Below are 72,089 nucleotides of genomic sequence, written 5' to 3'. Positions count from 1 at the left end.
ATTCTTGTGGTTGGATTGGAATATCTTGGTCTCAACACATGAGTAGGTGGTTCTCTCTCAGAAAATGAATGCTCGAAGTGTAGGCACGTTCTAATGGATCTCTCCATGAATGGAGGAATGGTGGAGGGGTATATATAGCCTCCACAGAAAATCTAACCGTTACACACAATTTACCAAACTCGGCGGGACCGAATACTCAAACTCGATCAGACCGATTTAGTTCAAAATGTGAATGTTAGGATTTTTGGTGGGACCGACATGTCAAATCGGTGGGACCGATTTCATTAGGATTAGGGCATAACATAATCTCGGTGAGACCGATCACATAAACTCGGTGAGACCAATTTCTGTAATAGGCAAACAGAGAGTTGGTTATGCAAACTCAGTGGGACCGAAACGTTATGAAAAGGAAACAGAGAGTTGCATTGCGAACTCGGTGGGACCGATCGCTCATCTCTGTTAGACCAAAATGTTACAAAGGGAAACAGAGAGTTTGGAATCCCATCTCGGTTAGACCAAGATCCCTATCGGTGAGACCGAACTGATTAGGGTTTCTAGCAATGGCTATGTCAAATGAACTCGGTGGCGCTAGATAGATCAAATCAGTGGGGCCAAGTTTGACTTTTGGTTTGGGACATATGTGGAAATGAGAAAGTGGTTGAGGGCTTTTGGAGCATATCTCTAAGCATTTTGAGCAAGCAAGCCATTAAGCAACACCTCATCCCCTTTTAATAGTATTGGCTTTTCCTATGGACTCAATGTGATCTTGGATCACTAAAATAAAAATGTAGAGTCTTGATCTTGAGCCAATATGTGTCCTTAGCATTTTGAGGGGTCCACATTCCTAGCATTAGTTCAATGAGCTATATGTTGTTACGAATTACCAAAACCACCCAGGAATAGTTGCACTTTTAGGTTCGACACTCTTACTTATCGAAAAGAGCTACAACTGATCCCCTATAGTTGTTGGTCATCAAGGCTATTTTCTAGCACCGTTGCCGGGGAGTGAAGCGCCTTTGGTAAGTGGAATTTGGTAAGGAAACATTTATATAGTGTGCTGAAATTTATTGTTAGTTGTTACTATGGAAAACAATCCTTTGAGGGGTTTGTTCGGGGTATATTCACCTCGACCGGAACCACAATTAGCTACCCCTCAACCTACTGCACCTACTGAAAATATTGAATATGAAATTCCTTCGGGTATGATAGAACAACTGCTAGATAATCCTTATGCAGGAGATGGAACCAAATATCCTGATATGCACAGGCTCACCATCATAGAAGGATGATCGAGTCTCCGGGATCCTCGAATCTGCAGCCAAACTCATCCTCTTGAATCTATATTCATACTCACAGTTTTGATTTTGCAGGTCATAAATCTGGGCTTGGAGATGCTCGATTTTCTCGTGAAGCTTGAAGATGGTCTCCCCGATGTTCCTGGCATCTAGCTTGGTGTTGTTGGTGAACTCCGTGATCATTATGTGGTTGGCGTCGAGTCCACGTTCCACCATCTCCTGGCACTTGAAAACTTGTTGCTCCATTGCTTCGAGTCTTGTCTCCATGCGTCTGGTCCTCCTTGGTCCCTCAACATCGCGGATGTGCAGCAACCCCTCACGCATCTCAATGGTTTGAGGGTGTTGCAGCATCTCCGCGAGGTAGGGGTTGATGACCTTCTCGAAGAACTTGTCCTTGGGGGCACTTGAAGATGTCATGGCGATCTAGATCAAACAGCTCGAAACAAAGACAGAAGATATTTGTGTAATACGGTGGTCAAAACCTTCGGGAGATTATATAATGAACTTTTATTGACCAAAAGAAGTATCGTGCAAGAAAACGGAGTCCGGAGGGCACACGAGGTGCCCATGAGGCAGGGGGCGCGCCCAGGGGGTAGGGTGCGCCCTCCACCCTCGTGGAAGCCCCGTGTCCTTTCCAGACTGCTTCTTATTTTCCTATTTTCTTAAATATTCCGAAACAGAGAAAAATTGCTATTAGAACTGTTTTGGAGTCGGTTTACTTACCGTACCACATACCTCTTCCTTTTCGGAGGCTAAAATGTTCTGGAAGGTGTCCCTTATATACTCCTCCGGGGTTACGGTTTCAATAACATTAGTTTCAACATTTATAGGGTTACCCGTGATATAATGTTTGATTCTTTGACCGTTTACCACCCTTGGAATTGTGCCTTCGAAGTTGTTGATTTTATGGCACCGGAATGATAGGCCTCCTCGATAACGTAAGGACCTTCCCATTTAGAGAGGAGTTTTCCTGCAAAAAATCTTAAACGAGAGTTGTATAGCAATACATAATCACCTACATTAAACTCATGTTTTTGTATCCTTTTGTCATGCCATCTTTTAACTTTTTCTTTAAACAGTTTGGCATTCTCATAGGCCTGGGTTCTCCATTCATCAAGTGAGCTAATGTCAAATAGTCTCTTCTCACCAGCAAGTTTGAAGTCATAATTGAGCTCTTTAATGGCCCAATATGCCTTATGTTCTAGTTTGAGAGGTAAGTGACATGCTTTTCCATAAACCATTTTGTATGGAGACATACCCATAGGATTTTTATATGTAGTTCTATAGGCCCATAATGCATCATCAAGTTTCTTAGACCAATTCTTTATAGATCTATTAATAGTCTTTTGCAAAATTAATTTAAGCTCTCTATTACTCAGTTCTACTTGACCACTAGACTGTGGGTGATATGGAGATGCAATTCTATGATTAACATCATACTTAGCAAGCATCTTACGAAAAGCACCATGAATACAATGTGAACCACCACCAGTCATTAAATATCTCGGGACTCCAAACCTCGAAAAAATAACTTCTTTAAGCATCTTAATAGAAGTGTTATGATCAGCACGGTTCCATATAATCAAAGTCCCAAACATCAAATGGTTCAATAACAAGTGAATAATTCATAGGCATTTCTTGATGTCTACTAATATTACCAATTCTTTGACATTCATCACAAGATAAGACAAACTTACGGGCATCCTTGAAGAGAGTAGGCCAATAAAAACCAGATTACAATACCTTATGTGCAGTTCTATCTCCAGCATGGTGTCCTCCATAAGCCTCGGAGTGACACTTGCGTAGGATCTGTTCCTGTTCATGTTCAGGTACACAACGTCTAATAACACCATCTACTCCTTCTTTATAAAGGTGTGGGTCATCCCAGAAGTAATGTCTTAAATCATAGAAAAACTTTTTCTTTTGTTGGTATGTGAAACTAGGTGGTATAAATTTAGCAACAATGTAATTAGCATAATCAGCATACCATGGAGCAGTACGAGAAGCATTTATGACAGCTAATTGTTCATCAGGAAAGCTATCATCTATAGGTAGTGGGTCGTCAAGAACATTCTCTAACCTAGACAAGTTGTCTGCAACGGGGTTCTCAGCTCCCTTTCTATCAATAATATGCAAAACAAATTCTTGTAATAAGAGAACCCATCTAATAAGTCTAGGTGTAGCATCTTTCGTTTCCATAAGATATTTAATAGCAACATGATCAGTGTGAACAGTTACTTTAGAATCAACAATATAAGGTCTGAACTTCTCACAAGCAAATATAACTCCTAAGAATTCTTTTTCAGTAGTAGCATAATTTCTCTGGGCACTGTCTAGAGTTTTACTAGCATATTGGATAACATTTAATTTCTTATCAACTCTTTGTCCTAAAACAACACCTACAACATAATCACTAGCATCACACATAATTTCAAAGAGTAAATTCCAATCAGGAGGCTGAACAATAGGTGCAGAAATCAAAGCTTTCTTAAGTATTTCAAATGCTTCTACACAATCATCATCAAAGACAAAAGGAACATCTTTTTGTAAGAGATTAGTCAGAGGCCTGGAAATTTTTGAGAAGTCTTTAATGAGCCTCCTATAAAAACCGGCATGACCAAGGAAACTTCTTATACCTTTAATATCCTTAGGACACGACATCTTTTCAATAGCATCAACTTTAGCTTTATCAACTTCAATACCTCTTTCAAAAAATTTATGCCCCAAGACAATACCTTCATTAACCATAAAGTGGCACTTCTCCCAATTCAAGACAAGATTAGTTTCTTCACATCTCTGCAAAACTCGATCAAGGTTCCTTAAGCAATCATCAAAAGAAGTTCCATATACGGAGAAATCATCCATAAAAACCTCAACAATCTTTTCACAGAAGTTAGAGAATATAGAAGTCATACATCTTTGAAAGGTAGCGGGTGCATTACATAAACCAAAAGGCATACGCCTATAAGCAAAGGTACCGAAAGGGCAAGTAAAATTGGTCTTTTCCTGATCCTCGTTTGACACAGGTATTTGAGAGAAACTGGAATAACCATCTAGAATGCAAAAATATGTATGTTTGGATAACCTTTCTAGCATTTGATCAATAAAAGGTAAAGGGTAATGATCCTTTTTAGTAGCTTTATTTAGTTTGCGGAAATCAATTATCATTCTATAACCTGTAACAATTCTTTGTGGGATCAATTCATATTTATCATTAGGAACAACAATAATGCCTCCCTTCTTAGGGACACAATGGACAGGACTTACCCACTGACTATTAGCAATAGGATAAATTATACCTGCCTCCAGAAGCTTTAGTATTTCTTTTCTTACCACTTCTTTCACCTTAGGATTGAACCGTCGTTGGTGATCAACAACTGGTTTAGCATCTTTCTCCAATTTTATTTTGTGCTGGCATAGAGTGGGACTAATGCTCTTAAGATCATCAAGAGTATATCCAATAGCAGCGCGGTGCTTCTTCAGAGTTTTCAACAATTTCTCTTCTTCTTGCTCTGAAAGGTTAGCACTATAATAATAGGATATATCTTCTTTTCATTAAGATAAGCATATTTAAAAGTATGAGGTAATGGATTAAGATCAAACACGGGATCACCCTTGGGTGGAGGAGGATGCCCTAGAATTTCGACATGCAAGTTGTGTTTTAAAATAGGTCCCTGTTTAAAGAATACTTCATCTATTTCCTTTCTTTCATTCATAAACATATCATTTTCATGGTCTAGCAAATATTGTTCTAGAGGATCATTAGGAGGCATGACAATAGAAGCAAGACCAATAATTTCATATTTACTAGGCAATTCTTTATCATGGAGTTGTCTACGAAATTTAGCAAAGTTAAATTCATGAGACATATCTCCTAAACCAACAGAAACAATATCCTTTTTGCAGTCTATCTTAGCATTAACAGTATTTAAGAAGGGTCTACCAAATATAATGGGACAAAAGTCATCTTGTGGGGAACCAAGAACAAGGAAATCAGCAGGTTATTTAACTTTCCCACACAAGACTTCAACATCTCTAACAATCCCAATAGGTGAAATAGTATCTCTATTGGCAAGCTTAATTGTAACATCTATCTCTTCTATCTCAGCAGGTGCAATATCATGCATAATTTGTTTGTATAAGGAATGAGGTATTGCACTTGCACTAGCACCCATATCACATAAGCCATGATAGCAATGATCTCCTATTTTAACAGAAATAACAGGCATGCCTACAATAGGTCTATGTTTATTTTTAGTATCCGGTCTAGCAATTATAGCAGCTTCATCACAAAAGTAAATAGCATGCCCATCAATATTATCAGACAAGAGATATTTAACCATAGCAATACTAGGTTCAACTTTAATTTTATCAGAGTGTTTGGGTGTTCTAATGTTACTTTTTTTTACCACAGTTGAAGCTTTAGCATGATCCTTTATTCTAGTAGGGAAAGGTGGTTTCTCAATATAAGTGGTAGGAACAATAGGATCAACATTATAAGTGATAGTCTTTTCTTCAACTTTAATAGGTTCAACTACTTTTACTTCAATGGGAGGATGATATTTAATCCACTTCTCCTTAGGGAGATCAACATGAGTAGCAAATGATTCATAGAAAGAAGCTACTATCTTAGAGTCAAGTCCACATTTAGTGCTAAATTCACGAAAAGCATCGGTATCCATAAAAGATTTAACACAATCAAACTTAGGTGTTATACCTAACTCCTTACCTTCGCCGAGTTCCCAATCTTTAGAGTTGCGTTTAATTCTTTCCAATGAATCCCGTTTGAATTCAATAGTCTTCATCATAAAAGATCCAGTACAAGAAGTATCGAGCATGGAGCGATTATTGAGAGAAAGCCGAGCATAAAAAATTTGAATAATAATTTCTATTGAGAGCTCATGATTGGGGCATGAATATAAAATTGACTTAAGTCTCCCCCAAGCTTGAGCGATGCTTTCTCCTTCGCAAGGCCAAACATTATATATATATATATATAATTACAATCACGATGAACCAGATGCATAGGATAAAACTTCTGATGAAATTCCAATTTCAATCGGTTGTAGTTCCATGATCCCATATCATCACATAGCCTAAATCATGTCAATGCCTTTCCCTTCAAATATAAAGGGAAGACCTTCTTCTTGATAACATCCTCGGGCATACCTACAAGCTTAAATAATCCACAACTTCATCCACATAGATTAAGTCAAATCGGGATGCAATGTTCCGTCTCCTTTAAAAGGATTAGCTAGCAGTTTCTCTATCATACCTGAAGGAAATTCAAAGTAAACATTTTCCGTAGGTTCAGTAGGTTGAGGAGAAACTCTTTGCTCTACTGGTCGGGGTGAAGATACCCCGAACAAGCCCCTCAAAGGATTATGTTCCATAGTAACAAGTGACAGTAAATTTCAGCACACTATATAAATTTTTCCTTACCAAATTCCACCTACCAAAGGCGCTTCACTCCCCGGCAACGACGCCAGAAAAGAGTCTTGATGACCCACAAGTATAGGGGATCTATCGTAGTCCTTTCGATAAGCAAGAGTGTCGAACCCAACGAGGAGCAGAAGGAAATGATAAGCAGTTTTCAGTAAGGTATTCTCTGCCAGCACTGAAATTGTCAGTAACAGATAGTTTGGTCATAAGGTAATTTGTAACGGGTAACAAGTAATAAAAGTAAATAAGGTGCAGCAAGATGGCCCAATCCTTTTTGTAGCAAAGGACAAGCCTGGACAAACTCTTATATAAAGGAAAACGCTTCCGAGGACATATGGGAATTATCGTCAAGCTAGTTTTCATCACGCTCATATGATTCGCGTTCGGTACTTTGATAATTTGATATGTGGGTGGACCGGTGCTTGGGTACTGCCCTTTCTTGGACAAGCATCCCACTTATGATTAACCCCTCTTGCAAGCATTCGCAACTACAAAAGAAGTATTAAGGTAAACCTAACCATAGCATGAAACATATGGATCCAAATCAGCCCCTTACGAAGCAACGCATAAACTAGGGTTTAAGCTTCTGTCACTCTAGCAACCCATCATCTACTTATTACTTCCAAAGGCCTTCCCCTAGGCCCAAACAATGGTGAAGTGTCATGTAGTCGACATTCATATGACACCACTAGAGGAAAGACAACATACATCTCATCCAAATATCGAACATATACCAAATTCACATGACTACTTATAGCAAGACTTCTCTCATGTCCTCAGGAACAAAGTAACTACTCACAAAGCATATTCATGTTCATAATCAGAGGGGTAGTAATATGCATAAAGGATCTGAACATATGTTCTTCCACCAAATAAACCAACTAGCATCAACTACAGCGAGTAATCAACACTACCAGCAACCCACAGGTACCAATCTGAGGCTTTGGGACAAAGATTGGATACAAGAGATGAACTAGGGTTTGAGAGGAGATGGTGCGGGTGAAGATGTTGATGGATATTGACCCCCTCCTGATGAGAGGATCGATGGTGATGATTTCCCCCTCCCGGAGGGATGCTTCCCCGGCAAAACAGCTCGGCCAGAGCCCTAGATTGGTTCTGCCAAGGTACCGCCTCGTGGCGGCAGAGTTTCGTCCCGAGAGCTTGCTTATGATTTTTTCCAGGGCGAAAGACTTCGTATAGCCAAATATGGGCACCGGAGACCTGCCAGGGGGCCCACGAGGCAGGGGCGCGCCTAGGGGGGTAGGGCGCGCCCCCACCCTCGTGGATGGTGGGTGGCCCCTCTCTGGTGCTTCCTTCACCCAATATTTTTTATATATTATGAAACTGACTTCCATGGAGTTTCATGACTTTTCGAGTTTTACATGATAGGTCTCTAATATTTGCCCCTTTTCCAGCCCATAATTCCAGTTGCCGGCATTCTCCCTCTTCGTGTAAACCTTGTAAAATAAGAAAGAATAGGCATAAGTATTGTGATATAATGTGTAATAACAACCCATAATGCAATAAATATCAATATAAAAGCATGATGCAAAATGGACGTATCAGGGAACACCTTGATGGAGAGCACGGTGGAAGGCGGCCCCATCAACCACCGTCACCAGGGCCAACAGGGCTCGGCAGGGTTAACGGAGCTGCAGCCCGAGAGGAAGCCTGCCAGCGTCCAGCTGGAAGGCTGCTGGAGGAGCCCGGTAGCACCATCCACACCTCTGCATCCAACTTTTGCCGGGAAGGAGGCGCAGATGCAGATGATGGTGCTGCCGCCTGATGAAGATGGTGCGGGCGACGATCAGCCGTAGTCAGAGTCGTCGCTCCCCCGCCTGCTGTCATCATCATCACTGTCACCGTCCTCCTCGTCGCTTTCGCTCGAGGAGGAGCTTTCATCGTCGGTTGAGCTCTCCACGTAGCACCCTAAGCGACCTCCCGAGCGCCCGAAGATCTTGACAGAGAGCAGGCCGTTCTCCATTAATTTGAACTGGAGAACGTTCCCCTCCGAGAAGCCATGGGCATGGGCAAAAATCTTCCAGCCATGACAAAGATACATCACGTGAGGGGCAAGGAAATCGACATCAACCCACATGCCACCATTTCCACAACCCCTCATGTGCAGCCTCAGAGTGCGTGGTTACTCGAGCTCCATCTCCTGCGCAAAGGGAGTTGGAAGAAGAATATGACCATGCAAGGGCTTATACAGCCTGATGATGAACTCTCGAGGTTGGTCCCCGATGTGGCCTTCCATTGAAGGGGGAGCCGCCAATGGGGGCGCAGCCAAGGCGCCACCCCTCCCTCCTCCTCCTCGAGCACCATGGCGGCCTCGGCCACGCCCCCCTCCTTCCTCCTCTCACGGCGGAATCTGCCACCTCAGGCTCTGGAGGAGGAGGGATGCGCTGTCGAGTGGAAGCCCTCGTCGCCGCCGCCAGAACACCACTATGCCCTTGCCCTCTCACCATGGCTAAGAGAGAAGGGTTGCAGAGGAGGAAGAGAAGTGTGTGCAGAGAGGTACTACCTTCGTCTCTTTTTATAGAAGGGATGGGACAGGGGGCTGGCCCCTCACGCGAGGAATGGCCGCCCCGCTCCTCCAATGCGGCCTCTCTGCACCCTCGGCAACTTTGGGAATAAAGGCCGACCCTCTACTCCAACCATCAACGCTCGATTTTCAGCCATGGCACTCCTCCCCGTGCCCTCCGCATCCACCACCTACCACGCCCAATGCATGGAGAACACGTGGCAGGTGCATGTGGGACGGGGATGGGATGGCGGTTTCTGCCCCGCGATCGTGGGGCGAGGCGAGTCCACAAGCCACGATCAAAGTTCCCCCGCGGTGTTACGCACGACGCTCGGGGAAACCAGAAACTGGCCGGAAATCAAGGCTAATGAAGCAGCAATGAAGACCTCAAGAGGCTGTCCCCTTCAGCACCCCTGCCTATGCACTTATTAGGCCCTACCCCGACAACGCTCAATAGCACGTTCGGGGCAGGCCCGGGGGCTTCTGTCGGTGCAACAAACCCTGGGTCTGTTGCCCAGACTGTGCACAGGCACAAGAGCCAGATTGAGGTACTAGCCCAAGTCAGAGTTCAAAAGATCAAGAGATTTGAAGAACCAGCATGCAGCTCAGAGAGACTAAGGCCAAGCTAGAGGAGCAAGATATCGCCAAGAGAAAGGCCTCCTTTGCTGGGCAGGCAAGCCCGGCAAGGGGCCAGGCCACCCCCAGAAGCAGGTGCCCAAGGCGCCCCAGCAGGGCCTGCCGGGGCTCGCGGAGGAAAAACCACCTCACCAACTACTCCAGCACAACCCACGTCGCCGATCGATGCGGTGTCAAGCTGCAAGGTGATTAAGTGGCAGCCATCCACCACATGGCAGCCATTTCCTACAAAAGAAACCCACAGATGATACTTGTCCTGTGACGTGTCAAGAGAACAGGCGCAGAGTTGGCAAGATAGCCCGGCAAGCCTTGCCGGGCAACCAGTGATGTGACACTAAGCGGTGCATTTAATGTGCCTTGTCATCCTTCATAGCACTGTTTGCTATCATATCAGTGCATAATGACTACTTTGCCATTGTGGTGACCCCTTGATCTATAAAAGGAGGCCCATGGCACCCGTAGAAAGGGTCGGAAGGTTGATGGACCCACACACTCATACGCGTGTAGTCGCTACTGCCCTAAGGCAACCCCTGCCGGGCAAGTGTACTATGCACCACCACCTCCATTCCACCACCAATCCACCAAAGCAAGAGTAGGGTTTTACGCCTCGCGGCGGCCCGAACCTAGGTAAATTTCTTGTGTGCTCTCTGCCGTGCTGTCGTACGCTGGTCTGCTCTTTGTGCAACGTGACGTCCCCACGCCGACCAGCAAGGGGCCTCCCGGTCCCATAGGTGGTCACGGATATCCCGCGACATTCGGGTTAGTGCCTTCAGAGTTGTTGATCTTGATGGCACCGGAACGAAAACTTCCTTGATAATGTAAGGCCCTTCCCATTTAGGGAGAAGTTTTCCAGCAAAAAATCGTAAACGAGAATTGTATAGCAAGACATGGTCACCTACATTCAATTCACGCTTTTGTATCCTTTTGTCATGCCATATTTTAACTTTTTCTTAAAACAATTTGGCATTCTCATAGGCTTGGGTTCTCCATTCATCATGTGAGGTAATGTCAAATAACCTCTTCTCACCAGCAAGTTTGAAATCATAGTTGAGCTCTTTAATATACCAATAAGCTTTGTGTTCTAATTGAAGAGGTAAGTGACAAGCTTTTCCATTAACCATTTTATATGGAGACTGTTGGAAATATGCCCTAGAGGCAATAATAAAAGCATTATTATTATATTTCTTTGTTCATGATAATTGTCTTATTCATGCTATAACTGTATTATCCGGAAATCGTAATACACGTGTGAATACATAGACCATAATATGTCCCTAGTAAGCCTCTAGTTGACTAGCTCGTTGATCAACAGATAGTCATGATTTCCTGGCTATGGACATTGGATGTCATTGCTAACGGGATCACATCATTAGGAGAATGATGTGATGGACAAGACCCAATCCTAAGCATAGTACAAAGATCGTGTAGTTCGTTTGCTAGAGCTTTTCCAATGTCAAGTATCTTTTCCTTTGACCATGAGATCGTGTAACTCCCGGATACCGTAGGAGTTCTTTGGGTGTATCAAACGTCACAACGTAACTGGGTGACTATAAAGGTGCATTACAGGTATCTCCGAAAGTGTCTGTTGGGTTGACACGGATCGAGACTGGGATTTGTCACTCTGGATAACGGAGAGGTATCACTGGGCCCACTCGGTAATGCATCATCATGAGCTCAAGGTGACCAAATGGTTGATCACGGGATCATGCATTACGGTACGAGTAAAGTGACTTGCCGGTAACGAGATTGAACAAGGTATTGGGATACCGACGATCGAGTCTCGGGCAAGTAACATACCGATTGACAAAGGGAATTGTATACGGGGTTGATTAATCCTCGACATCGTGGTTCATCCGATGAGATCATCGTGGAGCATGTGGGAGCCATCATGGGTATCCAGATCCCGCTGTTGGTTATTGACCGGAGAGTCGTCTCGGTCATGTCTGCTTGTCTCCCGAACCCGTAGGGTCTACACACTTAAGGTTCGGTGACGCTAGGGTTATGAAGATATGAATATGCAGTAACCCGAATGTTGTTCGGAGTCCCAGATGAGATCCCGGACGTCACGAGGAGTTTCGGAATGGTCCGGAGGTAAAGAATTATATATAGGAAGTGCTGTTTCGGCCATCGGGACAAGTTTCGGGGTTATCGGTATTGTATCGGGACCACCGGAGGGGTCCCGGGGGCCCACCGGGTGGGGCCACCTGTCCCGGGGGGCCACATGGGCTGTAGGGGGTGCGCCTTGGCCTTCATGGGCCAAGGGCACCAGCCCTACTAGGCCCATGCGCCTAGGGTTTCCACCACGGAGGAGTCCAAGTGGTGGAAGGCACCCCGAGGTGCCTTGGGGGGGAGGGAAACCCTCCCCTGGCCGCCGCACCTAGGAGATTGGATCTCCTAGGCTGTGCACCCCCCCCCTTGGCCCTCCTATATATAGTGGGGGAGAGGAGGGATTTCATACCTCAGCCTTTGGTGCTTCCTCTCTCCCCGTTACGTCTCTCTCTCGTAGTATAGGCGAAGCCCTGCTACTGTGACGCCCTGCATCCACCACCACGCCGTCGTGCTGCTGGATCTTCATCAACCTCTCTTCCCCCCTTGCTGGATCAAGAAAGGAGGAGACGTCACCCGTTCCGTACGTGTGTTGAACGCGGAGGCACCGTCCGTTCGGTGCTTGATCATCGGTGATTTGAATCATGTCGTGTTCGACTACATCATCCCCGTTCTTTGAACGCTTCCGCTCGCGATCTACAAGGTACGTAGATGCATCTAATCACTCGTTGCAAGATGAACTCCTAGATGGATCTTGGTGAAACCGTAGGAAATTTTTTGTTTTCTGCAACGTTCTCCAACAGTGGCATCATGAGCTAGGTCTATGCATAGTTCTCTTGCACGAGTAGAACACAAACTAGTTGTGGGCGTTGATTTTGTTCAATATACTTGCCGTTACTAGTCTTATCTTGATTCGGCGGCATCGTGGGATGAAGCGGCCCGGACCGACCTTACACGTACTCTTACGTGAGACAGGTTCCACCGACTGACATGCACTAGTTGCATAAGGTGGCTAGCGGGTGTCTGTCTCTCCTACTTTAGTCGGATCGGATTCGATGAAAAGGGTCCTTATGAAGGGTAAATAGCAATTGGCATATCACGTTGTGGTCATTGCGTAGGTAAGAAACGTTCTTGCTAGAAACCCATAGCAGCCACGTAAAACATGCAAACAACAATTAGAGGAAGTCTAACTTGTTTTTGCAGGGTATGCTATGTGATGTGATATGGCCAAAAGGATGTGATGAATGATATATGTGATGTATGAGATTGATCATGTTCTTGTACAAGGAATCACGACTTATATGTCGATGAGTATGACGATCTACAAGGATGATCATGGAGCCCCAAGATGGAGATCAAAGGAGCTATGTGATATTGGCCATATCATGTCACTATTATTATTTGATTACATGTGATGTTTATCATGTGTTGCATCTTGTTTACTTAAAACGACGGTAGTAAATAAGATGATCCCTTACAACAATTTCAAGAAGTGTTCTCCCCTAACTGTGCACCGTTGCTACAGTTCGTCGCTTCGAAGCACCACGTGTTAATCGGGTGTGATAGATCCTTTCGTTCACATACAACGGGTGTAAGAAGTTTTACACATGCAAAAACACTTAGGGTTAACTTGACGAGCCTAAGCATGTGAAGACATGGCCTCGGAACACAAAGACCGAAAGGTCGAACACGAGTCGTATGGAAGATACGATCAACATGGAGATGTTCACCGACGATGACTAGTCCGTCTCACGTGTTAATCGGACACGGATTAGTTGACTTGGATCGTGTAACACTTAGATGACTAGAGGGATGTCTAATCTGAGTGGGAGTTCATTAATAATTTGATTAGATGAACTTGATTATCATGAACTTAGTCTAAAATCTTTACAATATGTCCTGTAGATCAAATGGCCAACGTTGTATTCAATTTCAACGCGTTCCTAGAGAAAACCAAGCTGAAAGACAATGGCAGCAACTATACGGACTGGGTCCGGAACCTGAGGATCATCCTCATAGCTGCCAAGAAAGATTATGTCCTACAAGCACCGCTAGGTGATCCACCCGTCCCACAGAACCAAGACGCTATGAACGCTTGGCAGACACGCACTGATGACTACTCCCTCGTTCAGTGCGGCATGCTTTATAGCTTAGAGCCGGGGCTCCAAAAGCGTTTTGAGAGACATGGAGCATATGAGATGTTCGAAGAGCTAAAAATGGTTTTCAAGCTCATGCCCGGATCGAGAGATACGAAGTCTCCGATAAATTCTTCAGTTGTAAGATGGAGGAAAATAGTTCTATCAGTGAGCACATACTCACTATGTCTGGGTTGCATAACCGCTTGACTCAGCTGGGAGTTAATCTCCCGGATGACGCGGTCATTGACAGAATCCTCCAGTCGCTTCCACCAAGCTACAAGAGCTTTGTGATGAACTTCAATATGCAGGGGATGGTAAAGACCATTCCTGAAGTATTTGCTATGCTGGAATCAGTAGAGGTAGAAGTCAAGAAGGAACATCAAGTGTTGATGATGAATAAAACCACTAAGTTCAAGAAGGGCAAGGGTAAAAAGAACTTCAAGAAGGACGGCAAGGAAGTTGCTGCGCCCGGCAAGCAAGCTGTCGGGAAGAAGTCAAAGAATGGACCCAAGCCTGAGACAGAGTGCTTTTATTGCAAAGGGAAGGGTCACTGGAAGCGGAACTGCCCTAAATACTTAGCGGATAAGAAGGCCGGCAACACCAAAGGTATATTTGATATACATGTGATTGATGTGTACCTTACCAGTACTCGTAGTAACTCCTGGGTATTTGATACCGCTGCCGTTACTCATATTTGTAACTCACCACAGGAGCTGCGGAATAAACGGAAACTGGAGAAGGACGAGGTGACGATGCGCGTCGGGAATGGTTCCAAGGTCGATGTGATCGCCGTCGGCACGCTACCTCTACATTTACCTATGGGATTAGTTATAAACCTCAATAATTGTTATTTAGTGCCATGTCTGAGCATGAACATTGTATCAGGATCTCGTTTAATACGAGATGGCTACTCATTTAAATCCGAGAATAATGGTTGTTCTATTTATATGAGAGATATGTTTTATGGTCATGCTCCGATAGTCAATGGTTTATTCTTAATGAATCTCGAGCGTATTACTACACATATTCATAGTGTGAATACCAAAAGATGTAAAGTTGATAATGATAGTCCCACATACTTGTGGCACTGCCGCCTTGGTCACATAGGTGTCAAACGCATGAAGAAGCTCCATGCAGATGGACTTTTAGAATCTCTTGATTATGAATCATTTGACACGTGCGAACCATGCCTCATGGGAAAAATGACCAAGACTCTGTTCTCAGGAACAATGGAGCGAGCAACCAACTTATTGGAAATCATACATACTGATGTGTGCGGTCCAATGAGTGTTGAGGCTCGCGGTGGCTATCGTTATGTTCTCACCCTCACTGATGACTTAAGTAGATATGGGTATGTCTACTTAATGAAACACAAGTCTGAAACCTTTGAAAAGTTCAAGGAATTTCAGAGTGAAGTTGAGAATAAACGTGACAGGAAAATCAAGTTTCTACGATCAGATCGTGGAGGAGAATACTTGAGTCACGAATTTGGCACACACTTAAGAAAATGTGGAATAGTTTCACAACTAACGCCGCCTGGAACACCTCAGCGTAATGGTGTGTCCAAACGTCGTAATCGCACTTTATTAGATATGGTGCGATCTATGATGTCTCTTGCCGATTTACCGTTATCTTTTTGGGGCTATGCTTTAGAGACTGCCGCATTCACTTTAAATAGGGCTCCGTCGAAATCCGTTGAGACGACACCGTATGAATTATGGTTTGGGAAGAAACCTAAGCTGTCGTTTCTAAAAGTTTGGGGATGCGATGCTTATGTCAAGAAACTTCAACCTGAAAAGCTCGAACCCAAGTCGGAAAAATGCGTCTTCATAGGATACCCTAAAGAAACTTATGGGTATACCTTCTACCTCAGATCCGAAGGCAAGATCTTTGTTGCCAGGAATGGATTCTTTCTAGAGAAAGAGTTTCTCTCGAAAGAAGTAAGTGGGAGGAAAGTAGAGCTTGATGAAGTATTACCTCTTGAACCGGTAAATGGCGCAACTCAAGAAAATGTTCCTGAGGTGCCTGCACTGACTAGAGAGGAAGTTAATGATGATGATCAAGATACTTCTGATCAAGCTCCTACTGAAATTGGAAGGTCCACAAGGACACGTTCCGCACCAGAGTGGTATGGCAACCCTGTCTTGGAAATCATGTTGTTAGACAACAGTGAACCTTCGAACTATGAAGAAGCGATGGCGGGCCCGGATTTCGACAAATGGCTAGAAGCCATGAAATCCGAGATAGGATCCATGTATGAAAACGAAGTATGGACTTTGACTGACTTGCCCGTTGAACGGCGAGCCACAGAAAATAAATGGATCTTTAAGTAGAAGACAGACGCGGATGGTAATGTGACCATCTATAAAGCTAGGCTTGTCGCTAAGGGTTATCGACAAGTTCAAGGGGTTGACTACGATGAGACTTTCTCACCGGTAGCGAAGCTGAAGTCCGTCCGAATCATGTTAGCGATTGCCGCATTCTATGATTATGAAATATGGCAAATGGACGTCAAAACGGCATTCCTTAATGGTTTCCTTAAGGAAGAATTGTATATGATGCAGCCGGAAGGTTTTGTCGATCCTAAGAATGCTAACAAGGTGTGCAAGCTCCAACGCTCGATTTATGGGCTGGTGCAAGCATCTCGGAGTTGGAACATTCGCTTTGATGAGATGATCAAAGCGTTTGGGTTTACGCAGACTTATGGAGAAGCCTGCGTTTACAAGAAAGTGAGTGGGAGCTCTGTAGCATTTCTCATACTATATGTAGATGACATACTTTTGATGGGAAATGATATAGAACTCTTGGACAGCATCAAGGCCTACTTGAATAAAAGTTTTTCAATGAAGGACCTTGGAGAAGCTGCTTATATATTAGGCATCAAGATCTACAGAGATAGATCAAGACGCCTCATAGGTCTTTCACAAAGCACATACCTTGATAAGATTTTGAAGAAGTTCAAAATGGATCAGTCCAAGAAAGGGTTCTTGCCTGTTTTGCAAGGTATGAAATTGAGCTCAGCTCAATGTCCGACCACGGCAGAAGAGATAGAAGAGATGAGTGTCATCCCCTATGCCTCAGCCATAGGTTCTATTATGTATGCCATGCTGTGTACCAGACCTGATGTAAACCTTGCCGTAAGTTTGGTAGGAAGGTACCAAAGTAATCCCGGCAAGGAACACTGGACAGCGGTCAAGAATATCCTGAAGTACCTGAAAAGGACTAGGGAAATGTTTCTCGTTTATGGAGGTGACGAAGAGCTCGTCGTAAAGGGTTACGTCGACGCTAGCTTCGACACAGATCTGGATGACTCTTAGTCACAAACCGGGTACGTGTATATGTTGAATGGTGGAGCAGTGAGCTGGTGCAGCTGCAAACAGAGCATCGTGGCGGGATCTACATGTGAAGCGGAGTACATGGCAGCCTCGGAGGCAGCACATGAAGCTATATGGGTGAAGGAGTTCATCACCGACCTAGGAGTCATACCCAATGCGTCGGGGCCAATCAAACTCTTTTGTGACAACACTGGAGCTATTGCACTTGCCAAGGAGCCCAGGTTTCACAAGAAGACAAGGCACATCAAGCGTCGCTTCAACTCCATTCGTGAAAATGTTCAAGATGGAGACATAGAGATTTGTAAAGTACATACGGACCTGAATATAGCAGATCCGTTGACTAAACCTCTCCCTAGGGCAAAACATGATCAACACCAGAATTCCATGGGTGTTCGATTCATCACAATGTAACTAGATTATTGACTCTAGTGCAAGTGGGAGACTGTTGGAAATATGCCCTAGAGGCAATAATAAAAGCATTATTATTATATTTCTTTGTTCATGATAATTGTCTTTATTCATGCTATAACTGTATTATCCGGAAATCGTAATACACGTGTGAATACATAGACCATAATATGTCCCTAGTAAGCCTCTAGTTGACTAGCTCGTTGATCAACAGATAGTCATGATTTCCTGGCTATGGACATTGGATGTCATTGATAACGGGATCACATCATTAGGAGAATGATGTGATGGACAAGACCCAATCCTAAGCATAGTACAAAGATCGTGTAGTTCGTTTGCTAGAGCTTTTCCAATGTCAAGTATCTTTTCCTTTGACCATGAGATCGTGTAACTCCCGGATACCGTAGGAGTGCTTTGGGTGTATCAAACGTCACAACGTAACTGGGTGACTATAAAGGTGCATTACAGGTATCTCCGAAAGTGTCTGTTGGGTTGACACGGATCGAGACTGGGATTTGTCACTCTGGATAACGGAGAGGTATCACTGGGCCCACTCGGTAATGCATCATCATGAGCTCAAGGTGACCAAATGGTTGATCACGGGATCATGCATTACGGTACGAGTAAAGTGACTTGCCGGTAACGAGATTGAACAAGGTATTGGGATACCGATGATCGAGTCTCGGGCAAGTAACATACCGATTGACAAAGGGAATTGTATACGGGGTTGATTAATCCTCGACATCGTGGTTCATCCGATGAGATCATCGTGGAGCATGTGGGAGCCATCATGGGTATCCAGATCCCGCTGTTGGTTATTGACCGGAGAGTCGTCTCGGTCATGTCTGCTTGTCTCCCGAACCCGTAGGGTCTACACACTTAAGGTTCGGTGACGCTAGGGTTATGAAGATATGAATATGCGGTAACCCGAATGTTGTTCGGAGTCCCAGATGAGATCCCGGACGTCACGAGGAGTTCCGGAATGGTCTGGAGGTAAAGAATTATATATAGGAAGTGCTGTTTCGGCCATCGGGACAAGTTTCGGGGTTATCGGTATTGTACCGGGACCACCGGAGGGGTCCCGGGGGCCCACCGGGTGGGGCCACCTGTCCCGGGGGGCCACATGGGCTGTAGGGGGTGCGCCTTGGCCTTCATGGGCCAAGGGCACCAGCCCTACTAGGCCCATGCGCCTAGGGTTTCCACCACGGAGGAGTCCAAGTGGTGGAAGGCACCCCGAGGTGCCTTGGGGGGGAGGGAAACCCTCCCCTGGCCGCCGCACCTAGGAGATTGGATCTCCTAGGCTGCGCACCACCCCCCCTTGGCCCTCCTATATATAGTGGGGGAGAGGAGGGATTTCATACCTCAGCCTTTGGTGCTTCCTCTCTCCCCGTTACGTCTCTCTCTCGTAGTATAGGCGAAGCCCTGCTACTGTGACGCCCTGCATCCACCACCACGCCGTCGTGCTGCTGGATCTTCATCAACCTCTCTTCCCCCCTTGCTGGATCAAGAAAGGAGGAGACGTCACCCGTTCCGTACGTGTGTTGAACGCGGAGGCACCGTCCGTTCGGTGCTTGATCATCGGTGATTTGAATCACGTCGTGTTCGACTACATCATCCCCGTTCTTTGAACGCTTCCGCTCGCGATCTACAAGGTACGTAGATGCATCTAATCACTCGTTGCAAGATGAACTCCTAGATGGATCTTGGTGAAACCGTAGGAAAATTTTTGTTTTCTGCAACGTTCTCCAACAGAGACATACCCATAGGGTTTTTATAAGCAGTCCTATAAGCCCATAGTGCATCACCAAGTTTCTTAGACCAATTCTTTCTAGATCTATTAACAGTCTTTTGCAAGATCAACTTTATTTCTCGGCTACTTAATTCTACTTGACAACTAGATTGAGGGTGATATGGAGATGAAATTCTATGGTTAACATCATACTTAGCAAGCAATTTACAGAAAGCACTATGAATAAAGTGTGAACCACCATCAGTCTAGCGACTCCAAACATCGGGAAAATAACTTCTTTAAGCATTTTTAATGGAGGTGTTATCATCAGCACTACTAGTTGGAATAGCTTCTACCCACTTAGTAACATAATCAACATCAACCAAAATATGTGTATGCCCATTAGAGGAAGGAAAAGGTCCCATATAATCAAATCCCCAAATATCAAATGGTTCAATAACAAGTGAATAATTCTGTAGCGACCAGACCTCAAACGGTCTGATCTCTGTGCTCTGATGTCATCCATGGATCAGTAATGCTGACACCACACAATACTCGGAGGATTTATAGCAGAGTAGCAATCACACACTTATTACATCGAGTGTCTTAAGAGAGAACTTATTACAATAAATATGGCTTAAGGCCATCTAATAACGATAACAGCGGAAGGCTTGGAAGATAAGTGAGTCCATCAACTCCAACGGCATCACTGAGTATAGAACCACGACCTAAAAACTCCTTAATCATCGTCTGAAAAGTCTGCAACTTTAACGTTGCAGCCCGAAACGGGTCAGTACATGGAATATGCTGGCAAGGTAACACATAGAGAGTAATGGAATGAAACAGCTATACTACATGCATATTTAGCTGGTGGAAAGCTCTATGGTTACTGTTTTGCGTAAAGCCAATTTTTCCCTACTTCAAAGGAATAAATTTAGTTAACTATCATGGTGGTTGTTAAACATTGAGAATGGTTGACAGCATTCTCAATCCCAATTAAGCATCATCATTAAACATATCCCAACAAAATTAATTTAGAGTAACATGCTGAGATTCACATGAAAATCCAGGTACTAGATACTCAAGATGTCCATAATCGGGGACACGGCTAACCATGATTAGTTTATTACACTCTGCAGAGGTTTGCGCACTTTTCCCCACAAGACTCGATCTCCTCCGTTTGGTTTCTCGCACTACAGGGTGTTTGAGAAGACGGATGACCGAGACATAGTCTTTCAGAAGCGCTAGCACCTTACGATCGGGTAGACCGTACCACCTACATCCCCTACATCTGCTAGTCTACCACTGTAAGAGTTCGCACGACTTAGTCAACTATGCTAGAGCCCATAATAGCTTGTGGCTACACACGGAAGTTTCTAGTATGAATAGTCTCATGATCCCTTTGAGCCTGGGTGGCGGTCCAAAAGAAAATAGGCAAGTCCTGGAATACCCAGGTGCCTCAATCCACCCAGATATGTGTTTAAGTTGCCACCTTAGATAAACCATTAATTAACAATCTCACATCTGTCATGGATATCACTCACCCAATCCACGTCTACTAGCACAGCATGGCAAAATAAGCAAACGTAGAAGTAACTCCCAAAGGTTTGATAATAACAGGTAATAGGTACTACCTCATCTACTTCCCATCCCACAATTTAATTAGATCTTAATCATGCAATGTGTGAGGATTGATCTAATGCAATAAAACTGGGTAGTAGAAAAGGTATGATCAAAGTGTTACTTGCCTTGATGATGATCCGCGAAACCTAGCGATTCGAAGTAACAAGCGGCGCACTTCGGGTACTCTATCGCAAACAAACAAACAAACAAGCATACAATAAGTACTCATCTAATGCACAGGTAAAACTCAAATAAGAGATCTAACCAGAAGGTTCAACTTAAGAACTCCGGTTGGCAGAAAGAATCAAATCAAACGAAGCAACGAAAGTCAAACGGCGAAAGAAAACAACTTCGTTCTACTAATCTGGATCTAGGGCAAATTTTACAGTAGCAAACCCTTGTTTAAGTTGGTTAAACGGATAGAGGGTTTCGAGACAAAACTCTAGGCGCTTGAATCGCCTGATTCCGATAAACGAGCGAAAAGTTAAACTAAAACGAAAATCGGATCAGGAATCGCGATCCGAAAAATCGCGGATTTAATCCGAGAAAAAGAAAAACGATGAACGCTCGCTAGAACGAACGAACGGACGAATGCTCACTATTTAAATAAACCGGAAAAACCGATCTATTTAAAAAAACGAAACTAAGAAAACCGACGAAAACCGATCTCTTTTTTCTCTCTTTTTTTTAAAACGACGGCACGGAAAACGAGGCGCGGTGAACCTCAGCGGCGGGATCCGGCGGCGGCGGACGACGGCGGCTTGGGGCGGCTTTGGGCGGATTAGGGTTTCCCCCCGGGGCTGGGCCTCGGCTTATAAAGCCCTCCCGGGCCAGTGTCCAGGTCGGACACGGCCCGTTAAGTCGGTTCGTTTTTTTAATTAATCCGCTCGGAAGAAAAATAAAAATAAATACTAAACGGACTCCAAAAATTCCGAAATAAATTTTCACGGGCTTCTAAAATCAAGCCGCACAAGGTGAACATTTATTTGAGACCTAAATGCAATTTTGAAAAACGCACATTTTTCCTAAATTCAAATAAAACACCGAAAAACTCCGAAATAAAATCTTATTTGATTTTATTATTAAATCCTCAATATTGCTTTATTTTGGGAAAGTCATTTTATTCCCTCTCTCATATTTTTGTAATAGAAATAATTGATGATAAAATAAATAAAATCAAATGATCCTATTCTCAAAATTTGAGAAAACTGAAATATGAAAATAACGAAATCCCCAACTCTCTCCGTGGGTAATTGAGTTGCGTAGAATTTCTAGGATCAACCAAAATGAAAAAATAAAATATGATATGCATGATAATCTAATGTATAACATTCCAAATTGAAAATTTGGGATGTTACAAACCTACCCCCTTAAGATGAATCTCGCCCTCGAGATTCGGGTTGGCTAGAAAATAGGTGAGGGTGGTCCTTGAGTAAATCTTCCTCTCGTTCCCAAGTGGCTTCATCCTCCGTGTGGTGGCTCCACTGAACTTTGCAAAACTTGATAACCTTGTTGTGAGTAACTTGGTTGGCAAACTCGAGGATCTTAATTGGTTTCTCTTCGTAGGTCAAATCATTATCCAACTGAATAGTTTCCAAAGGCACTATATCTCTCAACGGTATGTCAGCCATCTCCGCGTGACATTTCTTCAACTGGGAAACGTGGAATACATCATGAACTCCTGACAATCCTTCGGACAATTCCAACTTGTAGGCCACTTCTCCCATACGCTCCAAAACTCGATATGGTCCTACAAATCGTGGCGCTAACTTCCCTTTAACTCCAAAACGCTTTGTTCCCCGAAGTGGAGATACTCGAAGATAAGCTCTATCTCCGACTTCATAAATTGTCTCCTTGCGTTTAGAATCTGCATAACTTTTCTGTCTGGACTGGGCTACCTTGAGCCTATCGCGAATCAACTTCACCTTCTGTTCAGACTCTTTAATCAAGTAAGGTCCAAACAACTGGCGGTCTCCAACTTCGTCCCATGACAACGGTGTCCTGCACCTCCTTCCGTACAAAGCTTCGAAAGGGGCCATCTTTAAACTGGTTTGATAACTGTTGTTGTAAGAAAACTCTGCATATGGCAAATTATCGTCCCAACTAGATCTGTAATCTAGCGCACAAGCTCTCAGCATATCCTCCAAAATCTGATTGACTCTCTCGGTCTGTCCATCTGTCTGTGGATGAAAAGATGTACTGAATTCTAACCTGGTACCCAAAGTTTTGTGCAACTGCTTCCAGAACTTTGAGGTAAACTGGGTTCCTCTATCTGATACGATACTCATTGGAACTCCATGCAGACATACGATCCTGGTCATGTATATCTTTGCCAACTTAGCACTGGTGTAAGTGGTCTTTACTGGGATGAAATGAGCTACTTTCGTCAATCGATCAACTACAACCCAAATCGAGTCATAGCCTGAACGAGTCCTGGGCAATCCCGTGATAAAATCCATGCCTAGCTTATCCCACTTCCATTCGGGTATCGGCAATGGTTGTAACAATCCTGCTGGCTTTTGATGCTCTGCTTTTACTCTCTGACATACATCACAAACTGCTACATACTCCGCAATATCCTTCTTCATTCCGGTCCACCAGAAAATATCCTTCAAATCCAAATACATCTTGGTATTTCCTGGGTGAATTGAATATGGTGAATCGTGTGCCTCTTGCAAAATCAACTTCCTGATCTCCGGGTCATTGGGCACATAAACGCGGTCTTCAAACCATAGAGTGTCATGCTCATCCTCACGAAATCCTTTAGCTTTTCCTTTGCTCAGTTTCTCCTTTATAGCGGCAATCTCTTTGTCAGCTTTCTGAGCTTCTCTGATTCTATCCATCAAAGTTGATTGAATCTCCAATGCTGCTACATAGCCTCTCGGAACTATTTCCAAACATAGTTCACGAAGATTTTCTGCTAACTCCTTGGGTATTTCTCCCTTCATTAACGTATTGACATGGCTCTTACGGCTTAATGCGTCTGCTACTACATTAGCCTTTCCAGGATGATAATGCAATTTCATATCATAATCCTTGATGAGCTCCAACCATCTCCTTTGTTTGAGATTCAACTCGTTCTGTGTGAAAATGTACTTCAAACTCTTATGATCCGTGTACACCTCACAATGATTTCCAATGAGGAAATGTCTCCATGTCTTCAATGCACGCACTACGGCTGCTAACTCCAAATCATGCGTGGCATGATTCAACTCATGAGGCTTCAGTTGTCTTGAGGCATATGAAACAACTCTCCCTTCCTGCATAAGCACTGCTCCAAGTCCTCGACGTGAAGCGTCACAATACACCTCATAATCCTTGGTCTGGTCTGGCAAAATCAACACTGGTGAGGTAACCAAACGTTTCTTCAACTCCTGGAAACTAGCCTCACATTCCTCTGTCCATATGAACTTGGTATCCTTCTTTAACAACTCCGTCATAGGCTTCGCAATCTTTGAGAAATTTTCAATAAATATCCGGTAGTATCCTGTGAGTCCAAGAAAACTCCGGATCTCTCCAACTATTGTTGGGGCTTCCCACTTGGTCACGGTTTCAACTTTAGCGGGATCTACTGCTATACCTTCTCCAGATATAACATGTCCGAGGAATCCTACTTCCTTCAACCAAAACTCACATTTGCTGAACTTGGCATATAATTGATGTTCTCTAAGCTTTCCAAGTACCAAACGCAAATGCTCCTTATGCTCCTCTTCATTCTTCGAATAAACCAGGATATCATCAATGAACACTACGACAAACTTATCCAAAAACTCCATAAACACTTTGTTCATCATGTTCATAAAATAGGCAGGTGCGTTAGTCAGACCAAATGACATAACGGTATACTCATACAGCCCATACCTGGTAGTAAAAGCTGTCTTCGGAATATCCTGTTCTCGAATCTTCAACTGGTGGTATCCTGATCGCAGATCGATCTTGGAAAATACCTTAGCTCCTTGCAATCGATCAAACAGATCGTTGATCATAGGTAGTGGGTACTTGTTCTTGATCGTTACTTCATTCAATCCTCGATAATCAACAACCATCCTTAACGATCCATCCTTCTTCTCCACTAGTAGTACTGGCGATCCCCAAGGCGAAGAACTTGGGCGAATATATCCCTTATCCAGTAACTCCTTAATCTGCTTCTTAATTTCCACCAAATCCTTTGCTGGCATCCTATATGGTCTCTTTGATATTGGCCCTGTGCCTGGCAATAGCTCAATCAAAAACTCAATATCTCTATCTGGTGGCATGCCTGGCAACTCCTTTGGAAAAACATCAGGAAAATCCCTTACCACTGGTACTTCCTCCTGCACAACTCCTGTTAAGCAATTTACTTAAGTCCTCTTTGGCACATGTCGGGATACATACTTGATCCTTCTCCCTTCTGGGGTGGTAAGCAAAATTGACTTACTAGCACACTCAATATTCCCTTCATACTTTGATAACCAATCCATGCCTAATATCACATCCAATCCTTGAGATTCCAATACTATTAGGTCTGAGGGAAAAACATAGTTACCATTCCTTAATGGTAACCGATCACACCATAGACTAGCCACATACTCTGCTCCAGGCGAGGTTACTAACATGGGTGACCTAAGGGCTTGGGTTGATAGGTTATACTTATCCACAAATCCCCTTGAGATGTATGAATTCGATGCACCAGTATCAAAAAGAACGAGTGTAGTAAATGACTTAACCAAAAACTTACCTATTACTGCATCGGGCTGAGCTTCAACCTCCTCCACGCTAACGTGGTTCACCTGTCCCCTGTTGAAAGGGTTTGGCTTCTTCCCAGAACTTCCATTGCCATTTTGGCCTTCAGGACATTCATTGGCATAATGTCCGGTCTTCTGACACTTAAAACAAGTGACTTGGCTTAGGTCCTTCTTGGCTGGGGTTGATGGGTTGGTGCGGTTCTGGCCGTTGCTTCCTCCATTGCCATTTCCATTCTTGGCGCCATTGTGATTGTGCGAGCTACCTCCTCCATGGGTATGCTGAAAATGTCCTCCCGGTCTAGGGGTAAAACATGGCTTCTGCTGAGCTCCTGAATTGTACTTCCCTTGTCCATACTTCCTCTTGCGATTCTCAATTTGCTGCTGCTTCCCTTCAATCATAAGAGCATGATCTACCAACTCCTGGTAGTTGTTGAAGGTGGCTACCATCAATTGCATGCTTAACTCATCATTCAGTCCTTCCAGAAACTTCTCCTGCTTAACTACATCCGTAGCAACGTCATCTAGGGCATAACGTGCTAACTTACTAAATTCCTCCACGTACTGGCCAACTGTCCGTCCTCCTTGGCGCAAGTTGCGAAACTCACGCTTCTTCATGGCCATAGCTCCTGCTGAAACATGTGCAGTATGAAAAGCCTGCTGAAACTGGTCCCATGTGACAGTGTCAACTGGGAAAGTGGCTGTGAAATTCTCCCACCATGATGCTACGGGTCCTTCTAACTGATGTGCGGCAAACTTCACCTTCTCCGCATCTGTGCATCCTGCTATGGTCAACTCCCTAGTTGTCTTGCGGAGCCAATCATCTGCTACTATCGGCTCGGTGCTACTGGAAAACACCGGCGGATTCAGCCTAAGAAAACGGGCTAAGTGATCAACAGGTGGTGGTGGTGGTGGTGGGTTGTTGTTGTTGTTCCCCTGATTCTGATTCTGGACTAGCAACTGCATCAATGTGTTCTGCTGCTGGATCAACTGGGTGAGCTTCGGTGGAAAGGTAAATCCAGGGTCACGTCTCGGAGGCATCTGAGGGTTTAGACAAGATGAGATATAAGAATAGAGGGGGTCTAAAGAGAAAGCACTACCCATATGCACATGAGGAAAAAACAAACAATTCACTTCAATCAATCAAACAAGGGCATACAATCGATCTAACTATCGCAAAAGTGCTCGAACTACTATATTTACATGGTGGACTACTACTACTGATGAGGTGGTCTACTAGAAATATTCTTCGGTTGCAGACTCCATGATGTCTGCTCCAGCTTCATCAACATAGTCATCATCGCTACTATCTGGTTCCGAGTCGGTGCCGTCGATGATGATGTAGTCTTCCGGGCTAATCTCCTTGGGTTCTTCGTCTTCATCTACTGGCGTAGGGCCTCCCATAAATATTCCAATCTTCTTGATCAGGTCGTCATTCTTCTCCACCAATACTTCAATTTCCTCTTCATAATCTTCACGTGTAGCCTTGAGTTCTTCCTCCAGTTCCTTGATTCTAGTCTTTGCCTTCTTCAGGTCTATCATGTCGACGCACATCTGGTTCTCCTGTAGTCGAATGTGCCGATTTAACTCCTGGATAAAAGCTGCGATTGATCTATCCTTCCTGGTGCTGATCATCTCCCAGTGCTCATCTCAGCGCCCACAAATCTGGTAGATAGTATCCTTGAGATCCTTGCGGTAGACTTCTCCAATGCGTCCCATGGCGATGTGAGCTGCCATGCTCTTTCCTAGACTCCAAGTTGGTGCATCAAAAGAAAACTCTATGGGCTCAGTGACTGGCATGAACGTCCTTCCTGGAACTTGGACTTGAATCATCCAGCGCTCTTCTTCAGGTAAAGTGGCGTTGTAGGTTCCCGTGAAGCTTGGTACTCCTATGTTCAGGTATCTAGTGACTTCCTTCAAGTGACGTCCAAAGGGTGTATCTTCATCCGGTTGCGTGAACTTGTTCCTTGCATCCGCCATCCTAAAGAGTAGAGAAGATGAGAGCTCAGAAGAGAAGAGAGTGAATAGTGATCTAGGTCTTTTGGCTTAGTGGTCGTGTCCTACAGTCAGCATGTGCTCTGATACCATCTCTATAGCGACCAGACCTCAAACGGTCTAATCTCTGTGCTCCGGTGTCATCCCTGGATCAGTAATGCTGACACCACACAGTACTCGGAGGATTTATAGAAGAGTAGCAATCACACACTTATTACATCGAGTGTCTCAAGAGAGAACTTATTACAATAAATATGGCTTAAGGCCATCTAATAACGATAACAGCGGAAGGCTTGGAAGATAAGTGAGTCCATCAACTCCAACGGCATCACTGAGTATAGAACCACGACCTAAAAAACTCCTTAATCGTCGTCTGAAAAGTCTGCAACTTTAACGTTGCAGCCCGAAACGGGTCAGCACATGGAATATGCTGGCAAGGTAACACATAGAGAGTAATGGAATGAAACAGCTATACTACATGCATATTTGGCTGGTGGAAAGCTCTATGATTACTGTTTTGCGTAAAGCCAATTTTTCCCTACTTCAAAGGAATAAATTTAGTTAACTATCATGGTGGTTGTTAAACATTGAGAATGGTTGACAGCATTCTCAATCCCAATTAAGCATCATCATTAAACATATCCCAACAAAATTAATTTAGAGTAACATGTTGAGATTCATATGAAAATCCAGGTACTAGATACTCAAGATGTCCATAATCGGGGACACGGCTAACCATGATTAGTTTATTACACTTTGCAGAGGTTTGCGCACTTTTCCCCACAAGACTCGATCGCCTCCGTTTGGTTTCTCGCACTACAGGGTGTTTGAGAAGACGGATGACCGAGACATAGTCTTTCAGAAGCGCTAGCACCTTACGATCGGGTAGACCGTACCACCTACATCCCCTACATCTGTTAGTCTACCACTGTAAGAGTTTGCACGACTTAGTCAACTATGCTAGAGCCCATAATAGCTTGTGGCTGCACACGGAAGTTTCTAGTATGAATAGTCTCATGATCCCTTTAAGCCTGGGTGGCGGTCCAAAAGAAAACAGACAAGTCCTGGAATACCCAGGTGCCTCAATCCACCCAGATGTGTGTTTAAGTTGCCACCTTAGATAAACCATTAATTAAGAATCTCACATCTGTCATGGATATCACTCACCCAATCCACGTCTACTAGCATAGCATGGCAAAATAAGCAAACGTAGAAGTAACTCCCAAAGGTTTGATAATAACAGGTAATAGGTACTACCTCATCTACTTCCCATCCTACAATTTAATTAGATCCTAATCATGCAATGTGTGAGGATTGATCTAATGCAATAAAAATGGGTAATAGAAAAGGTATGATCAAAGTGTTACTTGCCTTGCTGATGATCCGCGAAACCTAGCGATTCGAAGTAACAAGCGGCGCACTCCGGGTACTCTATCGCAAATAAACAAACAAGCATACAATAAGTACTCATCTAATGCACAGGTAAAACTCAAATAAGAGATCTAACCAGAAGGTTCAACTTAAGAACTCCGGTTGGCAGAAAGAATCAAATCGAACGAAGCAACGAAAGTCAAACGGCGAAAGAAAACAACTTCGTTCTACTAATCTGGATCTAGGGCAAATTTTATAGTAGCAAAACCTTGTTTAAGTTGGTTAAACGGATAGAGGGTTTTAAGATGAAACTCTAGGCGCTTGAATCGCCTGATTCCGGTAAACGAGCGAAAAGTTAAACTAAAATGAAAATCGGATCAGGAATCACGATCTGAAAAATCACGGATTTAATCCGAGAAAAAGAAAAACGACGAACGCTCGCTAGAACGAACAAACAGACGAATGCTCACTATTTAAATAAATTAGAAAAACCGATCTATGTAAAAAAACCGAAACTAAAAAAACTGACGAAAACCGATGTCTTTTTTTTAAACGACGGCACGGAAAACGAGGCGCGGCGAACCTCGGCGGCGGGATCCGGCGGCGGCGGCGCGGCGCGGCGGCTTGGGGAGGATTAGGGTTTCCCCCCGGGGCTGGGCCTCGGCTTATAAAGCCCTCCCGGGCCAGTGTCCAGGTCGGACACGGCCCGTTAAGTCGGTTCGCATTTTTTTAGATTAATCCGCTCGGAAGAAAAATAAAAAGAAATACTAAACGGACTCCAAAAGTTTCTAAATAAATTTTCTCGGGCTTCTAAAATCAAGCCGCACAAGGTGAACATTTATTTGGGACCTAAATGCAATTTTGAAAAACGCACATTTTTCCTAAATTCAAATAAAACACCGAAAAACCCCGAAATAAAATCTTATTTGATTTTATTATTAAATCCTCAATATTTCTTTATTTTGGGAAAGTCATTTTATTCCCTCTCTCATATTTTTGTAATAGACATAATTGATGATAAAATAAATAAAATCAAATGATCCTATTCTCAAAATTTGAGAAAACTCAAATATGAAAATAACGAAATCCCCAACTCTCTCCGTGGGTCATTGAGTTGCGTAGAATTTCTAGGATCAACCAAAATGCAAAAATAAAATATGATATGCATGATGATCTAATGTATAACATTCTAAATTGAAAATTTGGGATGTTACAAATTCATAGGCATTTCCTGACATCTACTAATATTACCAATTCTTTGACATTCATCACAAGACACGACAAACTTATGAGCATCCTTAAAAACCATATTGTAATACCTTGTGTGCAGTTCTATCACCAACATGGTGTCCTCCGTAGGCCTCGGAGTGACACTTGCGTAGGATCTGTTCTTGTTCATGCTCAGGTACAGAACGTCTAATAACACCATCTACTCCTTTGTAAAGGTGTGGGTCATCCCAGAAGTAATGTCTTAAATCATAGATTTTTTTTCTTTTGTTGGTATGTGAAACTAGGTGGTATAAACTTAGCAACAATATAATTAGCATAGTCTGCATACCATGGAGTGCTACAAGAAGCATTATGACAGCTAATTGTTCATTAGGAAAGCTATCATCAATAGGTAGTGGGTCATCAAGAATATTCTGACCTAGACAAGTTGTATGCTACGGGGTTCTCAACACCTTTTCTATCTATAATATATAAATCAAATACGTGTAGTAAGAGAACCCATCTAATAAGTCTCGGTTTAGCATCTTTCTTTTCCATAAGATATTTAATAGCAGCCAAATCGGTGTGAACAATTACTTTAGAATCAATAATATAAGATCTAAACTTGTCACAAGCAAATACAACTGCTAAAAATTCTTTTTCAGTAGTAGCATAATTTCTTTAAGCACTGTCTAGAATTTTACTAGCATAATGGATAACATTTAATTTCTTATCAACTCTTTGTCCTAGAACAACACCAACAGCATAATTGCTAGCATCACACATAATTTCAAAGGGTAGGTTATAATCAGGCGGTTTAACAATAGGTGCAGAAATGAAGGCTTTCTTAAGTATTTCAAATGCTTCTACACAATCATCATCAAAAACAAATGGAACATCTTTTCGCAAGAGATTAGTAAGAGGCCTAGAAATCATAGAGAAGTCTTTAATAAATCTCCTATAGAAACCAGCATGGACAAGGAAGCTTCTTATACCTTTGATATCTTTAGGACACGACATTTTTTCAATAGCATCAACCTTAGCTTTATCGACTTCAATACCTCTTTTGGAGACTTTACGACCCAAGACAATACCTTCATTAACCATAAAGTGGCACTTCTCCCAATTCAAGACGAGATTTATTTATTCACATCTTTGCAAAACTTGATCAAGGTTGCTTAAGCAATCATCAAAAGAAGTTTCGTAAATGGAGAAATCATCCATGAAAACCTCAATAATCTTTTCACAAAAAACAGAGAATATAGCAGTCATACATCTTTGAAAAGTAGCAGGTGCATTGCATAAACCAAAAGGCATACGTCTATAAGCAAAGGTACCGAAAGGGCAAGTAAAAGTAGTTTTTTCTTGATCCTCTTGTGACACAGGTATTTGGGAAAAACCAGAATAACCATCTAGAAAGTAGAAATGTGTATGTTTTGATAGTCTTTCTAGCATTTGGTCAATAAATGGCAGAGGGTAATGATCTTTCCTAGTAGCTTTATTCAATTCCTAAAAATCAATTACCATTCTATAACCCGTGACCATTCTTTGCGGAATCAATTCATTTTTATCATTAGGAACAACGGTAATACCTCCCTTCTTAGGGACACAATGAAAAGGACCAACCCATCTACTATCAGCAATAGGATAGATTATACCTGCTTCCAGAAGCTTTAATATTTCATTTCTTACCACTTCTTTCATCTTAGGATTCAACCGTCACTGATGATCGACAACTGGTTTAGCATCAGGTTCCATATTAATTTTGTGCTTACATAAGGTGGGACCAATGCCCTTAAGATCATTCAGAGTATATCCAATTGCAGCACCGTGCTTCTTCGGAGTTTTCAATAATTTCTTTTCCTCAAGGTTAGCACTAATAATAACAATATATATCTTATTTTCATCAAGGTAGGCATATTTCAAAGTATTAGGTAATTGTTTAAGATCGAACACGGGATCACTCTTGGGTGGTAGAGGATCTCCAAGTGTCTCAACAGGAAAATTGTGTTTCAAAACAACCATTTGTTTAAAGAAAATCTTTTCTAACTCCTTTCTTTCATTCATGAATGTATCATTTTCATGGTCTAGCAAATATTGTTCTAAAGGATCAGTAGGAGGCACGGCAATAGAAGCAAGACAAATAATTTAATCTCTATTAGGAAATTCTTTATCATGAGGTTGTCTATGAAATTTGGAGCAATTAAACTCATGATACACATCCCCAAAACCGACTCTAACAATTTCTTTCTCACAATCTATTTTAGCATTAACAGCGTTCAAGAAAGGTCTACCAAATATAATGGGTAAAAATCATCTTGTGGGGAACCAAGAACTAGAAAATCAGTAGGGTATTTTATTTTCCCACACAATACTTCAACATCTCTAACAATCCCAATTGGTGAGATAGTGTCTCTATTGGCAAGCTTAATAGTAACATCAATATCTTCAATTTCAGTAGGTGCAATATCATTCATAATTTCTTGGTATAAAGGAAAGGGAATTGCACTCACACTAGCACCCAAATCACATAAGCGATGATAATAGTGATCTCCTATCTTAATAGAAACAACAGGCATGCCAACAATAGGTCTACGTTTATCTTCATTATCGGCTTTAGCAATTCTAGCAGCTTCATCAGAGAAATAAATAACATGCCCATCAATATTATCGACCAATAGATCTTTAACCATAGCAATACTAATTTCAACTTTAATTTGTTCAGGGGGTGTAGGTGTTCTATTATAATTCTTACGAACCACACCTAAAGCTTTAGCATGTTCTTTTATCCTAACAGGGAAAGGTGGTTTCTCAATATAAGCAGTAGGAATAACATGATCAACATTATAAGTAATGGTTTCCTCTTCAGCTTTAATAGGTTCTACTATTTTTACTTCAATGGGAGGATGATATTTAAACCACTTCTCCTTAGGGAGATCAACATGAGTAGCAAATGATTCACAAAAAGGATCTACTATCTCAGAGTCAAGTCCATATTTGGTGCCAAGTTCACGAAAAGCATCGGTATCCATAAAAGATTTAACACAACCAAACTTAAGGTTTATACCTGACTCCTTACCTTCATCGAGCTCCCAATGTTCAGAGTTGCGTTTGGTTCTTTCCAAAAGATCTCATTTGAATTCAATAGTTTTCTTCATAAAAGAACCAATACAAGAAGTATCGAGCATGGATTGATCATTACAAGAAAGTCGAGCATAAAAGTTCTGAATAATAATTTCTCTCGAGAACTCATGATTGGGGCATGAATATAACATTGACTTAAGCCTCCCCCAAGCTTGAGCAATACTTTCTCCTTCATGAGTCCATATATATATAATTCCAATCATGATGAACCAAATGCATAGGATAAAACTTCTGATGAAATTCCAATTTCAATCAGTTGTAACTACAAGTCCCAATATCATCGCATAGCCTATACCATGTCAATGCCTTTCCCTTCAAAGCTAAAGGGAAGACCTTCTTCTTGATTTCATCCTCGGGAAAATCTGCAAGCTTAAATAATCCACAAACTTCATCCATATATATTAGATGCATATCAGGATGTAGTGTTCCATCTCCTGCATAAGGACTAGCTAGCTCTTTCTCTATCATAACTGAAGGAATTTCATAATAAATATTTTCAGTAGGTTCAGTAGGTTGAGGAGCAACTCTTTGTTCTTCTGGTTGAGGTGAAGATACCCCGAACAAACCCCTCAAAGGATGATTTTCCATAGTGACAAGTGACAGTAAATTTCATCACGTAATATAAATGTTTCCTTACCAAATTCCACTTACCAAAGGCACTTCACTCCCCGGCAATGGCGCCAGAAAAGAGTCTTGATGACCCACAAGTATAGGGGATCTATAGTAGTCCTTTCGATAAGTAAGAGTGTCGAACCCAACAAGGAGCTAAAAGGAAATGACAAGCGGTTTTCAGCAAGGTATTTTGTGCAAGCACTGAAATTATCGGTAACAGATAGTTTTATGATAAGATAATTCGTAACAAGTAACAAGTAACAAGTGTAACAAAGGTGCAGCAAGGTGGCCCAATCCTTTTTGTATCAAAGGATAAGCCTGGATGAACTCTTATATAAAGGAAAGCGCTCCCGAGGACACATGGGAATTATTGTCAGGTTAGTTTTCATCATGCTCATATGATTCGTGTTCGTTACTTTGATAATTTGATATGTGGGTGGACCAGTGCTTGGGTGATGTCCTTACTTGGACAAGCCTCCCACTTATGATTAACCCCTCTTGCAAGCATCCACAACTACGAAAGAAGAATTAACATAAATCTAACCATATCATGAAACATGTGGATCCAAATTAGCCCCTTACGAAGCAACTCATAAACTAGGGTTTAAGCTTCTGTAACTCTAGCAACCCATCATCTACTCATTACTTTCCAATGCCTTCCCCTAGGCCCAAATCATGGTGAAGTTTCATGTAGTTGACATTCACATAACACCACTAGAGGAAAGATAACATACATCTCATCAAAATATCAAACGAATACCAAATTCACATGATTACTTATAACAAGACTCCTCCCATGTCCTCAGGAACAAACGTAACTACTCACAAAGCATGTTCATGTTCAAGATTAGAGGGGTATTGAATATCATTAAGGATATGAACATATGATCTTCCACCAAATAAACCAACTAGCATCAACTACAAGGAGTAATCAACACTACCAGCAACCCACAGGTACCAATCCGAGGTTTTGAGACAAAGATTGAATGCAATAGATGAACTAGGGTTTGAGAGGATATGGTGCTGGTGAAGCTGTTGATGGAGATTGCCCCCCTCATGATGAGAGGATCGTTGGTGATGACGATGGCTCCGATTTCCCCCTCCCGGAGGGAAGTTTCCCAGCAGAATAGCTCCACCGGAGCCCTAGATTGCTTCTGCCCAGGTTCCGCCTCAAGACGGCAGCGCTTCGTCCCGAAAGCTTCCTTCTGATTTTTTTCAGGTAAACACCCTTCATATAGCGGAACATGGACACCGTAGACCTGCCCTGGTGGGTAGGGTGCGCCCCCAGGCTTGTGGCCACCTGGTGGGCCCCCTTTGGTATTTTCTTCGCCTAATAATTCTTATATATTCCAAAATAATTTTCCGTAAATTTTTAGGACTTTTGGAGTTGTGCCAAATAGGGTCGCGGATTTGCTCCTTTCTGGTCCAGAATTCCAGCTGCCGGCATTCTCCCTCTTTGTGTAAACCTTATAAAATAAGAGAGAAAAGGCATAAGTATTGTACCATAATGTGTAATAGCAGCCCATAATGCAATAAATATCAATATAAAAGCATTATGCAAAATGGACATATCAAGGAGCAGCAGGCGACTTTCGCCCAAGCACACGCATTATACCAGGCTTGGGACGGAAAACTACGATGTGTCAGACCAGGCTTGGAGCCCGGGTCCTAGGACACGGTGTGGTGGCCAGGCTACTCGGGCCCTGCGAGTAGGACTAGGGCCGATGTTAGATTGACCTCGGGAAAATCCATCTGGGAGCCGATATCGGATCTGAATACATTTTTCTCTCCAACCCACCCCCCACGTCGAGTCCCGCTCAATCAATCAGGGACGATTGACATTTGTGATTTAGCCCTCATCGTGCAAAAGACAAACGAAATGGTCCGACAATTCAGGACACGTTTTTTTATGAAAAACAAAATTCCGGATTGCATAGATCGGGAGGCCATAGCGGCATTCCTTTACAACGTCTATGATAAGGGACTTGGAAAAGTTGTTTCACGAAAACGTCTTAGGATGTTCGTTGAACTCTCCGACATAGTGACAAAATATTGTGCTATGGAGGACGCTTGGTCAGCCGAGCAATGGCACCAGAACACCAGTTCGGAGCTACCCGAAGCAAGGGAAGAAAACAGGCGCCCACATCGGAACAGATGATCAAAGCGTGCCAACACCAATGAGAAAGGCGACCGGCTATCATGGAAGAAAAGTCAGAATGACAAAACCAAATCGCTGCTAGACACCATACTCGACAAGCCATGCGCGATTCACCCCACCTCCTCTAATAAGCAAGTCACCCACAAGCTCAGGAGTTGTTGGATCATATGACAAATAGCGAAAGGAGGAGTGAAGTTCCTAGACAACCTTGGCATTCATCAAACCAGGGTGCAACAGTCAATCATAATCAAGGGCACCACCCGTCTGAAGCCAGGGACGTCCTCATGATCTATGAGACCCACTCCTCAATAAATCATCAAAAAAAGAGCACTTCGAGAGATCTGCCACATTGACTACACGATGACATCAGAAAATAGGCGACTGACATTTTGATCACCTTTGTTCACCAAGACCAACCGATAGGAGTCCACGGCCGAGGAGTTGCGGCTCTCGTCCTCGACCCTATCATTGACGGATATTGACTGTGCAAGGTCCTTATAGACGGAGGCAACAACCTCAACCTCATCTATGAGGATACTTTGCAAAAATTCAGTTCGACAGATCCCGCATCCAGTCAAGCAGGACCACCTTCAAAGGTATAGTCCCAGGAAAGGAAGCATGACACACCGGTAAAGTCACGCTGGACGTGATGATCAGGACACCTAGCAATTACCGGGTCGAGGAGTTAATCTTTGACATCGTCCCATTCTGGAGCGGATAACACACACTGCTCGGTCCATCTGTGTTCACCAAGTTTCATAATGTGCCCCATTATGCATACATGAAACTAAAAATGCCTTGGCCCAACGACGATTATAGTAAACAACAATCTAGACTAATCACTTAAAGCCGAGGACAAGACCGCAACTTTGGCTGTGCAAGCATAATTTGAGGCCTTAGCCGCCGAGGATTTATCTGAGCTACGAGTAACCATCGACAAGGATGATGTTGTCCTCGCCAAACGATCAAAATTGACGTCATTTAAACCAACAGATGAAATGGTAAAATTTCAGGTTCACCCCGACAATCTGTCTAAAATGGTCTTTATTGGAACTCGTCTTGATGCTCCACTGGATGAAGCACTACATGGCTTTCTTCGCGAGAATTGGGACATCTTTGTCGGGCACCCTTCTAATACGCTAGGTATCCCAAGAAACCTCACGGAGCACAGTCTGAATATTATTTGAGGGTTTCAAACAAGTTAAGCAGGCACTTCCTCGCTATGTCAAAGACCAACACATTCATGTATTGAGACTCACAAACCTTAACAAGAATACTTATACTGAACCACAATCATTCACTAATACACTCGTATATCATCATCTCATTATCGCAGACTATTGCCAGAAATCAGACATATCATACTCAATGATCTATAGGTTAATGCAAGTTTTTATCATACCACCTTGTATACCTATAATTTTTGGCTAATCATATTAACTCATCTGACATAGGACATCCCGCCGGGGAACGCGGGTGAAAAATGCTAAAAAAATATGCGAATGGTACAAGAAGTGAAAATTGATAAAAAAGGTACGCACATGTGAGGGGTCAAACATAGGATCTCCTGCCGGTGAACGCGAGTGACTAGCCACTCGAGTTGATGAGCTTTAGTGTCTGATAGGCAGCGTGGCAACATCAGAACTATGAGGAGCGATAGATCTAAACATTTTTGAAAATTCAAAGGCATTTTTTTGGAAAAAGTGAAATGTTTTTTGAAACACGAACAATTTTAAAAACTCGGTCATTTTTGGAAAATGTGAATAATTTTTGGAAATCTTGAATCCTTTTTGAATTTGTGAACATCTTTGAAATACTAGAATGTTTTGGGTAATTTCAGACAAATTTGGAAACACAAGCATTTTTTGAAACCCCATTTTCTTTCTAAAAGTGATTTTTTTGGACGTGTGATTTGTTTCTAACAATGGCAACTTTTTTGAAACTTCAAACAAAATATTGAAACGCGAATTATTTTTGAAACAGTGGACATTTTTCTAAAAGCACGAACAAAATTTCATTTTTTCAAACATTATTTGTAAACACGAGTTTTTTGGAATAGCAAACACTTTTCCAAATTCTGATCATTTTTAGACTTTGAAAATAGGAACACAAAATGAAAATAAGAAATAGAGAAAAGAATTAGATTTTTGTAAAACAAATGAAAGTAAAAATAAAAAAGGAAAAGGAAAGGAAGACCAATCAAGGAGGATTAACAAAAAAAAAGAAAAAATAGAAAGAACCGTGAAGAAAAAAAAACGTTTCCTAGCCACTTGGGCTGGCCCATATGCGGGTTGCTCGCTGCAATGCAATGGGCCTCAGGCCGAAAACGTCTCTTCCGATCTCCCCCCTCGCTCGTCCGGTTCGTCTAGGAGGTAAACCCTATTTGCCGCTCTAGCAGAGCAAGGGAGAGGGATTCGTCTGCAACTCGGAACAGCGAAGGGGTTCGGCTTTTAGATCCAACCACGCCGCCGACTTTAAAGATGTGGGGATGTAGATCGAGAGAGCAGTCAGGCGGCGACGGCGACTCGCGAGTACAGGCACGACGGCGGCTGGGCATCGTCGGGTTCGGGAGTTGGAGGGGATGAGGGGGAGGCGGCGGCGGCGCGGCGGGCGTCTGGGGTCTCGGCATCCGACCTCAGGTCCAAGCTGCCGACGGAGACTGCTGCGCCGCGAGCACGCTGAGAGCCTGAGGTAGCTGGACGACTGCCACGGCGATGCACAAGGAGGCGAGCCTGAGGCGGTTGGCGGCGGCGGATCCAGTCATGCTCCTCCTCGATTTCCCCGTCGTCGTGCTACCAAGGGCGTCTTCGCCCACATCTCCTCATGCTGGTGCGCATGGCGCCTCCTGCCGCTGGTTCCGCCTGCCGGTCGCGACGCGGTAAACGAACAGAGCATGTGCTTGCGGCGGAGGATGCTCTCTCGCTCCCGCGGAACGCCCGCCTCGCCCGCCACCACGGACAAGGTAGACACCCTCCTACAGCGTGATGTTGTTGCTTCCCAGCTGTTTGCCGCGTGGTGCTCCTGCTTCCCACTGTTTGCCGCATGATGCTCCTGCTTTCCCACAGTTAGCCGCATGATGCTCTGCTGCTGCTGCTACTACTTTGCTACTGCTGCTAATTTGCCCCTCTAGAACTCACAATGAAGATATAATTTTTGTGACTAAAGCATATTTGGTCAGATGTCCTGTTACAAAACATAGATTTTTTTCTAGCATCATGCAAAGAATCATAATGTGCACTAAGCTCACACTCTTTTTCTTTAGGGAAGCATATACGGAAATTGTGATTTGAAAGTACTATCAATCTACATAAATCATGGCAAAGTTTCCTACATTTTTGGGTGCGGGTTCATTGAGGAGATTCAAGATACAATCTGCTGATGCTAATTTGCTGTAGTGCTGGTTTAAAGATGATGATGACAGATTACCACCATCAAGCATTTGCTAATGACGAGGTAGAAATTTTCTATAGTTGCTAGCCAATGGAAAAAGCAAATCAGCAAGAGTTCTACTTCTCATTAGATGAATGCCAGAAATGGATTATTTCTTTAGATTATGTAGAATGTGAAGTTCAAAGAATGGCTGAAGATCATTATGGACAGGCTCAGCTTGCACCATGTTAGTTGATTCGTCTATTTAGCTGGTGATGTGAGAAGAAGGTAAATTGTTAGGTTTTCAAGTAGATTCTCATACGGTGTCTACCTGGGTATAGTTAGTGACATGTGTTATCAGTAGGTTCTCATATGGTGGCCAACTATCTGTTCCTGAATGGTTTGTGGCAAGATAGTGGGGAAACACATCAGTTGTTCCAGCACTTATGATGAATGTTTCCCTCCTAAGAAGTTGATCAGCTCTTCTTGGTCTGACTAATCTTTTGGAAGTTTCTTCTGTTATGCCATAGGTCCTCGACTTGATTGGAAAATGATAGTGTATTCTATCATGGAGAAAAAAACAAAAACACAGCTAGCTAATTAGTACCTAAAATACTGGCTCTGAATAATCGGAATAGCTTGATTTATTAACTAGATATCCACTCTTTTGTGATCTTGCAACTAGTTGAATTTGGTGAATGTTATTTCTTTATGTAATTGGCATGTGCTAGTAGAATGTTACTCCCTCAGTTAACATATATAAGATGTTCTACCTTTTTCTCTGATTCAGATGTATATAGATGCATTTTAGTGTGTTTGTTCACTCATTTCAGTCTGTATATTGTCCATATTGAAATATCCAAAACATCTTATATTTGTGAACAGAGGGAGTATTTCTTTATGTAATTGGCAAGCGCTGTTAGAAAGTGACAACAGAAATTTTCTTGCTATTGCGGCAGGCAACAAAATGGAGCTATCCTTTCCATTAGCATATTCCAGAAGGATCTGTTTTGCACATAAAAGTGATGGCTTGGGCCTTCGGCACCATGGCGGCATCAGTTTGCACGTTGTCGCTCCACTTGTATTGCTGGTTGCAAAGTAAGGTGCGAACAGTCCATCGCCGTATGTTAGGAGGTGAAACTTAAGCACTATGTAAGCTCAACAACTTGCTTCCAGTACAAAGCACAAATTTGGATGAGGTTTTTTCAGTGCAACCTGCTTCTCATTCCTAAGCATTAATGCTTCTAATGATATTGCAGATAGTGAAAATTTCTCTAGCGTCGTGGGAGCTGCTGCTGTTGCATTTAAATTGGTTTGTACAAATCGACAGTCCGAGGCTCCAGCGGATGCAGTCGCAACCCCACCTCTAGATCAGCTCACCACCCAACCAGTTACACTCAGTTATGTGACAGTTTTGATTCATTCTACAGAATTATTGGAACTCTGGAATGACCAAATCTCAATTCTGCTTCAAAGGTAATGATTCTGTTTTATCAACCACCCTAAATTTGTCCACAACTGATGTTTATGACATGGTTATCTATTTCACACATTCTTATTCTATGTATATTGTGATTATATTTTCATTTCCTTAGTTGTGTTGCTGTTCAGTTGACTGTTAAGTTTACGGTTATTTCCCCCGCAAAAAAGGGTTATGGTCTTTTATTCCAAAAGAGAAAAGCATGTTTCTTTGTAGGAGACTAGCTGCTATATAGATGTGCATATTTTGTAATGTTTCTTTTACAAACATATGATGTAATAGAGTGTAGACATGGGCCTAGACATCTAGCCAAACCTACCTATAGCATTTCTAAAACGATATAATTATAACGGTTACATGTAAATTACGTGTGTAGATTTATCCTTTTTTCATACGCCTTAGTAGATTCTAAACATATGGTGTGATGTACGTATAAAAGTTTATGGTCAATGCTAGTTTAGTGTTTGGGTCAAATTATTATTTGAAAGTAGGGGTTAAAGTTTGCCAAGAAAAAACAGATTATTATTTGAGATTGATAGAGTACGACTATATCCCACCCGGTCTTGTTTCCATTAAAAGTATGTCCCCACTTTGTTGAAGAATACACCTACCATTTTGGTAGTGGGCCTAACTCATCTCAGCGGTTTTGTTTGGGCCTCATTGCCCTAATACGCTAGTAATCGTCTCATTTCCCATATTTCCCTTAGTCTCACTCCCAATCACTTCACGATCCAAGGAAGGGAATGCCAGCAGCCATGGCGACAGTGTCCCCTTCGGCCATTCATGCCACTTGAGAGGATGAAGGATCTGGTGACGTCACGCTAGAGACATCGGCGCAAGCGAGGTTGCCACCATCCTTGTCGCGACGACAATGCCACAGCGGAGGGTAGAACGGGATGGTGGGTGACGGCATTGCGGAAGGAGGTGCCGACCACTCATTTGACCCAGGGAAGCAAAAATAATGTGCAATGTTTTAGTCCCGTACTCCTACTAAATAAGGATCTCGGCCGAGAGAATCTAGAGTATGGTGTGTGGTCTAGAAAAGGAGCAAGAGTGCACTCGAGCATGTTTAGGGGGAGGTATGTACGGGGCGGAGGCCACAGGGGGAGCTATGCCCGGCTGGATGACCATAAAGGGCGAGGGAGAATTACTTCTTTTAAGTATAAAAGTATACTCCCTTTGTTCACTATTATGAGATGTTTTGGATATTTTAATATGAACTACGCATAGAAATGAGTGAACAAAACACACTAAAACGTATCTGATTCAGAAAAAGTTAGAACATCTTATAATCGTTAATGGAGGGAGTACTAGAGAATAAAATCCTTTCCTAGCTAATGGTGGATCAACAACACTGAGTCTGAAGAGATAGAGGAATTATTTGATCCTGCACACTGGAGCATACGAAGGAAGCATCGACACCAATATGCATGGTGAGCTATATTGCACAGGGTCATGCACAATACTGATAGCACATGTACTCTCTAACAACAGAGGAGTAGGTGAGTGACAACACCTGTACTCTACAACAGAGGAGTAGGTGTAGTGATAGAAACAAAAAAAAATCCTTAAGCTACCATCATATGCCTTTGTTGTCAAAAGAGCCATAGTTTGCAACTCAGCCTTTGCACTAGAAGGGAAAAGCGCAATCGGTTTCTTTGTCTTGTAGGCAATGACAAAACCATCAAGAAAAAGGGACGTGCGAACTTGAGCATGGGAAGAAGAGAGACGGTGAGAGATATTTCCACGAAGATATTGTAGAAGGGGGGGTGACTCAAGTGGATAAAAGTGAGAGCAGAGACAAAGTGACTTAGAATGAGAACGTGATATGAAATTTCTGGACGAGTGACATCTAAATAGACAAGACTCCCAACAAGATGATGATAGCGTGTCAGATCAAACAAAGGTGGATGTTGAGCTCGATGGGAGTGTCATGCCACTTGAGAGGATGAAGGCTCTAGCAACATCGTGCGAGAGGCATTAGTGCTAGCGAGTTTACCACCATCCTAGCCACGACGACAACACCGCAGAGCATATAGTGGAGGGTAGAGTAGGAAAGTGGAGTGCCGCCGCCGCAGGAGGAGGTGCACTCGAACGGGGGCCATTGCACTGTAGTCTGTTTCTTCTTTCGGGCGAGTGCCAGACAGATAGACTCACAACAAAATGTCAATAAAGCGCCAGATCAGATAGTAGGTCAACATCATTAGCAGGGAGGTAAACATTGAGCTCCATGGGAGTCTCAACATGCGCTCATCAGTAAGAGTAGCGCGAGTAAGATCCTAAATTATTATTTTTCAGCATGAAGGGACCTCAATCCCAAGAAAGTAGCAGAGAGGGCTAAGATAAAACATAAGAAACTGCATACTAAGACATGCCTTAACAAAGGCAATATACTCACGGTCTGCGTCAGTGATGATCTTGTCATAGCATATAGAAGAAGAGTCCTACCAAAAACAGAAAGGAGGACAAACAATGTCGGATCATGAGCACTCGATGAAATCCAGCAGTAGCCACCATAGAGGCAAAACGCTCAAACCAGGTGTGAGGGGCTTGCTTAGAGCCATAGTGAGAGTGATGAAGACGAGAAAGCATGTCGTAAGGAGCAGCTCACCATTAAGAAATGCATTCTTAACATCAAGCCTAGACACAGATCAGTGGTGAACAGAGGCCAAAAAGAAGTGTGCGAACAGTGGTGAGCAAGTCTCATCGTAATCAGGACCATGCTCCTGCTGAAAGCCATTACCCACAACACGAGCTTTGTAATGCCTAAGAGAACCATAAGAGTGAGTCCTAACCTTGTAGACCCACCAAGTGATGGGATGAACACGAGGAGGAACATATACAATATCCCACGTGCCGATGCGCTCAAGAGCAGCAGTCTCCTCTGCCATCACAAGGTGCCATTTGGTATGAACAACACCACAATAAGAAGTTGGCTCAAGAACAACATCGCCAATGCTTGGAAGACCTAGGTGGTCAACATGCCAAAGCAGACGAGGACGCAAGCCATAAGTAGGATGAGACGGGGAAGATGGCACATCGGTAGACGCATCCACAACACATAGACGTCCTGTATAGAAATTAGGAAAAGATGGAAGAATACGAGTTGGAATCATCGGGATAAACTCAGGTGATGGAGAGAAGGAAACCATCGGTGATGAAGGTGTAGAATCATGTGATAAGTGAGGTGAGGAAATTATAGGAGATGATGGCGTTGGTTCTACAATAATAAGAGAAGCAGGAGCAGTACGACGACTTGATAAGGGCTCAATAGGAGTGGTAGGAGTGTCGGGAAAATTGTGGAAGATATACTCCACTTAAAAGGCGGAAGAAGATGGAATCAACAAAAGTCATATCCCAAGAAATAGGTATCCGATGAACAACATGATCCCAACAACGATATCCCTTATGCTCATTGTTGTATCCTAAGAAGACACACTCAACAGACTGACAAGTCAGTTTGGTGCGTTCACGAGGGGCAAGAAGGACATAGCAAACACAACCAAATAATTGAAGCGCCGAATAAACAAGCAAATAGTCGCTCGAAAGGAGCGTCACCCTGCAGAGTAGTGGATTGCTAAAGGTTGATGATATAGATGGAAGTGGAGACAAACTCGACCCAAAAGTGCGACGGAAGAGATGCGGTGACCATAATGAACGAGTCGTCTCAAGAAGGTGACGATGCTTGCGCTCAGCCACGCCATTTTGAGCATGAGCAACAGGATAAGAGAGCCAAAGTCTGCTAAAAAAGGATTCCACCAAAGTCATCATAGAACACACAAATAGGTGTAGAGAACTGAGTGTGAACCATGGCAACAAGTCTTATAAGACCTCACTACAAGAAGAAATAAAGTATATCCAGGTGTCTAGAGAGAAGTTACTACCGGAGACAAAGGGAGATGGACCCCTGAGATCATATTGAACAAGGTCGGAAGGACAACGAGACACTGTCTCGCTATGAGTATAAGGTAATTGGACCGTGGATTAGAGACATCATCAGAGAGGGATCGAAGAAGACCACGTCGAACTAAGGATGAGAGATAACAAGTGATCCAAGGGGATGATGCCAATCCTGAAAATAACTGGTAGACAAGGCAATAGAGGCAAAGACTGGCGATGGTGGAAACAGAGGGACTTGATCCAGCATCCCGCGTGCCTATGCACTCTTCGTACCCCATCGATCCGGCTTGGCGTTCTCTTCTTGTTTACGGGTTGTGGGTCACGCACTTGATTAAGCACCCCAGGTTCTCCTACTGCGCCCTTGGCCTCGACTTTAGGTAGCGCCTGTCCTCGGCTCGCCCCGTGCATAAACCAGGTACGCGTCGACTGTCCGAGCTCCTGCTCACCATTGGTGTGGTGCTCGAGCGTGCGGTTATGGTGTCGCACATAAAGGGAACACGGGATGTGGGATTCAGACAGTACTCATAGCAGCCTGCAGCAAGGCAAAGAATGCCCATCCAGACTGGCAGGGAGCAAAGGTGGGCACAAAGGTGGGCACAAAGGTGGACGTTGACTCGGAGTCTCAACAGTGCACTCATCAGTAAGAGCAACACGAGCAAGAAGATTATGGATATACTTCTCTTAAGAAATAAAGAACAATCTCAAGGAAGTAGTGAAGATGACCAAGATTCAGCAGTGACCTTATCACTAAGAGCAGCACGAGCAAGAAGATCCTAAATGTACTTCTCTTGGGAAGTAAAGAAGCCATCAGAGGTAGAAGAAACCTCAGTTCGAAGTAGTGAAAGGGACCAAGATCAGACATTAGATCTATTCACTAAGATGAGCCTTCAAAAAGTGCGCCCTACTCAGCAAGGAATCCACACAATAAATGATTGATAAACTCGCAAGCAAAATCTACATGGAAGACGCATATAGGAATGGAAAATTGGATACGAAGCATGGCGGCAAACTTCTTACTGGTAGATAAGACCTCACTAGAAGAAAAGCATAAAATATATCCATGTGTATCGAGAGAAATCATCTATAAAGATAATATAACAGCGATGTCCTCCTTTTGAGGCAAAGGGACCTGGACCCCCAAACATCGAAGTGAACAAGATCAAAAGGACGATGAGACACAATCTCGCTATGAGGATAATGTAACTTACCCTGTTTGCTAAGCCGACAAACTGACAGCCTAAAGACACACCGCCAAAGACAGATCCAAGAAGACCACGTCGGACTAAGGATGAGAGACTAGAGTCACACAAGTGACCAAGACGATGATTCCAAAAGAGTCGGTAAACAAAGTAACCGAGGCAGAGAGACTGGCGGCGGTGGCAGCAAAGGGAAGGTTAACCTAGATAAGCACCTAGAGGACCTGGAATTACAACGTCGAGGGCCAACACCAAGTAGAGCATCCGTGTGAGGATTCTAATCAGAACATGAACATGAGAATCTGGAGGTCGAATGGCTGACAAACTGGAAGAATCGTAAGTTAATAAGAAAATACATGGATATGTACCTGGTTGTGTAAAAAGTGGTCACTCGGTACAAGAAAAATTAGTAGCAAAACCTGTTGATGTTGAACCAAAAGAAGCCGCTAGTAGATACTAACCTTCGGTGTAAAAAGTCGCCTAACCTTCGGTGTAGTCAGGGTCTCAACTGAAGAGGTTGACAAAGAAGTACTGGGCAATGAAACTAGAAGTAGGAAGTAGGTGTTTTGTTAAAAGATCGAAAACCCAAATGTATTTCTCGTTCTTCTTGTTTGTCTTCATTTGGTTTTTGATCTCTTTCTTTTGTGTTCTTTATGGTTCTTTTCCTTATTGTTTCTTTGGTTTATTTGCTTGCTTTTACAAGAAACCACAAAACATTTCTTTCTCCCTTTTTTCTTTTGAAGTTCTTTGAGAAAACAACAAAAATATTTCTTCATTCTTTTTGCTTTTTCTTTGGAAGTTTATCTGATTGCCTCTTTGTTGAAACTTTGGAAATCTTGTATCTTTGCTTGTCTCTTTGCGTTATTGTTCGCCTTCTTTGAGAAAACCAAAAAAATCCAAAAATACTTCAGTGGTGTTTCTCTCAGTTCTTTGCCTTTTATATTTCAAAAAATCCAAAAATATTTCTCTTTCACTTTTCCTTGTTTTCCTTTGTTTGCTTTTGATTGTTCTTATTGGCTTTTCTCGTTGTTTCTTTTTGTTGTTCCTTTCATCTTTGTGCTTAAGTTGCAAAACCCAAAAATTCCAAAAACGATTTCTTGTTTGCATCTTGTTGAGTCTCGAGTGTTTAGAGTGTTCTTTTTTCATCCTATTTTTTCTTTTGTATGTTTTTTTGTTGTTTTCTAGAAACCCCAAAAGATTTCATTGTGCTTTTGTTCTTTTGATGTTTGTTGAGAAAACAACAAAGATATTTCCTCGTTCGTTTTGCTTTTTCTTTGGAAGTGTATTTTATTGCCTCTTTGTTGAAACTTTGAAAATATTTTATCTTTGCTTGCCTATACATTCTTGTTCGCCATCTTCAAGAAAAGCAAAAATTCAAAAAATATTTTTGTCGTGTTTCTTTAAGTTCTTTGCCTTTTATCTTTTTCGAAAATCTAAAAACATTTCTCTTTCGTTGTTAATTTGTTTTCCTTGTTTTCTTTTGGTTGTTCTTTTTGGCTTTTCTTTGCTGTTTTCTTTTCATCGTTTCTTTTCACTTTGTGTTTAAGTTGCAAAACCCAAAAATTCCAAAAAGATTTCTCTTTTGCTCTTATTGAGTGTTAACTATTTGAGGTGTTCTTTTGTTTTTTTCTTCCTTTTTTTCTTTTGGATGTTTGTTGTTTGCTTTTAATAGTAACCCCAAAAGATTTCTTTGTCCTTTTGTTCTTTCGAAGTTCTTTGAGAAAACAAAAAAATATTTTCTTGCTCGTTTTGTTTTGCTTTTTCTTTGAAAGTTTATTTGATTGCCTCTTTGTTGAAACTTTGAAAAAATATTTTATCTTTGCTTCTCTTTAGCTCTTGTTTACCTTATTTGAGAAAAAAACAAAAGTTCCAAAAATATTTCTGCTGTGTTTCTTTAAGTTAGTTTTGGCCTTTTATGTTTCCAAAATTCCAAAAAATATTCCTCTTTCGGTGTTCTTTTGTTTTCTTTTGGTTGTTCTTTTTGGCTTTTCTTTGTTGTTTTTTTGTCGTTTATTTCATCTCTGTGTTTAAGTTGCAAAACCCAAAAACTCCAAAAGATTTCTCGTTTGTGTCTTATTGAGTGTCAATTGTTTGAAGTGTTCTTTTTGATTTATTTTTCTTCCTATTTTTTTCTTTTATTTGTTGTTGTTTGCTTTTAAAATAAACCCTAAAATATTTCTTTGTCCTTTTGTTCTTTTGAAGTTCTTTGAGAAAACAACAAAAATATTTCATCGTTCGTTTTGCTTTTTCTTTGGAAGTTTATTTCATTGGCTATTTGTTGAAACTTTGAAAATATTTTATCTTTGCTTCGCTTCACGTTTCTTGTTTGCCTTTGAGAAAAAACAGAACTCCAAAAAATATTTCTATTGTGAGCGGAATTTTGTTTGACCCTAGGTCTCTTAGGGTGTTTATGTGGGCTCGCAGCTCGTCATTGCTGAGCTCTCGTGTCGTTGCTTGAGTCGGATCTTAAGGCCCACTGTATCTTTAAGACTTGCTCCCCAGTTAGCCACCTCGTTCAAGAGCAGTAGCTCCTCTGCCATCGCATGTCGCTGTTCGGGATGAGCATGGCATCACGATATGTCGTATTGAGAAGAGCAGTGCTAGAATACCCATAGCGATCAATATGCGGAAGCGGGCGAGCGCAGAAGCCATAAGTAGGTTGAGCTAGAGGCGGTCCATTGCCAACAGAAGGAGATATAAATAGTCGAGGGAGATGGCTCATCGAAAGATGACACATTAGAAGAATCCGCAAGATGCGGACGACTAGTGCAGTAAAGAAGAGGATTGGGGGGAATCATCGGGGAAGTCTTAGGGAATGAACAAGGTGGGGAAGCCGCAGGTGACGATGACGTGGGGTCTACGACAGTAGTACAAGAAGACACATTGGAATGGAAGAGGGCAATACATGAGTGATAGGACGCATCAACACCATTATAGTTGGTGTGTTCATGCTTTTCAAGGCCGTGCGCAATATTGATCGCATTTGTACTGTCTGACAAGGGAGGAGTAGGTCTAGTGACAAGCATCAAAATCCTCAATCAACCATGGTAACCAAGTCACCTCTGTTGTCAACAGAGGTATAACTTGCAACTCAGCCTTTGCACTCAAATTGAAAAGCGCAGTTTGTTTCTTTGTCTTTTGGGCAATGAGAAAACCATCAAGGAAACCCAGTCAGTACAAAGGGACGAGCGAACTTGTGCATAGGAATAAGAGAAGAGACGGTGAGAGGTAGTTCTACATAGATATTGTAGAACCGCAGGGAGGGGGGTGTGTGACTCAAAGTGGATTAAAGTGGGAGCAGAGGCAAACTGACTTAGAATGAGAACATGATATGAAATGTCTGGACGAGTGACATCTAAATACAAGACTCCCAACAAGATGACGGTAGCGCGTCAGATCAAACAAAGGCTCTTGTCAAAAGCACAAAGATGGACGTTGAGCTCCATGGCGGTGTCAATAGTGACTACCACTAAGAGCAGCACAAGCAAGATGATACTGAATGAATTCTCTTAGGAAATAAAGAAGCCACAGGAGGTAGAATAAACCTCAATTCAAAGGAAGTAACAACAAGGACCAATATTAGACATAAAAACTATTCACTAAGACGAACCTTCAAAAAAGGCAATGCACTCAGAGTTGTTCGCAGTGATAATCATGTCATCAACATGTAGAAGCAAAGTTTGACCCTGAGCTGAAAGATGCTATAAAGTGCAGATCATAAGCATGTGGAAAAACTAGTTGCAGTCATCGCTGAGACAAACACTCAAACCGGACACGAGAGGCTAAAGGCATAGAGAGAGCGACAAAGACGGCAGATCGTGCCATTAGGAAAAAATATCTAGGTGGTGGCTACATGTATACCTTCTCATGCAACTGACCATTAAGAAAGACATTCTTGAAATCAAGCTGAGAAACAGACTAGTGGCGAACAAATATCACAGGAGAAGTGCGCGAAGAGTGGTCATGTGAGCCATATGACCAAATGTCTCATCGTAGTCGTAGCCATCTTCATGTTGAAAGCCACGGGTGACAAGATGAGCTTTCTAATGCAAGAGAACCATTAGAGTCTAAATCTTGTAGATCTACTTACAATATCGAGAAATAAGGGATCGAGTCATCCTCCCGGCTCCTCAGCGATTTGGGATCCCTGGCCGTCGGATTTGATGGCTTGATCGGATCTGGGCCGTCGGATCGACCACTGGAACGACCTTGTCCATCGGATAAAAAAAGTTACTGCTCGAATGAATAGTTACTCCCGTTTCGTGCCACCACTCGTAAATAATCTGCCCCGCCGGGGGCATTTTCATCATTTCGCCTGCAGCTGTATAAAACTTGACCACCCGCGTGGAGATGACCTAGCCCGCACTCGCGCCCCCTCCCACGTCCTCGCCGCCCCGCCCTCTCCTCTCCCTCTCCCGCCCGCATCAACGCCGCCCTTCCCGCATCGCCTCTCCCTCTCCTCTCCCTCCCTCAGTCCTTGCCGCCCCGCCCCGCCCCGTTTGGATGCCCTTCTCGCCCCGCCCTCTCCTCCCCCTCTCCCTCCCTCAGACCTCGCCGCCCCGCCCACATCGCCGATGCCCCTCAGACCACGCCGCGGTAGACCTCTCTCCTCCCACACCCGCGTTCTTCCTCCCCAACACGCCCCCGCTCGGCCCCGCATGCCTAGGCGGCTTCCACCAACCACGGCGCCGGCGCAGCGGCCACGGAGGGCGGCGGGTCAGCGGCGCCGGCGATGGCATCCGCGGTGCTCCATTCGGTGCTGTTGCGCGCGCAGCAGGCGGCGACGTGGCCGGGGCGCGCGTCGGAGTCGGTGTGCGTGGTGGCGGTGAACAAGACGAAGCCCGTGGGCATCATCCACGGCGTGTATGACGCCGGCCACCGCTGCTTCGGCTAGAACTATGTCCACGAGCACATCGACAAGGCCCCCCAGGTTGTACCCCCAGCTGAGAAGAATGAAATTTTTATCCCCTTTCACCGCGTGAAAGAACTGCTGATTGGAACGTGAATGGAAAACAAGTCTCTCTCTCTCGTGCTTCTTCTCGCCCAGGATGCAGCTCTTCAGTGAGCTCGACAAGGTCTATCTTCTCTTCCCCATCTCTCTCTCTCTCTCTCAAATCCCCAGCGCTCACATTTAGTCTGCTCTTCTCTTGTAGATGTGCTTGAAGAAAAGGGCCATTGGATTATACAGGAAGAATGGGATGTTGTTCTTTGCTGCTTCACCTAGCCTTGCTGCTCGATCACGTTGCCCCTGGTAAGCTTGATGCTCTCCATCCTCCTTAGATTTGTATATGTCTGCTGCTAAAACAACAGCCACCACCAATTAGCCTGGCATGCCACTGTTTGGGTATTTAATTGCTGCACCATTCCAGTTGAACTGACATATCTCTCTCATGAGGTTTGCTTGTGTTATGTTCCTTTCCACTAACATGAAATTAACTATGATGTCCTTCTAATTATCTTGTACCAAGAATTTTAGCTAGGACATAAAAGGCATAAAACCTTGAGGAAGGAATTGTGTGTGCCGCAACTGGATAATTTGTGTGAGTTGGATGTATCGTTAGGTGACCAACCTGAATTGTTCTTATTGTTGCTGCATATGTGAAATGAAATTTCTTCTCTGGCTATGTGCTAGCCTACAATACATGATAAGCACACCTGTCACCATTGGTTCATGTTGTACTATTGAGACATACTGATTAATTTATGGTCTTCCACTCCATTATCCCCTTTTGATTGTTGGTTTGATGTACTCTGCTATGATGCTTCTTGGGTCTATTTAGTTAATTTTTGGTGCTCTTGCTTTATTTACCTCTGCTATGATCTATGTTTTTTAGATATATTTGTTTAAACCCTTCTGATTGTCACTCTTCTTTGTCTTTTGCAGGTGTTGTTGTTGTGGGTTGGTGCTGCTGCTGTTGCAGGGGCAGCAGTGTCTCCAAGCAAACAGGTTGTTGTGTACCTACTACATATTTCTGTGCTCCTGGATGTGCTACATCACCTCATCCTCTCATTGGCCGCCTCGGTGCCCATGGCATTCGTGCTCATCGGCGGGACAGTGCAAGGCGCAACTCCGATGCAGCGGCATGGATGTGCGGTGTAGGAAGTGGTTCCTCACCGGCTGGACGGCGTTCAGGCGCAACCCCGGTGCCCACTAAGTACTGCCTCGGCTATAACCTCCCTCGGTGAGCTCCATCTTCCTCCTGCTCTGCTTCAGCTACTGCATGGGACATGGCTAGGGCTACGATGATTAGTTATGGCTGATATAGGCATGCTCTCGAGCAATCGAGGCAATTGTTGTGGGTATTAATTTGGATCCCCCCTCATTTCTTTGAGCTATTTTGATCACGTTCTTATTTTAGTGGCTCTGTCCTTGGATGGTCATTTCTGATGAGTGATAACCAGGGCAGTTTCACCCTCATAAGAACATATTGATCTGGTGATCCATCAAGAAATCCATCGAGAAATAAGGATGCCGGTCATCCTCCCGGCTCCTCAGCCGTTTGGGATTCCTGGCCGTCGGATCGGGTGGCTTGATCGGATCTGGGCCGTCGGATCGACCCCTGTAACGACCTCGTCCGTCGGATAAAAAAAAGTTACTGCTGGAATGAATAGTTACTCCCGTTTCGTGCCACGGCTCGTAAATAGCCTGCCCCGCCGGGGGCATTCTCGCCATTTCGCTTTGTCTGTGGCGGTGGCGTTCGTGCTAGGGCAATGATGATTAACTGTGGCTAGAATAAGTGTGCCTTTGAGCAATCAAGGCACCTGTGGGTATCAAGTTGGATCCTCCCTGTTGTCTCTAGAATCCTTTTTGATCCTGTGATACCTATTGATCTGTCCTTGGATGGTCATTCTTGTTGAGTGATAACCAGGGCAGCTCCATTGTGTAAACAGATTGATCTGGTGATAAGAGATGACGGGGTAGGTTATATGATCGAGGAAAGGAGAATCTGAGCCCACTATGCAATGAACACTAAACCCTTTTTATTTTTATTTAAAGGTGTTGCTTATTTATGCTCCAGTATTTATAGCCGTTTAAAGTAAAGTTTTCTTCTCTCTTGTACCTTTATTGTTGTTGTTCTTTGATTTAATCTGGTTAAGAGTAAGTTGCACTTTGTTATACTAGAAAGACTCACTCCCTGCAAGTTATCGGTTGAATGACTTGTTTTAATTCGTTGTGATACTATTACTTCTATTTTTTTGCAAGTTACCAGTTGCAGCTATTTGTTCATGCTACAGAAATTAATACTCCATGATTTTTTTGCGATTTCTCTTGAGATAATGCTGGATTGTTCATGTAAAGAGTGACCGAGGTACCGTGTCCCGTTTTGTATCCATAAACAATTTTTCGACTGATGTGATTAAGTTGCTTGGTTAATTCGAGCCATTGAGCGGACATTTCCTTTCGTTTTCTTTAGTTTGTTCTGAAGCTTTCCCCAATTCTGTATGTCACCACTCCATTTTTTTGGATCCTGCAGTTTGAACAAACTTCCAACTATAGGGTTTAAAATATGCTACCTACATAAAGAGGAGTTAAATAAGGATGAACTTACATAGCTTATCCTTATTTTAGCAATGAGAGTATTTTGTATATAGAGCTGATACTCTGAAACTTCTGTTTTTATTACTGTATTATATTATGAAGGTTCAAGTATTTGGGTTCTAGCTCCTACTTGGATATGGTAGATGCTTATTCATTTTCCTATTAGTCTAGCAGGATTACATCATTGATGTTACTTCCCAACCAATATTAAGCTGGCAGTTGTTTATTTTCTCTTTTGCCTAACACATCAAAATCTAGAGCAACACTTTTTGTTGATTGATATTTCTGACAGATACTGATTACTCCTCTTTATTTTATTGTATTGTTAGCCAATTTAAAAGGTTTTGTTGTAGGTGTATTTTTTTCTGTATGGTATATATTATGCGAGTTATTTCTAATGCATCTTGATATTATCTTAGAATCATCTGACTAGAGTCTCCGTCCTTCGAGCATAGTTAACTAAAGCATCTTTTATATCAGATATCAAATTATCTATACTTGTACTAAGATATTAATATATCTAACTAGATTTTCACTTCTTTAATGGAGTTTTTAGCACTCAGATTTATTTGAAATAGCTGCTCCTATGTTTTTGTCAGTGCTTGCTGTACTTTCTTTAAATGTTTCTTCTTGGTAGGATCAGTTCTAAGTAGTGGATGTAAGCATGCCTTTTCAAGCTTAAGCATTTGATTTTTGGCGATATGGTGTTCTCTCCTTACAGATGACCTTCTGCTTTCTTATTTTGACAAAATAGACAAGTTGGATGCAGTTGCCGCCACTCATGTTGCTACAGGGGGAGTGCGCGCAGGGGGGAGTGGCGGGTCAAGGTGAGCTCATCGGCACCGCTGCTGACCGGAAGATCCAGGCGCACCCTCTCGATGCACGCAGGGGGGTGATCTATGACGACCTCCTGGGCACGACACCGCTGGAGACGGTGAGGAACACGCACTCCGTCCACCATCGGTCACCGGCAGTAGCAGGACGAACCATCGCCGTAGCCGCCAGGTGTTTATATTCTGTAGCTGGTTAATGTTTTCTTTCTTGGCTGTAGTGTATTTGGCATTTGAGGTGATCACAAATAGGAGTTGGGGCAGAAAAATGTCGTTTTATTTCCTCTCATGTGACTAGCCAGTTTTGCCTTCATGCCCAGAATCTTGCAAGTTGTACCCGTGTCGAGATTTGCTATGGTTTCTTATGTCTTTGTTTCATGTTTATTTCAGGTTTTGCTTTGTGGCCTCAAGTCCAGCGTATCCTTGGTTTTATATTGAATAAATGCCTGCAGTTTGCACTCATTTCTGTAACATAGAAGTTTATCCTGCTCCTCTTCATCTTATGCTTTGTAGTGGACTTGATACGTATGTTTAGTGTCTATGCCAATACCTGTGGTTCTAAAGTGTATTTGAGATGTATTTTCCTTCTGGAAAGGCCACACTATTCCTTCCAAGTATATTCATAGTAAATGAGAATGCATGTGTTTCCTGTATGTAATAGTGCGACACATGCATTCTTATTTACAAATTGAATCATGCTACTCTGACATCAGAGAGCTGTATGTTTAGTTTTTTGTTAAAGCAGTATCTACTAGGTATTGTATATGCAGCACCACATTTTGAATCATTCAATAGAAGTTAGGTTCAAGTTCAGATTGTTTAAGTAGCAGGTTGTAACATATGCACACCCCTAAGGTATACTAGCTAGTGTTTGTTAGTATGGCAACGTGTGTCGTAGTTGTTAGGAGCCGCTGGTGAGCTCATCTTCTCTTTATTTTTCCACTCCATTCTTTTAACACTTAATTTTGTTGTCCTTTCTTACAGATATTCATTGTTTCTTCTTTTTATATGTTCAAACTATAATGGAGATGAAATGCACATGTATATCCTTGATAAAGATCTCTGTAATTTTTAAATGTGCTGACAAGGACAGTGCTATTGCATTTGAATCAACAAGTTGTTGAATAATATGGTCTCCTTGTGCTTACCTGCAAATCTGTCGTATCTTATATTTGTTGGATAAACAAAAAGGACTGGTGGTTGATTGTCTCAACCATCAGTTGAGAACATATAGATTTTCAGTTTACAAGTTAAGGGGTTTGGCTGGTCCCTGTGCCTTCTTTATTCCTTTGTGCGTGTGTTTAACCTTTTTTTGGTGCATGTGGTGGTCCTGCCCGACTGTTGTGACTGTTGTTTTTGATTCAGGAAAGCAAGAGCTTGACTGTATTATGAAGACCATAAATAGATAAGTACAGATTGTTTGCAAGTAAGTCAGGATTATATGAGGTGATTTATCCTTTTTTAGAGTTTTATTAGTATATCCATAAAGGGATCCATAGCATACTAATTGTGTTGAGGTTTATTTCACACTATAAGAGAAATTATTCATGTACCCGTGAAGCGGATATTATTATATTTTATAACTGGGACAACAAAGCTACATATTGGTCCTTGGAGCTCCAATCATTTCTTTCATTTGTGATGAGCTAACTTATGGTTACCTGTTGCTGTCAATTATCAGAACTGCTACTTTCCGTTTCCTTATATTGAAAGTGACTGGAATGCATTCCTTAATCACCCTCATTGTGTACACAAGGAGTTGCTATTACATGTATTAAATAGATTGATATATATTTGTTCTCTAAAAATATGTTCCTATTTTCGTTAAGAACACACCACTTCATCATTTCTGTTGTATAGCTTTCCTAGGTTTATTAGCCCATTGTAATGATTTTTTAGAGGTTTCACAGTATCATTAGGAAAATGAAGCCCGAGGATGCTACATATCCTTTGCTTTCAAGTATCCGTCACTACAAGCTGCATTAGCTTCTCCTTGGAACATGGAAAGAGGAAGTAGGAGTTCTCATTGATGATCATCTAAAAGCGAAGTACATGTTCTTTGATTAATAACGAAGACAAAGGCCCTACCACTATCTATGTTTGGATGGCATCGCTTCCAACTGCTTGACCAAAATGTTGGGACCGGCACCCTCGCGCCAAGGCGCGCTCCCTATCTAGTACAAGTGATGGGATGAGCATGGGAGGAAGGAAAATGAGACCCCATGTGTCGGTTTGTTCAATAGCAGCAATCTCCTTTGCCATCACATGTCGATGTTCGGGATGAACATGGCGTCACGGTAAGTCGTATTGAGAAGAGCAACTAGAATACCCATAGCGATCAATAAGTGGAAGCGGGCGAGCGTAGAAGCCATAAGTAGGTTGAGCTGGAGGAGGTGCATTGTCAACAGAAGGAGACATAGTAGTCGAGGGAGATAGCTCATCGAAAGATGACGCATCAGAAGGATTCACAAGATGTGGACGACTAGTTTAGTAAAGAAGAGGATGAGGATGAATCACCTGGGAAGCCTTAGGGGATGAACCGGAGTCATCATAGAACACACAAATAGGTGTAGAGAACTGAGTGTGAACCATGGCAACAAGTCTTATAAGACCTCACTACAAGAAGAAATAAAGTATATCCAGGTGTCTAGAGAGAAGTTACTACCGGAGACAAAGGGAGATGGACCCCTGAGATCATATTGAACAAGGTCGGAAGGACAACGAGACACTGTCTCGCTATGAGTATAAGGTAATTGGACCGTGGATTAGAGACATCATCAGAGAGGGATCGAAGAAGACCACGTCGAACTAAGGATGAGAGATAACAAGTGATCCAAGGGGATGATGCCAATCCTGAAAATAACTGGTAGACAAGGCAATAGAGGCAAAGACTGGCGATGGTGGAAACAGAGGGACTTGATCCAGCATCCCGCGTGCCTATGCACTCTTCGTACCCCATCGATCCGGCTTGGCGTTCTCTTCTTGTTTACGGGTTGTGGGTCACGCACTTGATTAAGCACCCCAGGTTCTCCTACTGCGCCCTTGGCCTCGACTTTAGGTAGCGCCTGTCCTCGGCTCGCCCCGTGCATAAACCAGGTACGCGTCGACTGTCCGAGCTCCTGCTCACCATTGGTGTGGTGCTCGAGCGTGCGGTTATGGTGTCGCACATAAAGGGAACACGGGATGTGGGATTCAGACAGTACTCATAGCAGCCTGCAGCAAGGCAAAGAATGCCCATCCAGACTGGCAGGGAGCAAAGGTGGGCACAAAGGTGGATGTTGACTCGGAGTCTCAACAGTGCGCTCATCAGTAAGAGCAACACGAGCAAGAAGATTTTGGATATACTTCTCTTAGAAAATAAGGAACAATCTCAAGTAGCGAAGATGACCAAGATTCAGTAGTGATCTTATCACTAAGAGCAGCACGAGCAAGAATATCCTAAATGTACTTCTCTTGGGAAATAAAGAAGCCATCAGAGGTAGAAGAAACCTCAGTTTGAAGTAGTGAAAGGGACCAAGATCAGACATTAAATCTATTCACTAAGATGTGCCTTCAAAAAGTGCGCCCTACTCAGCAAGGCATCCACACAATAAATGATTGATAAACTCGCAAGCAAAATCTGGATGGAAGACGCATATAGGAATGGAAAATTGGGTACGAAGCATGGCGGCAAACTTCTTACTGATAGATAAGACCTCACTAGAATAAAAGCATAAAATATATCCATGTGTATCGAGAGAAATCATCTATAAAGATAATATAACAACGATTTCCTCATTTTGAGGCAAAGGGACCTGGACCCCCAAACATCGAAGTGAACAAGATCAAAAGGACGATGAGACACAATCTCGCTATGAGGATAATGTAACTTAACATGTTTGCTAAGCCGAAAAACTGACAGCCTAAAGACACACCGCCAGAGACAGATCCAAGAAGACCACGTCGGACTAAGGATGAGAGACTAGAGTCACACAAGTGACCAAGACGATGATTCCAAAAGAGTCGGTAAACAAAGTAACCGAGGCAGAGAGACTGGCGGCGGTGGCAGCAAAGGGAAGGTTAAGCTAGATAAGCACCCAGAGGACCTGGAATTACAACGTCGAGGGCCAACACCAAGTAGAGCATCCGTGTGAGGATTCTAATCAAAACATGAACATGAGAATCTGGAGGTCGAATGGCTGACAAACTGGAAGAATCGTAAGTTTAATATGAAAATACATGGAGATGTACCTGGTTGTGTAAAAAGTGGTCACTCGGTAAAAGAAAAATTAGTAGCACAACCTGTTGATGTTGAACCAAAAGAAGCCGCTAGTAGATACTAAAGTCGCCTAACCCTCGGTGTAGTCAGGGTCTCAACTGAAGAGGTTGACAAAGAAGTACTGGGCAATGAAACTAGAAGTAGGAAGTAGGTGTTTTGTCAAAATATCGAAAACCCAAATGTATTTCTCGTTCTTCTTGTTTGGCTTCATTTGGTTTTTGATCTCTTTCTTTTGTGTTCTTGATGGTTATTTTCCTTCTTATTATTTCTTTTGTTTATTTGCTTGCTTTTACAAGAAACCACAAAACATTTCTTTCTCCCTTTTTTCTTTTGAAGTTCTTTGAGAAAACAACAAAAATATTTCTTCATTCTTTTTGCTTTTTCTTTGGAAGTTTATCTGATTGCCTCTTTGTTGAAACTTTGGAAATCTTGTATCTTTGCTTGTCTCTTTGCGTTATTGTTTTCCTTCTTTGAGAAAACCAAAAAAATCCAAAAATACTTCAGTGGTGTTTCTCTCAGTTCTTTGCCTTTTATATTTCAAAAAATCCAAAAATATTTCCCTTTCACTTTTCCTTGTTTTCCTTCGTTTGCTTTTGATTGTTCTTCTTGGCTTTTCTTGCTGTTTCTTTTTGTTGCTCCTTTCGTCTTTGTGCTTAAGTTGCAAAACCCAAAAATTCCAAAAATATTTCTTGTTTGCATCTTATTGAGTCTCGAGTGTTCAGAGTGTTCTTTTTTCTTCCTATTTTTTTTCTTTTGTTTGTTTTTTTGTTGTTTTCTAGAAACCCCAAAAGATTTCATTGTGCTTTTGTTCTTTTGATGTTCGTTGAGAAAACAACAAAGATATTTCCTCGTTCGTTTTGCCTTTTCTTTGGAAGTGTATTTTATTGCCTCTTTGTTGAAACTTTGAAAATATTTTATCTTTGCTTGTCTTTACATTCTTGTTCGCCTTCTTCGAGAAAAACAGAAATTCCAAAAATATTTTTGTTGTGTTTCTTTAAGTTCTTTGCCTTTTATCAACATTTCTCTTTCGCTGTTCATTTATTTTCCTTGTTTTCTTTTGCTTGTTCTTTTTTGGCTTTTCTTTGCTGTTTTCTTTTCATCGTTTCTTTTATCTTTGTGTTTAAGTTGCAAAACCCAAAAATTCCAAAAAGATTTGTCTTTTGCTCTTATTGAGTGTCAACTATTTGAGGTGTTCTTTTGTTTTTTTCTTCCTATTTTTCTTTTGGATGTTTGTTGTTTGCTTTTAATAGTAACCCCAAAAGATTTCTTTGTCCTTTTGTTCTTTCGAAGTTCTTTGAGAAAACAAAAAAAATATTTTTTCGTTCGTTTTACTTTTTCTTTGAAAGTTTATTTGATTGCCTCTTTGTTGAAACTTTGAAAAAATATTTTATCTTTGCTTCTCTTTAGCTCTTGTTTACCTTATTTGAGAAAATAACAAAAGTTCCAAAAATGTTTCTGTTGTGTTTCTTTAAGTTAGTTTTGGGCTTTTATGTTTCCAAAATTCCAAAAAATATTTCTCTTTCGGTGTTCTTTTGTTTTCTTTTGGCTGTTCTTTTTGGCTTTTCTTTGCTGTTTTCTTTTTGTCGTTTATTTCATCTCTGTGTTTAAGTTGCAAAACCCAAAAACTCCAAAAGATTTCTCGTTTGTGTCTTATTGAGTTTCAATTGTTTGAAGTGTTCTTTTTGATTTATTTTTCTTCCTATTTTTTCTTTTATTTGTTGTTGTTTGCTTTTAAAATAAACCCTAAAATATTTCTTTGTCCTTTTGTTCTTTTGAAGTTCTTTGAGAAAACAACAAAAATATTTCGTCGTTCGTTTTGCTTTTTCTTTGGAAGTTTATTTCATTGGCTATTTGTTGAAACTTTGAAAATATTTTATCTTTGCTTCGCTTCACGTCCTTGTTTGCCTTTGAGAAAAACAAAAATTCCAAAAAATATTTCTATTGTGAGCGGAATTTGGTTTGACCCTAGGTCTCTTAGGGTGTTTATGTGGGCTCGCAGCTCGTCGTTGCTGAGCTCTCGTGTCGTTGCTTGAGTCGGATCTTAAGGCCTCATGTATCTTTAAGACTTGCTCCCCGGTCAACCACCTCGTTCGATCAGGCTCTCCACTACGTCGATCAGCCCCCGAGCGTTGCTGGATGTCTTCTTCATCGGCTTCCAAGATCTCTCAGACTCTTGGGTGGCTCATTGATGAAGGGAAGCAGATGTCCCATGAGCCCCGAAGCATAGAACCAACCCTTATGCCAGTTGTAGACTGACTTCGCCAAAGCAATCTTGAAGTAGTCTGATTCAAGCCGGAGCTGGAGGTTGGTGCCTTCAAGGTCGCGGATATCATCGCCATTCTTCTGGACCTTCAACAGGAAGTAGTATCAAAACAACTCGAAGTTTGGGTTCGTCCCAAGGAAGCATTCACAAAGGGTGATGAAGTTGGCGATGTGGAGAATGGCATTGGGTGTCAAATGATGCAACTGACACCCGTAGGAGAACAAAAGCCTGCACACAAAGCTGTCTAGCGGGAAAGCCAAACCTCGACAAAAGAACTGCTGGTGCAACACTCGCTTGTGCCGGCTGGTGCCAGGATGGCCACGGCCCCCGCCGTCCTCCATTGAAGTACCTCCCAAGGCAGCAGAAAGTCGTCTTGACCTAACGCAGCGGAGAACCACTTGCCTGTGGTCTTGCCTGCCTCCTCGCTGGCGGAAGCGTTGTCCTTCCGCTTGTTAGCGGTGGTGGCCCTGGGAACGATCCGGCCACGACCTCGACCGCGGTCTCCCTCGCCTCGCACCATTAGCGGCTCGCTTGGGTGGAGAAGGAAAGAAAGGGAGGGCTCGAGGAGTAATAGGTTGCGACAATGGCGGTTCTGACAGGGGAGGGAGAAGCCGTAGAGGGTTCCGCGAGAGGAACAGAGGAAGTGGGGGAAACCCACCGGGAAACCCAAGCAACGGCTTCGGTAGGTCGACATGTGCCCAATTTCCTTCACGGTTTCCCACTACGCAGGATGTGGGCGTGGAGATCTAGGCATTATCATCATGATGCAGTTGTCAAAGCGAAATCGACTGGCCATCTCCCTATCTTTCGACAGTGATGGCGGGATGTGACAAAGCGAGTGGCAGTGATTTGAAGAAGACTTGCCACCGGAGGCCGTGCAGCCATGAAGCTGCGAAGACGCGACGCCGGAGGCCATGCGGCCGTGAAGCCGCAACATTGCAAAGACGTAGGCCGCGAAGCCGTGAAGGTGAAAGATGCAAAGCCGCTAGATTGCGGCACCACAAAATCAGGAGCTACGAAGCCACATAGATGCGTCGCTGGGGGCTGCGCGATAGCCAAGTACATAGATTTCGAGGTCAGGCTACCGAGAGCTAGACTGTCTCCATCACTGAAAAAGAGCCTGCCTGGATTTCGTTCTCAAGGCAGCAAGACTCCACAACTCCAGACAAGCTCGGCTGCTACTGACGGTACAATATACCTAGGGTGGCCCGTCCACCGGGAAGCTCGAGACTTGGCTGGCTTCAGGGCCCAAGAGGCCTAGCAGCATCCTTACCCAGCGATCAGTCCAGGGGTCTAGGCTTGGAGATAAAATTTATCCTTGGCGTGCAAGCCAAGAAGCTCTCATAGTGAGGTTAGTTAGGATCCCTATCAACCCTAGCTCTCATCCCCTTTATAAGGCGAGGCTAGGGGTAGTTCGAGGCATCTGTTCCATTGCTCAGACCTTGGTAGCATTCATCATACTCCACTTGTAACCCCCTCGCATGAGGTACTCCCACATCAATCCAAAACAAATCAGGAGTAGGGTATTACCTCAATCATGAGGCCCTGAACCTGGGTAAAAGCCCCGTACGGACTCCCTTTACTTCCGACTACGGTTTGCACCCTAACTGGGTCACTGACGGTTTTCTGCACCATCACTGGTACTCTGGTAGTGAGTTGGAATATGTTTAAATCAATTGGTTTGCGATCTCTCTCTAGGTTCGGTCCATTATATGTACCCTTGAACCCCGTGTTGGTCTTCTGCGCCTGTCGGTTGCATGATATATTTAGGAGGTTTGGTCTTGTGGGCAAACCTTTGCTCTTTAACTGAGTCAGGTTAGTGCCTTTTCGGTGGTTTGTTCAATTCATTTGTGTTGGCCTCCATGCGTTGGTTGCAGGACTGAATCTGGTATATGGATATAGTAAAAAAACTGGTATGTGGAGATCATGTCGAAGGGGGTTTGAGGAAGGTCTGATTTGAGTTCATGAGTTCCATCATTCATCATTTAATAGGAGGTGGATTCAGTGTCCTGATTGATTCTTATTGTAGCAGTTGATGGTATGTGTGTATGTTCTCCTTTAGTTGCAGTAGAAGCAGGAGGGTAGTAGTTCTGCAGAGATGAATCAAAGGCTGGAGAGGTTTGGTTTCTGTTCATGGCTGATTTGATTCGTTACGGTCAACTGTTATTTTCATTTGGTCAGATCTTCTCGAATGTGGTGTTGAACTAATCATCAACCTAGAACTTCGTGATTGTTTGGATGATATAATCCCTTCTCGATTCAGCTTCTTCATTTTCACATTACTCCCTCTGTAAACTAATATAAGAGCGTTTAGAATACTAAATTAGTGATCTAAATGCTCTTATATTGTTTACAGAGGGAGTACAATTTAGTCCATGATTATTCTCACTTGGATTGTTGGTGGTTCTCCAGAAATTGGGATTATATTATTTGCTGGATGGCCATCATCTTTTTGGTTCGGTTTTGGTGTGGACCAGCTGGTTATTGGGTGAACAAATTTCACAAGGAGTAACATTTTTCACTCAACCTTGATATAAGAAGTGTTTGTTTCATACTACTGTCCTATTTGGTTTAGATAATTCAGTTCTCTGTTTGTAAAGCGTCCCTAAAGCGTCGCTTAAGTGTCAGAGCGCCCTCCAGGCTTAAGGCGTCCAACTCGCCTTAGGCAGGTGTCTAAGGCGTCTGCCTTAGACATTAGAGCATCTGAAGCGCCCGCTTAGACTTTAAGCGGTCTGTGTTCAAAGCTAGTTAAAACTATGGAACTTAAATATGCAAATCAGTTGATAAATCTCTTTCAAACCTTACCTAAGAAAATTGTGATTTCTGTTTGGTTTAGCCTGTGAACAAAATTCAGGTTCCTACAATTTTAAATTAATCTAGTTTCTGCATGTGAGCTGTATTGTTTTCAGGTTTTGTACATGACTTGTATTATTTGTCCTGTTATTTTTTATGTTGGAAAGTCTGAGATTTAGATTGTTGATCTGCCTCCTACAGATCTCTTTGTCATGAAATGTACTGGTGGTCTTTAATCTGCTTTGCACAATGCACAGATGTTGGTGTCCATAGTGCTTACTACATGAACATGATATTTGGAGTCTTACTTTAGTGGAGTGCTAATCTGATCATGCTTGGAAAAGGGATATCATGATAGGTTTTGTTAGCCTGGGGCTTGTCTGAAACTGTTGTAGTCCTGTAAATACAAAAGTAAAAAGTGTTGAATGGGAACAGTAGTAGGTGTCATTGTCATCTGGATTTATCAGTCTGTAGTGTACACCTGGTAAAAGATGGTCTGAACTCCGAAGCTAGTAGAAACTACTGGTTCCACATTTCTTTTCTTGATTCAGATAATTCAGTTCGTTCATTTCATAACATTTTGCCGCTAGTACAAACTACTGAACGCACGCCATCGCTGCCACGCCCGTGCCGCCTCGCCTGTTCCGACTTCGGCGGCAGGTCGGCAGCAACCAGCGGAGGTCTGACCACGACAGTAACAACGATGCAAACTACACAATCTCAGAATGTAAGTCCTGTCTCTCGACTCCCCTCCCGAAATTTTGCATGTTACTTTCTTGATCATGGATTCATGGTGCTGATATCCAAATACAGAGAAGCTCAACAGCAAATATGGTCAATGGGTAATAAGCCTTGTTTTTTGCCTTCCTGTTGGCTGCTGGAGCACATGCGATGAGCTTATTTAGCACGTGAACTTTGAATCACTAAGGCTGATTGGAGTTGAAATGAATTTGAATCAGGAATAGGATATAGTGTAGGCTTAGCGTTAGACCATATATGCACGCAGCTAGTGCATTTCTACACGTAGTCCTAACTTTTATTAACCTGTACAGTCCTAACTCCAATATATACTTGGATTCTATAGAGCAATGGTAACTCGTGTGCCTACTAATTCTGCTCCCGTAACAACGCTTTGCTGTAATTATGCATATCAAGTGCTCCACATACATAGTATTCTGGATGGTAGTATATTTCCGGGACCTTTTTCCCCGATTTATAATGATCTAAAATGGTGTGCATATTAGGTTTTTAAATGGACGAAATGGAATTCTTTTTGGATGGATATAGCATGGCCTACCTGAGAAGGAAGTATTCATGTGCAACAGAAAAAGCAGCTTTGTTTGTGCCTTTTGGTTTTGTGGGCTCTTTTGCAGTTGCAGGGACAGAGGCACTAAGCATCTTAGTCTAAAAATGTATCTTGTTTGTGCAATTGCAGGGTAACTATCTGAACGCAGTGCATATTTTAGGTCAAATATCACCCGTATGATATAGATAATGGCTTCATTGGAAAAACATTGTAACCCTGTATATGATCTATTTATATCCTGCATGTTCTAATATTAACAGTTTTGAGTCGGTGCAGATTAGTTCATAAGACGCAGTATGCATTAGTGTTATCTTGGAAGAATGTGAAATTGTTATGCTTTGTACTGCAGGCCCTAGTTGATGCTCCTTGGAAAATAACCTTAATGCTCAATTGAAGTCCTTAAAGTTACTGGTTGCCATCTGTAATGTTAAAGATAATAAATAAAAGTTGGGCGTGCTATTAGAGCTTCATCCACTTGGAAAGACATCTGAAACACAGAGTCTGTCAAATAGTATAGCACCTGTTTAAGGCTAGTTGTGCGCAAGGCATTTTACTTCGGTGAGATTACATGGGTTAGAATCTGGCACATACAGTTTGCCCTTCTGTTCTTGCATCAACTAGCAGCTCTTGCAACACCACACATTTTGATCATTGTTTCACGTCTACTTTTACTCCTTTTAAGTTTTGAAAAAATCATGGTTCAATTAGTTTTAAGTCAGGAATCTATGAAAAACTTAGACATTAATTTAAAGGCTGATTACGCAAGACGCTACTCCTTTAAAGACTGGGAGCCGTATGCATACTGGAGCACTGCTAACATGTGTTTTGATGATGTTCATCACTAAACATTTGACTTTGCAGGCTTGTGTCAGCTTGACTAGTTTCAAACAATGGCGGAATGCTTGGCTTCGATATTTGGTACAGAGAAAGGCAGTGTCAACTGTCCATTTTTTTACTTCAAGATTGGAGCATGTCATCATGGCGATCGCCTCTCAAGCATCCATAACAGGCCAACCATGAACATGTATCAGCGCTCTGATATGATTACCTCTGGTCACATGATCCTTGGAAATTAAGCATCTCTTCGCCTTTATATATACTTGTTTGCATTAATATCTTTCCTCTGTACATGTGACCTTGAAGGAATATTTGGGACGAAGTTTTCTAAGTTTTGCTGCACAGAGGAACATATGCCATTTGTTTAGAAGTACAAGGAATCAGGAGTATGCTTGGAAGTAAGTTCCCATCATGGATTTGATCCTTGGAAATTAAGCATCTCATCGCATTATGCTTGTTTGCATTTATATATTTCATCTGTACTTTATACATATGTATACAGGTGACCTCAAAGGAATGCTTTGAAACGAAGTTTGCAAAGTTTGTTGCTCAGAGGAGAGGAGCACTGATCTTAAGTTCTTAACAAAATCATTTGCTATGGTGCAACACAATTCTTAGGCAGGTGTGCCTCAATTTTTCGTAGTGAGCTAATTTGTTATAGAAGTGCATATGTAAATCTCGTATGTCCATTCTGAATTTCTTGTTTGATCTTTAATGCGATATTGGTGCGCTATGTCATCTGGTATACACAGAAATCTTGGGTACTCTTTGGGTATTTGATAGATATTTGTACTTGTGACCCTTCTTGTACTTCTAAACTAGCAAAACAAATTAGCTTTAATTAACTATTTTGTCGTATGATGCTCCATTGCAGAGTCGAGCATAATGTTAACACTATCTGCTTCCATATTATGATCATAGGAGAGAGATTAATAAGAATATAAACAATGTCCATGGTGTTGTAACATAAACCACACTGATCTGACATTGTTTAGTTAAGCTCACATACATACTGACATGCATATATATACATGATTGAGGGAAGCACACTGTTAATTCTAAAGATACCGACGCTGATGCAACTATGGAATGATTGGGAACTACAGCTACTGGTGCTCCTAGGCTTCACGCTACAGATTTTCATCTTCTTTTCTGGTGGCCTCCGGTGGTGCAGCACCAACTCAAGACTGAGGCTTCTGATTTTGTTGGCTTACTTGCTATCTGACATGGTCGCAGTCTACGCTCTTGGCCCGCTTTCACTGCATAAAAGTGATGTGCCTGGAGCTAGAGGGATGCACCAGCTCTCGTCTTTCTGGACGCCTTTCTCCATTGAGGACAATGAGTTTGAGGCACATGCTCAATCTACTGGCCCAAGTTGGCTTGGCCTTGTACGTGTCTTGGAAGTCATCAGCACACAGCCAGTTTCTGATCCCAGCCATATTTGTCTGTGTGGCTGGAATCATCAAGTACGTGGAGAGGCCATGGGCTCTCAAGTGCCCAAGCCGAAATGCCCTTAGGGATGATGATTCTACTTATGTGAAAGCAGGTCAATTTCCTGATCTAGAAGGCAAGCCGGGATTGGACTATCTGACAGTTGTGAAGTATGCTTTATCTAGCGCACCAGGTGTCAGAAATCTATTTATTGGTCGCAAGCTTGCTAAAATGAGGTAACATACAGAGAATATTTAGAGCAACTCTAGCAGACCCCGCATCCGGTCGGCCCGCAAAACGCGTTTGCAGTTCATGGAGAACTGCTTTTGCGGGCTGGCTCGGAAGGCCGCACATGTAGACCCATCAAACAGACCTATATAAAAGTATATTCACGGAATATACTTTTTTACGGGTCGGCTTTTGCGGGGTCTGCTCGGACACCGCCGCGACGACCCGCAAACAGAAAACACACAATTCTCGCATTTGACATAGGTTTCCACAAATAAGTTCAAATTCAAACAACATAACACAGTTTTACGCGCAAATAAAAGTCAAGTTCAGTACGACAAACGCAAGAGGGCCATGCAAAAGTTTACGCCCATGTCCGGCATCATCTTGGTCGATCTTCACTCCACGCCATCGAGTCCATCTTGAAGTTCATCGCCACCACCGAATCCACCCTGGCGCTTGTTCCAACTCCTGCTGTCGGTGTCAAAACCGGCCGATCTCGGGTAGGGGGTCCCGAACTGTGTGTCTGAGGATCGAAGGTAACAGGAGACAGGGGACACAATGTTTACCCAGGTTCGGCTCTCTTAATGGAGGTAATACCCTACTTCCTGCTTGATTGACTTTGATGAGTATAAGGGCTACAAGAGTTGATCTACCTCGAGATCGTAATGGCTAAACCCTAGATGTCTAGCCTATATGATTTGTCTTAGCCTCTACGGACTAAACCCTCAGGTTTATATAGACACTGGAGGGGCCTAGGGTTGTACAGAGTCGGTTTACAGAGAAAGAAAACTTCTTATCCGAACGCCAAGCTTGCCATCCACGCAAAGGAGAGTCCCATCCGGACATGGGGGAAGGCCTCCTATCTTGTATCTTCATGGCCCATCAATCCGGGCCATGTCACATAACCCGGACGCCCGGAGACCCCCTAATCCAGGACTCCCTCAGTAGCCCCTAAACCAAGCTTCAATGACGATGTGTCCGGCTCGCAGATTGTCTTCGACATTGCAAGGCGGGTTCCTCCTCCGAATACTTCAAAGCAGTTGGACAAGATAACTGAATCCGGCTCTGTATAATAGTTACAACCCCCAACCATAGGGATAAAATACTTAAACAAAATAAGTCATGTCCACTGACAGCTTTTTCGGCGAGACGTTATGCCTGGCCTTATTATTATTTTGTGGCCTCCCGCCTCGCACTTCGAGGTGCAGCCTCTATGGACACGTCTTGTCAAAGCAGAGATCGTGTCCCCTTGTTGCGGGATTCTCATCAATACGGGTTTGGTTAATCCAACCGCGTCGTTCGCATGACCCCTTGGGAATAAGCGAGTTTTAAGGCTTGTGAGGGAGCGCTTGATATTCATTGCCTTTATACGAGGGTAAGGAACCATCTTTTTACCCCACGTCTTCTTCTTCCTCAGCCTTCCCATCCTCGAGCTCTAGCGCCCAAGCTTCAGTCTTTTCCCTCACCACGAAACATGCTAGCCATGTTCAGATCTGACTCTCAAGGCAAGTGGGTGGCCTCCTCCGCGACGGAGAAGGACATCAAGGAGCTCCGGGAGGCGAGGTACTTGACAGAAGAAATCAAACACGGTCTCCCTGCCAAAGAGCAGGTTATCCCCACTCCAAAGCCCGGTGAGAGGGTTGTGTTCATCCCTCACTTCCTCCGCGGACTAGGGTTTCCCCTCCACCCCTTTGTTCGAGGTCTCATGTTCTATTACGGGCTAGATTTTAACGATCTAGCCCCAAACTCCTTCCTCCACATCTCGGCATTCATCGTCATGTGTGAGGCATTCCTCCGCATCCCCCACACTTCAGCCTGTGGCTCAAGGCTTTCAACGTGAAGCCGAAGGTGGTTGATGGAGAGCACGCGGATTACGGCGGTGCTATGGTGAGCAAACTCCCAACATTACCTGGCCCATAGGGGCCTTCGTGGAGACGTCAAGACATGGCAGCAGGAGTGGTTCTACAACACCGAACCTCGCGGAACCAAGTGTGTGGCCGCTCCTGCTTTCAGATCCGAACCCCCGCTGCAGCTTGCGTCGTGGACCAACAAGGGTCTGGACTGGGGATCATCCGACAAGGTGTTGAAGATGCAAAAGCGCATCAAAAGTATCATAGAGAAGGACACCAGCCTCACTAACGTGATCCAGGTGATGCTCATCCGTCGAACCCTTCCCTGCCAATGCCGGCCTCTCTGCATGTCGGAGTTCAATCCGGAATGGCCGCGGACCCTGCAGTGATTCTTCGGCATGACGCACGAAGCAATCTGGAAGCTGCTCTTCAAGACTCAAAAGTCGTGGCCACGGATGTCCGAGTACATCAGCCTCGACTACAATCATCCGGCTTCCTCGGTAAGTGCTATATTTCTGAACATAACCTAGTTCATCAATTAAAAGGGGTGTACTGAGAATTCCGTCCTATAACAAGGTTGGACAAAGAAGGCAGAGCGGATCATGTGTCCGACTCCACTCCCCGAAAACCCAGCTGATCCTCTGTTAATGAGGATGCTGGTCCCGGTGCCCTATCAGGCGCCTAAGAAAAAGGCCAAGAAGAAGAGCAAGGAGGCCAAAGGTGGCCTCCGCCGTAAAGGTACTTCGGACACAGTGTCCGGAGAGACCGAAACTCCCTCCTCCGACGAGGAAGATGAAGATGAGGAGGAGCCAGAAAGCAATTCTCTCCTAAGGGGAGGAGGAAGAAAAGGGCGGCCTCTGTAGATCCAGAGGCGGAGGCCCCAAGAGGGGGAAAATATCCCTCCCGGATGGCTTGGATTCGGATGCTGAAGCCATCCCCGAGTGGCGCCCCAGGCCGTAGCCCCTCGCCGCATCGTAAGTATATGAGGGTGCCTTTTGTATGCCCAATCTTTATGATTGTAATCTAACACATCGTTTGGTGCAGTCCGGCCCACGATCTCCCCCAACAATCATCGGAGGGGAATTCTTTGGATCCGGGGATGATGGAGAGCGAGTCCCCTCCGCGAGCCTCCCCGCCTATCACCATGGACGACACCGAGGTATTGTCCCGAAGGGCCTCTTTGGGTCACGGAGCCGTATGGGAGGCCGCCGAAACGACACCAGAGGGTAACGCCTTGGCCGTCGAAAACACCGGGGGGGGGGGGAGCAATCCCCATGGAGACTGACGACGGGGGCCTTGACCAGTCCGGTCCCCAGTCGAACACCGTTCCGGAAACCCAAGAGGCTCCGGAACCGAATAAGCGACCCCCTTCGGAGGGGGAAGCACCAACTCCAACGGCAACCTCCACTAATCAGGAGGCGTCGAACATACTGATGGAGGCACAACAACGTGCTTCCATCATGGAGGAGTACCGCACCCTAATGGGTGTGGTGGTTGAAAAGGTTTAGTCTGCCAAGAGCGGGCTGAACGAAGCCTTCGCTAGCCTGCTAACAGTATTCGAGGTATGCGATGTAATATTCTTGGCCGCTTTTCATATGAAAAATATGCATGTATATAGACAGTAGCCACTGAGACTCTATTCGGCTTTTTGTAAAAGGGCCGAACAGAGGATCGAATATATTCGCAGGAGATAATGTACTTTTCTATTTTGAGAAGCAGGACTCACTATTAGCGGCAACCGCCCGGGCCGCCGAAGTATCCAAGCTTAAGCGTAAGCTGGGGCTGGCTGATGAGGATGTCGTCCTCATCAACAAGAGGTTTGATGAAGCGGAAGGTATGTTTTAGAATATCTCATTCATGCCTGTATTAATATGTAGATTCTGAGTCGAAGCTCATGCGCTGTTATGTGTATGATTGCAGGTAGTGCTGCTGCGGTCGAGACCCTTAGGGGTGAACTTGCCCAGGCCAAGGACCAGGAAAGGGTGAACAAAGCGGCCACTGATAAAGTGGCCGAGGACTTGAAGTCCGAACAGGGTGTCCGTCGTCAATATGAGGAGCGGGTGACCGAAGTGGAGCAAGCGCTCAAGGACGCCGCCGACAAGTGTGAGTTCCTAGAGGAGGAGAGTAAAGCCGAGGCGAACGACCGCACCAAGGCCCTTCAAGAGGCCAAGGAGGCGCGGGTCAAATCCCAAGCAGCGCAGGGAGATCAAGCAAGCCGGACAGATAGCGGCCGATAAGCCCTTTCTCTTACAGAGTAAATTCGGCAATCAGAAGTATATCTTGCTCACTCAACTGTGGAGTGCTCCAGACGCCTTTGCGGATCTTCCGAAGTGTGCCGCCGACGCCACGCAGTTCTTCCGGGCCCAGGAGGGGCACACGACGAAGAAGCTATTCTGGTCACAGTTCGTGGCGCTGGAGC

The 72,089-nt window shown here is 43.3% G+C and overlaps 1 long non-coding RNA gene across 4 annotated transcripts; it reads left to right on the top strand.

Annotated features, from left to right (window-relative positions):
* The first annotated feature begins 38,763 nt into the window (after window positions 1–38,763).
* Window positions 38,764–66,959, top strand: LOC125552639 (uncharacterized). 4 transcript variants are annotated; one of them, XR_015601561.1, is made up of 7 exons: window positions 38,764–39,348; window positions 39,649–39,839; window positions 40,715–40,907; window positions 41,015–41,231; window positions 63,635–64,742; window positions 66,183–66,556; window positions 66,661–66,959. It is a non-coding gene; the product is annotated as an uncharacterized LOC125552639 (long non-coding RNA). The 4 variants fall into 4 exon arrangements; XR_015601558.1 differs by having other exon boundaries at window positions 63,579–64,742; XR_015601559.1 differs by having other exon boundaries at window positions 39,649–40,043; window positions 63,579–64,742.
* Window positions 66,960–72,089: the final 5,130 nt, after the last annotated feature.

Source organism: Triticum urartu, chromosome 4A, assembly GCF_056163025.1.
Source record: "Triticum urartu cultivar PI428250 chromosome 4A, HENAU_Tu73, whole genome shotgun sequence".
Lineage (NCBI taxonomy): Eukaryota > Viridiplantae > Streptophyta > Magnoliopsida > Poales > Poaceae > Triticum > Triticum urartu.
Note: the sequence above shows the minus strand (reverse complement) of the source record. Positions and strands in the feature narration are given on the sequence as shown.